At 52.3% G+C, this 56,065-nt stretch overlaps 1 protein-coding gene and 1 long non-coding RNA gene across 3 annotated transcripts; one reads left to right on the top strand and one right to left on the bottom strand.

Annotated features, from left to right (window-relative positions):
* Positions 1 to 10,733: 10,733 nt before the first annotated feature.
* Positions 10,734 to 55,068, bottom strand: CRHR2 (corticotropin releasing hormone receptor 2). 2 transcript variants are annotated; one of them, XM_055590478.1, is made up of 13 exons: positions 54,957 to 55,068; positions 45,170 to 45,260; positions 38,662 to 38,787; positions 25,441 to 25,526; positions 23,775 to 23,884; positions 23,327 to 23,444; positions 20,822 to 20,975; positions 20,236 to 20,296; positions 18,754 to 18,826; positions 13,500 to 13,585; positions 13,167 to 13,302; positions 12,717 to 12,758; positions 10,734 to 11,570 (listed from the first exon to the last, which is right to left on the bottom strand). In XM_055590478.1, the coding sequence occupies exons 1-13, from the start codon at positions 55,041 to 55,043 to the stop codon at positions 11,430 to 11,432; spliced, it is 1,311 nt and encodes a 436-aa protein (XP_055446453.1). In that variant the 5' UTR covers positions 55,044 to 55,068; the 3' UTR covers positions 10,734 to 11,429. The 2 variants fall into 2 exon arrangements, with proteins under 2 accessions (XP_055446453.1, XP_055446454.1); XM_055590479.1 differs by lacking the exons at positions 45,170 to 45,260; positions 54,957 to 55,068 and adding an exon at positions 38,942 to 39,170.
* LOC129659253 (uncharacterized) lies at positions 23,427 to 30,500 on the top strand. The gene is made up of 2 exons (XR_008717910.1): positions 23,427 to 23,689; positions 30,178 to 30,500. It is a non-coding gene; the product is annotated as an uncharacterized LOC129659253 (long non-coding RNA).
* Positions 55,069 to 56,065: the final 997 nt, after the last annotated feature.

The raw sequence follows: 56,065 nt of genomic DNA, 5'->3' as shown, positions 1-56,065 counted from the left end.
GGTTTTTGTGATAACAATTTGAAAAATTACTTTGTCAAATCCCTTGATAGATTCATTCTAGACCCTTATTTATTAGTCCCTAAACCAATATAAACTTAAGCTAATGGTAGTGACTGTCTTGCCCAATGGAGTCTATTCACAAGAGGACCAAATAAACCAGAAATAAATCCAAATTATCTCTGGATGCAGCTGCACTTAAATTAACCTATCACTAGGGATAACTATTAATCTGCATCTCTTGGGACGAGCTAGGATGAAGAGGTTAGGATAGCATCAATCATGTTAAAGAGCCTTGCACGCATCTTTGCTGATAGTCCAACTATGTGTAAGGCAGGTTTTGTTTGCTTGGCATTTGTCCACCCCAAAGAAGTTTAGTTGAAGATTCAGCATATGAATGGATGAATAATTTTATTGTGCCTCAAAATTCGCCTGTCTCTTCAATAAATCTTGGTTATTGGGCTGCGTCTAAGCAGGAATTGTATTAGGATCATGCGGACGGGATGAATGGCTCTTCTGGAAATTGGGTTATTATTTGGGAGCATCACCAGGAAATGCCTGAGAGCTGTAGCCTGTGGCCCTGCCTTCTTGCCAGGAGCTTTTCTGGTGCTGTTGACTTCTGTTCTCCCAGTTGTGATGGTATACCTTTCTTGCATGATTAAGGATACATTTTTTTAAGCCTTTTGCAGCAGTGAAAGAGTTAGGACAGTAGTTCTCAACCCTGCCTGCACATTGGAATCACTGGAACTTTGAAAAATGCTCATGTATGTGCATGCTTCAAGCCAGTTTACTGAGTTCTGATGTTCAGACAGCAAAGTTTTGAAAGCCCCCTTAGGAAAACCTCTGCTAAAACAGATACTTTGGCTCAAGCCATAAAAAGGCTGAGCCCTGCCCCTTCCTGCCCCACTCCAGAGTGGGGAAGCATCTTCTGAACAAAATTTTTACTGACAACAGGCTAAAAGGTGTCATTAAAAATACCAAAGTTTCCAGAAAAGATGAATTTAGCAGGCATTGTTTTATGTTGCTTCGATGAAGTGTCAGTAAATGTGCACTCATGAACCCTCCACGGCTCATAGCCTGCCTCCCTTGTCCAGTGTTGGGGGTTCAGGCCTCTCCTCTGCCCAGCTCCTCTTCAGGACTTCAGTGGTTGGAGCTCAGTGTTTCCGGGGAGAATGGCACGTGTGCTGGGTGCCTATCACGTGCCAGGCTCTATTCTAAGGTCCTTTGTGTTCTCTCTTTTCACCCTTAAGGTAATTTAAATATTACTGTCCTTTACAAAAGAAGAAAAAGTGAAAGTGTTAGTCAATCAGTCGTGTCCAACCCTTTGGAAACCCCACAGATGGTAGCCCCCAGGGTCCTTAGTCCATGGGATTCTCCAGGCAAGAATACTGGAGTGGGTTCCCATTTCCTTCTCCAGGGGATCTTCCCGACCCAGGGATCGAACCCAGGTCCCCTGCATTGCAGGCGGATTCTTTACCATCTGAGCACTCAGTTACTTATTAACACAGTTCCAAACAGTCTGTTGCTGTCGGGAAATGCTTGCTTGTACATAACCCTCGCCCTACAGCTCAGGACCTTTCCTTCTTGTCCCACACTTTGGAGTTGGTGAGTGCAGATTCTCAGCCAGGTTAGGAAGTCTAGCCTTCTCAACCATGACTGCATGAGAAGCAGTGCCTGTAGACCTGTCTTTGAGGAGGGTGTTGACAGCACTAGAGATGACTGAGGGAAGGAAGAGGCATGAAAACTGCTCACAAGCTCTGGTAGACTAGAGCACTGATTTTTTTTTCTGTCTCCACAAACCCATTTCTGTCCTCAACCACCAATTTTGCTTAATACTCTATCAAGCTCAAATTTTCCTCCACTCCCCCTTCCCCCGTCTCTTTCTCTTTCTCTCTCCCTTGCTCATCTTTCTACTTTAATCTCTTGTCCACTGTTCAACATTTTCCCATTTGGGGTATTTACCCACAAAACACAATTCTTACTTAGCATCATGAGATTCACAGCATTCCTGTGTACCTCAATATGTAGATTTACCAAAACCTTTTGGACATCATCTGTGTAGCCATTTAAGATTCTTTGCTCAGGTTAGGATGTGTATCAGAACTGGGCCATCGGTCCGGCAGCTAGAGCACAAAGTACGCAAAGCTGTCTGCTGTCTGGGGCTGTGAGGAGGGCTAAGAGAATTATTACGCAGGAAACATAAGAGCTCTAGCTTAGAGAGTGGAGAGCTGTCACCTGAATCACTCCGTTCTTTTTCTGCTCTCCTTGAGAGTTCATTTCCTTTTCTGAAACCTGGTTGAACAGAATGATTTCAGCTTTTAGTAGGTCGGTCCATAAACAACTAAGTAAAAGCTTTCTCCTTTACTCCTCGGAGTCACCAGCAGAGGTGGTTGAGTGGGAGGCATCTGTCCTTGGCCTGACTTCTCTGTGCTGGTTGATACTTGGGTTCAAAATCTGTGACCATTCTCATTTTCCTGCTCAATGTCATTTTCTGCTGGTGAGATATTATCATAGTAAAGCATTGACTCTGGAGGCAGACATGTCCGCAGGAAAATGGACTCAGACACACAGGACACGGGCAGTGTTGTGGTGGGCAATGTGTCTGACCCAGAGCTGACAGTCCTTTACTACTAAAGAAGCTATGTCCTCATTTGAAAAAAAATAAGAAAATCCTCCATAAGCAGAACTTTAGGCAGATGAACCTGTGTTGGGCCTGGGGGGTTGGGGGTAGGGTATGGTGTGGCTCTTGTGTTAAATGAAAAAAAGCTTTATTTTTTATTTTCAAAATCTAAATCCACTCCAACTTGGCTAGAAAGAAGACTGCAGAACTACTGTTGTGAATGCTGTATGGAGCAATCTAGTCCTGGGTCATGTGCTATTGGATTTTCAGAGAAGGGGCCTGTTTGCATGAGCAAATGTGCACTGGCTGTCTGCCCCGTGGGAGCCCAGACTCTGTGGATTGTGCGTGTTGGGGGTCAGGGACAATGTAGTCAAGGTGAGCCCTAGGGGATCCCTCAAAGGGGCTGTCGTTGCTTTTGTTCCTTGTAGCGTTTTCCCTACTTTTGCACCACTGTGCACTTTCTTGGCCATATGAAATGCTGGACTGCTTGCTTTCCTGAAAAGGGCTTCCCTTTGAGAGTATGTATTTATAAGAACCTTGTATCCAGTGAGACAATTAGACAAGCAGGTGTGGGGTGGGGACATGAGCAGTGGACGTCAGTTTTCCCAGGTGACCTTAATTCAGGAGCCGTGATCTTGCTGAATGAGGGTGGGTGCAGCTGGGAGTTTTGTACTGGAAGCCAAGTAAAGTGGACTCTGGTCCTGACTCTGAGAATCTAGCAATGCCAGCCTTGCTCTAACCCTCATACCTCCATCCCAGGCCACAGCCTGAACCCAAACCTCATGGAAGTTTCTGGAGCTTGGGGCTGGGATGAGAGAGCCCTTCCTCTTTGAGAGCCAAAGCTTTCTGCCCTCCTCTTTCAACTTTGAGGACTTGGCGCAGACATGAGCCCCAGGAGCATTTTTCCAGGCAGTGTCTACATTTGCTGGGTCTTAAAACTCAATCACCAACAATTAGTGCAGAAGCAGTTATGCGAACTGAAACAATTTAGACTAATTGAAACCTTTTTTGGCTCATCAAAACCCACTGTTCTGCATCTGAGGGTGAGTTAATTGATAGTGAGATTAAGCACGATGAGATTATGGGAAAGAAAAAAAACAGACAAGCTTTTAAAAATCTTTATGAACATTCATTTTAAAATTGAGGCCAGATCTTCTATCTTGCTAAAAAGAATTCTGAAGCAGGCTTGCAAACTGGTCCAGTCCATTAACCTGCCCTCTGGGTTAGTAACAGTGGATGCCAGTCTTGACTTCTTCTCATCCATGCCACATCGAGGCCACCAAATCCACCTTCACTAGATATTCAGAAACGGGCCACCACCCTGGTCCAAGGCACCCAACCATCTCCCACCTGGTCTATTGGACTCTTCCATGAACTCTTTGCTGTACCTGTACCCCATCACAATGTATTCACACCCAGTAGTCAAAGTGGTCCCATTCATCCTAAAAAGTCAGTGGCTTTTCTTCTCACTAAAGAATAACACCTGCGTGAAGCCCGCCTCCCCTCTCCCCATCGAGCACACATACATGCTCACCCGCTGTCCTGCCGCCCCAGCACACCTAGAAGCAGCCCCTTGGCCCTCGCTGTTCATCTGCCTGCAGGGCTTTTCATCTCAATCCTCACATCCTCTCCCTCACCTCCTTCAACACCTTGTTCAGTCGTCACCCCATGACCCCTCCCCCAGCCATTTCACCTACAGTTTCAACACTGAGCAACACCCTGCCTCCCTACGCAGAACATTCACCTCCACACGCATTTCATACTTTCTTCCTTGTTCTCTTTTTCTCTTTAGTGGTTAACACTTGATCATATATTTTGCTTCTTTGTCTGTTTAATTTTCAGTGTCCCCACTGGAATATAAACTTTTATCAACTACAAATTGGCACGTGCTTCTACAAGGATTAGATCATGTGCTGCTGCAGCTGCTGGTTTTCAACACCCGCTGAAGGAATTCAGGGGAAAGAGCAGAAACGAGGCACACTGTGCTCTGGGGAGAACTGGCAGGACAAGTCTTCAGATAGTTAGATGTTCTCAGGACCCAGTTTTATGAGCCCAATTCCTGCATCTCCTCATATCTAGAAAACCACCAAAATCCCTTATGGTGATGTCTGTTCCTTGTGATTAGCAGTAACCTTCACATGACTAGCAGAAACTTCTGCAAAAAATATGTGCCTGATTGCATGTGCTCCCCCTTCACCAAAATCACATATATATACACTGACCTTCCTCTTGGAAGCAGTTTCTCAGAGCTATCTCCTGGGCTATAGTCCATTTTGCCCTAAATAAAACTTGACTCACAACTGTCATATTGTGCTTTTTTTTAAGTCAACAATTCCATGAGGACAAGAATTTGAGTCTGCCTTATTTAAGTCTATATCCTCTGTTGTGCCCGGAGAAGTGCCTAGCACTCAGTAGGTGCTCAAGAAATATTTGAATGACATCTGAAAGCATCTTCTCCAGGGAAGCTGCCACATTCAGTATATTGGTGTAAAAACTGGCTTACTTTGAAATGACTAGCCCAGAGATACATATATAACTTAAGTCTAAGTTTAAATTGCATTACTAGCATAACATTGCTTTGCCGAAAAAAAGGTCCATCTAGTCAAAGCTGGAGAAGGCACTGGCGACTCACTCCAGTGCTCCTGCCTGGAAAATCCCATGGACGGAGGAGCCTGGTGGGCTGCAGTCCATGGGGTCGCTAAGAGTTGGACACGACTGAGTGACTTGACTTTCACTTTTCACTTTCCTGCATTGGAGAAGGAAATGGCAACCCACTCCAGTGTTCTCGCCTGGAGAATCCCAGGGACGGGGGAGCCTGGTGGGCTGCCGTCTATGGGGTTGCACAGAGTCGGACACGACTGACGTGACTTAGCAGCAGCAGCACCAGCAGTCAAAGCTATGGTTTTTCCAGTAGTCATGTATGGATGTGAGAGTTGGACCATAAAGAAGGCTGAGCACCAAAGAATTGATGCTTTTGAACTGTGGTGCTGGAGAAGACTCTCGAGAGTCCCTTGGACTGCAAGGAAATCAAACCAGTCAATCCTAAAGGAAATCAGTCCTGAATATTCATTGGAAGGACTGACACTGAAGCTGAAGCTCCAATCCTTTGGCCACCTGATGTGAAGAACTGACTCATTGGAAAAGACTCTGATGGTGGGCAAGATTGAAGGCAGGAGTCGAAGGGGACAACAGGGGATGAGATGGTTGGATGGCATCACTGACTTGATGAACCTGAGTTTGAGCAAGCTCCGGGAGTTGGTGATGGACAGGGAAGCCTGACCTGCTGCAGTCTGCAGGGTCGCAGAGTCAGACACGACTGAATGATTGAACTGACTGACTGACTGACTCAGCTTAAAATACATATCTTCCCCACACTGCAACGACCCTGAAGCCTCTGAGTAGTTCTTACCAAGGGTGGTGGTGGTTTAGTTGCTAAGTTGTGTCCTATTCTTTTGACTCCATGAGCTGTAGCCTGCCAGGCTCCTCTGTCCATGGGATTTTCCAGACAAGAATACTGGAGTGGGTTGCCATTTCTCTCTCCAGGGCATCTTCCCAACCCAGGAATCAAACCTGGGTCTCCTGCATTGTAGGCAGATTCTTTACCAACTGAGCTATGAGCGAAACCCCTTACCAAGGGACTAAAATTGTGTAAATTCAGTGGTTTTCAGATTCATGCTTTTGGAATCCCTAGTTCAAATGAAATCTCTCTTGAAACCCTGACATTTCCCTGGGTAATGACAATCCAGGCCTGGGACAGACAAGGCCCTGCCCTCACACCTCTCATGACCCAACCTGACACCAAGGAGGGACCTGTTAGTGAGGAGTTGCCCACTGCCTGAAGAGGCCGGCACAGTGGGAGATACAGCCAAGAATGGCCTTGTATGCTGGTGGGTCCCAGGGCCCTCCTATGTGAGGATGGTTGTTAAAAGTGTGAATTTCCACTCTCCATATTTTGGGAGGTCTGGAGTGGGCTCAGAAACCTGTGTGACTTTAAATGGCCTTGTGCTTCTAACCCACACCATCAACGCGGGGACTTTTTAGCTAAATTGTGCATGCTGCTGTGTGTGCGAGCTCAGTCATGTCCGACTTTGCGGCCCTATGGACTGTAGCCCACTAGGCTTCTCTGTCCATGGGATTCTCCAGGCAAGAACCCTGGAATGGGTTGCCATTTCCCCTTCCAGGGGCATCTTCCCCATCCAGGGATTGAACCTACGTCCCCTGAGTCTCTTATATTGGCAGGTGGATTATTTACCACTGAACCACCTGGGAAGCCCACTAGCTAAATTAGAACATTGTAATTTTGGGGCTTTTAAACTTGGATCCACAGTTCCTGTGAGCATTTGTATAGACATGCACTATTGAATACACTATATGTTTGTGTGTTATACATTTGTATTTTTTCAAAGAATCCATCACATTTCCAAGGAAGGACTTTCTCCTCATTCCTTCAGATGCAGACTTTAACATTCAAGTCTGCATGTTGATGGTGCGAGGACAGCCCAGAATCTGTCAGGTGGAGGAATGAGGTGGGTCTGGAGACCCAGGGCTGGGGAAGTTCATTTGCTCAGGAACTAGTGACACAGACCCCATAGTGCACCCTTTGGAAAACCCTGAAAGGACGAGGTACTTGGGCTGAGCTGAAAGAATAAGAAAGCGAGGAGGCAGCTGCAGGGTCGCCTGCAGGCCTGCCACTAATCTTCCCCAGAGAACAGGAGGCCGGAACTGGAGGAGGCAGGGAGAAGTGACAGGTCTTTGAATTTCTCTGCCTGCGTGGGCAAAGGAGCCTCCATGGGAATCCATGATCCAGACTGTTAATCGCTGTCAGGCCTCCAGGAAACAGAGGAGGCCTTACTCAGTGCCCTGCAGAGCTAATTAAGAATCACAATTAATTACTTTGTTTTATTCACTGCAGAGGCTGAACGCTATCTTCCAGAGTTAGATCAGCGCCTCCCTCCTCGCCCCGCTCATGGATCTGTCCAACAAGCAGATACCCAAACTGGACTTGGACGCAGCCTCAGAGGGTTCCTTCTCCTTGGGCTCTCTTTTCAAAGTGCAGTGGTTAACACTTGGAAGTTTCTGTACATCTGGCTCTTACTCATTTATCCAAGCAGCACTGAGGCTCCTACCATGTACTCAGACAAATGTGATGCAGAGCACCAGTCCTTTTTCCTGATTTTACCCTTTGTACTGTTCGGGAGCTGTTTCTTCTCAACTAGATGTTGAGTTTCTTGAAACGGGAACCTTGTCTAATTTATTGTGTTACTTCCATACTGGGTACACAGTGGTGCTCACTAAATGGGGAATGACTGACTGATGGACATGTGTGTGTCTAGTGTCTGGGTCCTCCCCTGCACATCCCTAGCTGTTTCTCTGCCCATCCAGGCCTCCCTTTGCGGCCTCAGTAGTGTCTGCCTCCACATCTGTGAGCTTCTGTGTGTGTTCCAGCTCTATGTAAGTGCACCTGCCGGCACTCACTTTCTGCATCTTATCTCCACCTTAAGTCCCTTTTCTGTTGTCCTGCTAGTTACTGTCCTCCACTGGAAACCAGGGGTCTGGTGGCTTCTAAACAGACCCTCCCAGGAGGGGAATGTCAGACCTGCCTTTCACTTGCTACCATCACCTGCCACATATGTGTCATTACTGGCTCATACCCCAGCAGGCACTTTATGACCTCACTGTGATGATGAGGCAGGAGGTAGCAGCCGTGCTGGAGACAGGGCTCTGTCTGTGGTCTCTGACAGGCAGGGGAGCCAGAAGCCTGGTGTGAGGACTACCATTGTGGTCTCAAGTCTTTCCTAGCTTTATAAATCAGGGGAGGTGAAAGGGTTAAACAGGAGAGCCTAAGAGCACAGGGGTCTGGGAACTTGCCTGCTCAAAATGTGAGTCTGCTAATGAGGCCTCTTTCCAGGAAGGCCAGCAGACAAGGGGCTGTCTACACTAAAGTAGATGCTAACAAGGATGGGCTTGGCTATGACGAACAGGGGCTGAATGAGGTTAATGAATGGAGGACCCAGAGACAGGGCCTAATGGCTCTGGTGGCATTTCAAGCCAGAGCTCACTGGAGCCATGACCAGGAGCCCCAGTAATGAGGGGCTGCAGGGTCAGCACAGGACCAAGGAGGGGCCTCTCCAAACTGCAGAGGGAGCTGAGTTAAATGGTCCCTCTGGCTAACCTTGCTGCACAAGTGTTAGCAACTTTGGGGGTGCTCCAGGGCAGGCCCTCCAGGGAGTAGGCTGGCAGGATAATGAGTGGCTGGGACATGGCACTGAGCCTCTGCAGCTGCCGGAGTTCTCCATGCTGCTATGATGAACACTCAGCTCCTCCAGCAGCAGGGCTCTCCAAGTGGCCTCTTGGGCCTGAGTCATTTGCTGCTCCTTGCTCTACAAGGGCCCATGATGATGCTAATGGAAGCAGCCATTGTGACACCTCTGAGGATGCAGGGAGACTTTCCAAGACCTGCAAGGGCTCTGCACCTGGGAGTCAGGGCCTCCCATCTCTCTCTGCTGCACAGGTGTGAAGCAGAGCGTCCCCCTCCTGCATCTCATTCGAGCATCTCCCGGGGCTTAACCCCTCTCCTCCCAGCCCTAGCGCCGAGGAAGTCCAGGTGCTCTGGTGCTCTGAGACCACCCAAAAAGCATATTCTCCACACAGCAAAGTCCTTGACAAGTCTGAGGTTGTTCGTTTCATTTTTCGCAGCCTCATTTACAGAGGACTTAATCATGTGGCCAGTTGACAGATCACCTTTGATGATAAATCACCGTGCAATTTTTGGCACACATGTCAAAAAGAGTTCAGAGAATTGGGTGACATCTATTATACTTATTTGTGTGAAAGGCTTCTCAGCATGTAGAGCTATAAAAATGGAAGAAAATAAAGAGGCTGGGTCCTGATGCATCCACAGATTCACAAATAATTTCTTATTTGTTTCACTAAGATGTGTTTTTAACATTTTCCTTTCTAGGTTCAGCAATTACTTATAAAAAATTTTAGACATCTATATTGTTTTAATCACTTGTACATTATATTTTATGTCAAAAATCAGTTGTAATAACTCAACCCAGACTTTTTTTAAAAAAAAACCCTTAGAATATTTTGTCATAGGAAGTTATTTCAATTCTAATTTCTAAATATTTATTTGTGGCAGAGAAGTATGATAAGGTGAGAAATAAACTTTCAACCATAAAAAATGCTGCATTACTAAGAAATTCTGTAGGGAGAATGGGATGAAAGTACAAGTTCCAAGAGAAAAGGAACACCCTAAAATTTCCAGCTGTTAAGGAAGAGCAGGTTGCATTTTTTTTAAATAGATGAGAGTATTAAATCACCACTGTTTGGATTTTATATGATGTATTGTAAAGCATTGTGGCAGTTTTATTTTAAAATGTAAATATTTACCAAATGCCAGAAATCACATCCTTCACAAGTTTTAAAATTTATGTGAAAAATATTAGATGCCAACTTAAAAATGTGCAAGATGAGATACATAATTTTAAAAATATGGGGTGGGGGGCGGTATACCAAGAGCAAAAGCTCTTTCAAACCCTGCCTGATGGCTCTCCCTGCCCTTTGACTCCCACCCTTTCCTGGGGGGAAGGGCAGACGGAGGCCAAGATGGAGCCAGCCCTGGTTATTACCCATGGAGACTGCAGGGGCCAGCTCTACCTCCCTCGAGACTCCAGAACAGGAAACAGGAACAGACGGCAGCCTGCTGGGGTGCACCTCTCCTTCATGCAGAATTAAACTGCCTTTGCATTAGCGGAAGGGCAGACACTGGCCTGGTGAACGTAAGGGACAGACCGCAGGCATTGGTGGAGAGGGGGAACCGGCCCCAGGCCAGGGCGAGAGTCTCTGCAAATAAGGGTGGACCCGGCCCACTGTCCTTGGCCCACAGCACCCCTTCCCCTGAGGGGAGGCTGCGTTTCCACAAAGGCATGGTTTATTTCTCAGATAGCACAGATGTTTCTGAATGGGAGACTGAAGCCCAGCCTCAGGTGGGGGCTGAGGGATTAGTTCCAGTCACCAAAGTCAAACTTTGGTTTCTGTTCTTTCTACCCTCCTCCTTCTCCCAAGCACCCCCCCCCCCCCAGGCTTCTCCTCTCCATTTTGTCCTGTACTACGTATCTGGTTGGTCTAAGAATATGTGCCATCCTGGCAGCATCTTCCTCCTCACCTGCCCCTCCCCCAGGCTCTGAATCTGTGGACCAGGATGAGAAGAGGCCCCTCAGGAAAGGAGGCAGCATATCCTTCTAAGAGCCCGAGGGGCAGGAGGATGGGGTCAGGGGTGGGGGGTAGGTGAGGCTTCTCTAGGTTGAGAGTCCCTGGGATGAAGCCAGTGGAATTCATCTCTTCAGCTGCTGTGCCTCCGTCCAGCTGCAGGGGGCGCCACTGAACACAGAGGCAGAAGGCTTGGAGGGGCCAGCCATCACCCTGCTGCTGGTGGGAAGACCCTTAGCTGTGAGTGGGGGCAGAGGAGTCCCTTGTCTGTCATGAAAGCCCTTCCTGGCTCTGGGCCTCAGGTCTTCATCTTATAACAGGGTGACAGTAAGGATCCAGCCAGAGGCTCGTGTGGGCAATGCCTGAAGATCTGTGACCTGCTCGTCTCTGGGGGTTCCTGTGACTTCTCAGCTCGGCTCCCTCTCGCACTGAGACTTGGGGCCCTGCTGGCCCTGGTTCCTGAGACCCCCTTGTGCTTCCCTTCTCTCTGCCCCCACCAGGGCCTGCATGGCTGGAAGAACCCAGAGAAAGGTGCTGGAGGAAAATGGGGATGCTGTCCTGGTGGTCAAGTGATGGGCGAGATGAGGCCACTCAGAGGTCATACAGCGGCCGTCTGCTTAATGCTGTGGAAGCTGATCCGCGTGGGCGATGTGGGGATGGACATGGCCCGGGCCACAGGGACTCGGAGGGAGTGGTGGTCCTGCCAGCGGTGCCACCTCTTCCTCACAGCTGAGCGTACCTGCAGGGGAGGGGAAGGACGATCCTGAGGTCCCAGCCAGTCCTTTCCCCTGCCCCCTGCCTCTTGCTGGGCCATCACGGGAGGCTGAGGTGGCCCACCTGACTGCCACCCTCACACCCAGAGATGGGCTGGTTCCAAAAGCAGGGTCCTTCTCACATCCTCTGCAGCCCTGATCTTCTCTATGCCCCTGCAAGATATGCCCTGCTTACCCCAGCATGCAGCTGAGATGCAGCACTACTCATTTCAAGCCCTGACTGTCACTGGTGCCACTCTATTCTCATCTGCATTGCAATGGAAGAATTTTCTGCAAAATGGATCATGTCCCCCACATGCTGGCCTGCCACATGGCTAAACAGAATAAATGCTCTGCAAGCATTCACTGTTTGCTTGCTTTAGAGGCTCCTTCTCTCCCTGCCCTTTAGCAGCCCACCCTGGTCTCCACTGTGGACTCTCCTCCCTGGGGTCTGCTTTAACTGACCGAGACCCCAGCATGCAGACCCCACTATCACCCTGTGCACGGGCAGCTGAAGGCGCCCCAGGATGCCACTAAAATTCCTCTGGGGTGTGTGGAAACTCTCGAGCCCTGGGAGGGTGTCTGCTTTCTGCCCCAGCACCCACGATGGGTCCTTACCCACCATGGGCCTGAGTGAGCCTCTCTCCTGCAAGTCTGCTCTGCTAGGATTCCAGGCTTTGTAAAGCTCACCAGGTTTCGCTGGAGCCTGGCTCTCTGAAACCACCTGGAGGCCTGTTGTCCCTCAAGCAGTAGGGAGACGGAAGGGTGCGCTGCTGTCTTTCTGCTCCCTGGACCATAAAAGCCTGAATGCACAGCTCACATCCTGAGCGCATCTCAGGATGCGCTCTCCTGTCATCACCCATGTTCTGGCGTCCCTCTCCCATGAGCCCCTGCGGCCTGGGCGGCTGCCCACTCAGCTTTCCGGGTGCATTGTGGAGAGCTGGTGTATTGTTTCTGCCTGCAGAGTTGACCTTCTAAACTGGTTGGAGTCCCTGAGACAGGATTCCTGTTTCCCCAGAGTTGAGTGGTTTCTCTGGCCCTCCCTTTTCCAGAGTCAGGGACTCCCCTCAAATTGCCCTGGAGTGGGGTCTGAGGACCTCAGAGCCCACGCCTCCCTGGGACGGGCGTCATACCTCTCCATTGAAGAAGCAGTAGAAGACAGACACAAAGAAACCCTGGGAAGGAAGAGGGAGAGGTCAGTGGCCTGCTGGGGGAGCCGCTCTGCCTGGTGGGGTGGGGGTTGGAGCAGGGATGGGGTGGCTGGGCAACACTCTGACTTGGGCCCTCAGAGGCTCAGAGCTGGGTGGGCACCCCCATCACGGAGCAGGTTTACTGGGGTTCACAGAGTGTCTTAAGTCCTTGGAGCAGGGGGCTGGGGCCTGCAGTAGGCGCAGGCAAGGGTGACCCTGATCCAGTCTGGGATGGTCCCACCTGAACCTGGGTGTGCACACACTTGTACTTCAGTGTGTATGAAGTGAACCCCATGGGCACCAGCCCCACTGAAGTGCTCTATGAGGGCAGGGGTGCCTGAGCACGCCAGGTCAGGGAGGCTCACTGCGGCCCCATCCCACCATGCGACCCACCTGGAACGACTGCAGGAAGGAGTTGAAATAGATGAACACGATCTGCGACAGCTCGTCCTCCCCAGGGTTGATGAAGAAGAGCATGTAGGTGATGCCCAGAAGGGGCAGGAGAACCAGGGTGGCCTTCACCGCCTTCCTGGGGGCAGAGGGGGAAAAGGTGACAAGACCCATCTGAACCCACACTGCAGGTGGGTCCTCACTGGCTGGTGTTTCTTCTGGGAGCCTGAGTGAGGCCCCCAGGTGAAACTCAGAGGGTCCCGCCCAGCGGCAGGGGATGCCCCAGATGGCCTCCTCATTCCTTCCCTGCTGAGCATCGAGGCACCCATCACTTACCTGTACTGGATCGTCTCTGATGTGGTGGATGCTCGTAACTTTGTCATTAAGATCCTGACAATGTTGAACAGAAATATAAAGTTGATCTGGAGGGAGAAGGGCAGGGAGGGGAAAAGGAAGAGCCATGAGGTGGGGACGAGATGAGAGCCTTCTCCCCTGCAGCCCCCTGAAAATCCATGTCCCATGCACACTCCCGTTCCACCTGTTACCCCAGCACCTGCGTGGGGTCCCAAGGCCTCTGCTCCTCCCTTCTAAGGGCAGGCAGGTACGTCATTTGCTCAGTCCCCTGTCACCTGAGGGTTCCAAAGCCTGCTTCTCCACCCCCAGGCCCGAGGGAGGAAACACTGACTTGGAGGGAGTGAACAAGTTCACCCCTTCCTAAGGCACAACTCCTCAGAGTCCCCAAGTCCGTGCCCTCCCCAGGGATGCCAGAGGAACCCAGGGCCCTGCTTGGCCCTCCGCCCACACTCCTCTGCTGCAGGGCCCCCACGTGTCAGCTGAGGGGCTCCTGGAGGTCCCCTGGACAGAGGATGGCCCTGCCCTGGGGGAGCAGATCCGGCCAGATGGAGCAATTATTAACTCAGTTGCTGGGAGGAGTGATTAATCTCTCACCATTCATTTTTTAGAGGAAAACACTAAAATATTCACAGACACCTCTGAGGCCATGGGGATGAACAGGCTCCTGGGCTGACTCCGAGGCTCCTAGAAGGGCCTCATTTATCTTCACTCTGAGCCTTCTCTTAGCATCAGAGCCCGCCACACCCAGCCTCTCCCCAGGACCTGCCCATGTGGCCGCAGCTTCAGGCTGTGTGTGGTCTCTGTGGGTGTGCAAGTGTCGGCGTGCCTGTGTGCTGCCCTCTCAACGTTCCATGTGGGTCTGTGCCCTGTGCTGGCATGTTTGCCTGGGAGTGTGCTCACGTGTGAGTGTGTATCTGGGGATACGGACATGCCTGTGTCTCTCTTCATCCAGCTCCAAGTACAAGTAGACAAGAAAGTCGGCACTGTAGGCCTGACACCCCAGGAATCTCCCCCAGGAAAGAGGGAGATACATATTAGCCCAGGGGTGTCTGCTGGGTCATGTGTGTACACATATCTGAGTATGTGCGCGCACACACACACACACCCTCCTCCTGTCCCGGGCCTGAGACTCTGTCATTTCTGAAGTCTCCTAAGTTCTGGACCCCAGACAGGGAGTTTGGGGACATAGACATTCCTGTGGCCTCTGGATCACCCCTAAGCTTGAGGATGCTCCAGGGGCCTGGGGTGGGGGTGGGGGGTCCCTCCTCAGTCACGGCCTGCTGCTCTTGAACTGCAGTGGCACAGCCTGGTGAACCCAGGGTGAGGGGTGGTGGAAGCTTTCAGCCAGGGCTGCCATGGCCTAATGCACCTTGCTTCCTCTTGAGGCTCATCTAAGCTGTAGCTCCTGGGTTTCTGGTATATTCTCCTGGATCATGAGGTCACTTTGACACATAGGTAGATCCTAATTTTCTCATACAAGTGATACAAAACACTTGACCTTTTCTGATTCTTCCTAACTTCTCTGAAAATAGAGGTTACTGGAATCAAAATATATTCTCATTTCTTCCATATTTCCCTACATTTTAAACCTTATTCACTAATAGTCCATAAACCCCTTAACCAATTCAATTATCCACTCATTTTTATCCATCATTCCTTTAATCCATCCATCCAAATATTACTCGACCACCTACCCACTTATTTAAAGTGTGACATTCATCTACCCATCCATCCAACCACCCATCCATCCATCTAAGTATCTATTCAACATTCCATTCATCAATTTATCTACCCTCTCACTCACTTAACAGATAACATATACAGATTCACTAACCACCTACCACCCCCCCATCTACCCAATAAGCAGTTGCTGAGCACCTTTGAGTTACAAGGCCCCTTCTGTGAGGCAAGAGCAGAACAGGGGCTGCTGCAGAGGGTCTGGGAGACAAGGCCTTATCCCCTCTCCTCACACCAGGCAGGAGCTGGTGACACTGTTCCCACCCCATCTCAGCCTAGTCTGTGCAGCCCCAAAGTCACTCTTTCCTTTTGAGCTTGGCTCCCAGCCTCCCCATTTACAACATCTTCTCCACCTCATTTAACTGCAGGCACCTTCCTCCCTTCCCCAGGGAGGAACTGACACCGCCCTCCCCACCACTTCCCAAACCTTCCCTGTCTGCACATGTGCAGAGGCAGGCGGGGAGGGAGGAGGCCTGACATCTCTTCCTTCTTGGCTTCAGACATGATTCCTCCTGTCCTTTAAACCCAGGCCTGGAGAGGAAGCCACAGCCCTTGGGAGTGTCCTCTGCATCCCTTCAGCTCTGGGTATTCGGGTGCTGCCATCACATCTCTGCTCCCTCTTCGCACCTCTCCCAGCCTCAGCTTCTTGTCATGCACATTCACTGGCTCAAGCAACATAGCCAGCCTGCTAGTCTTGCCTGGATCCATAGCATCTCAGAGGCCTAGGTCCTGAGTCCAACTACATGCAGGGCCCTGTCTGGGCCATGGAGAAAGGCCAGATGACTCACATCCCTGACCACAAGGCTGCTGGACACACCAAGTTCTTCAACTAGAGTATGCACATCAAAGGTGCTTATTCCAAATACAGATCCTGGACCTACTCCAGAGATTTCCAGTGGCAGATGAGGGCCCTGGAACCTGCATTTGGGACAGGGGAAGCTGAGGTGCTGCAGGGCAAGACACCATCCATGGAACAAAGAGCCGAGTCTTTCGCCAGACAGATCTCACGTGCCATCCACTGTTCACCTGTAGCTGCAGGGGGCAGTTTCCAGGTTTGGGCTTTCTCTGGTGCCAGGGGAGGTAGCTCAGCCAGAAAACAGAGAGGGGCCTGGAAATGAGGGGATTCCAGGTCCCCAGGGCATCCTCCACTGATGGGACATGAAGCGTGTGGGTAAGTAACCTGGCTTCCCAACTGAGGGTCAGTTCTGAGACTCTTCCACTTGTTGCCCTGGGGAAGCCTGCTCATCACTTCACCTCTGTCGGTTTCCTTCCTTGTCTTCTGCTTTCACTCTCATTCTACTTCCGGGGACCACCTCCCCCATGAACACACATGGCTCTAATTTCAGCTATTCCAACTAGAATCTGCGTGGCCTTGGGCAAATTGCTTAATTAACCTTTCTGAGCTTCTGCTTCCTTGCTGGTCTAGCAGGGATTGCCACTGAGCCTGTCTGGGAAGGTCCACTCACGTTCAAATACTCACAGAGAGCACTGAGCTTGTGCTTTTCCCACGCCGACAACAGCCTCCTGCAAACCCAACCAAGCCAACTCACTTCCCAGAACCCAGAAACAAACACGGGTCTCTCAGACAGTAGTGAGCTGCCAGGGGAGAGCAGCAGTGGGAGGGGCACCAAGCTCACATTCAATGGAAGGGACAGCAAGAAGTGGTGGGTGACCCACCCCTTAGGTCTCAGCTCAGTTAGCTATGAGTGGTAACCCTGTATACTCATTTCATCTCTCAGGTTCTTCATCTGTGAAACGGGGGCATTATCCCCACCTCCAGGCTTCAACGATGTGAGGACCGGAAATGAAGATAGAGCTTCTGGAAGGGCTGAACTTAGAACCTGGAAGCCCTGTCCATGCACATAGCAGAGTGTGGGCTGGGTCCACAGGGAAAGACAAGCACAGGGCCCTCGGTGAGGGTGGAACCAAAGGAGGGGGCGTGGACAGGAGGTGGGAATCGGGTCTTGGCATTGGGCCTTCCTAGCTTCCCTGGTGGCTCAGAAGGTAAAGAATCTGCCTGCTAATGCAGGAGACCCGGGTTCTTTCCCTGGGTCAGAAAGATTCCCCTGGAGAAGGGCGTAGCAACCCATCCCAGTATTCTTGCTTGGAGAATTCCACGGGCAGAGGAGCCTGGCAGGCCACAGTACATGGGGCGGCAAAGAGTCTGACATGACTGAGTGACTAACACACACACACACACACACACACACACACACACACACACACACTGGGCCTTCCCAGCCCGTCCCCCTTCTCTGTGCATTTCCTCACTGCTGTCCAGCATCTTTGCAGAGGGGGCTCGCGCCCTACCCAGGTCAGCCTTCCTGGGCTGGTTCTCAGGCTCATCAGAAGCCTTCTCCCTCCAGAATGGGCTCTCGGCTGCTGGTGGGGAAGGGATGGGTCTCATGGGGTTTCCATTTACACTGTGGAGGGGGTGGGGATCAGTGACTCATTGCAGCTGGGAATCCAAGGACAATGATCCCCCCAACTGACTGCTGACAATGAATGGCTTCCATTTCTGAAATGAATGGAGCCCTGATGGTAGAGTTTCAGGCAGTGGGTAAAAAACCTTCTTAGTCATATATATCAAGGACACTCCAAAGAAGGGGTCAAATGAATCCTGGAGGAAGTTACAAAAGGGTGAAGAGTAAGGAGATAAAAAGAGATAAACAGTCATTGTCTCTAAGGTAGATCAAAGAAACCCCCATTAGGCACCTGCTGTAAGCAAGAGGGGCATGGCCGTTCCCTCTCAAGCTTCCCACAGGGAGCGAGTGGCCCTTTAAGGAAGCTGGTACATACAGGAGCCTGAAATTACCAAACCTGAAATAAGTCTTATGTAAATGCCAATTTCTTATGGGGCTCTTTTGTATGTTTCTTTTTTTTTTTAATGTATGATATAAAATGGGTTCATTTTTTTTGCAGAATGCAGCCTCTACTTAAACTCTACCTTAATTAAAGCTCACTGTGGTTTAGAGACATGGCGGCAATTATACCTTAGATGTGAATACTTTTGGCAAAGGGCGGGGAGCTGGGTAAGGAACAATTGCTCATTATGCTCTGCTTCATTCGGTCCCACTGCTCCAGGCTGGGGGCGGTGGGCTGAGCCCTGGAGGAGATCTCTGCGGGTGGAGGGAGAGGTAGGTCTGGGCTGAATCGAATCCTGCAGACCCTTCTCTTGTCACCAGTTGCCCCCTCTCCCCCGGCCTGGCTGTCTCGACATTGAACCTGGCAAGGGGATGTCAGATGTCAGAGGCACTAGAAATCTGCCAGTCAGACCCACTCTCTGTCCAGAGAAAGAACCCAAGGGCCAGAGAGGGGAAGGGGGCTGCATCAGGGTGTAGAGTGTTGGAAAAGAGAGGACGGAGTGCCAAGCAATGTGGTACTGTGCACAGAGTGTGTGTGGGGGCAGGGGGAGCGGCTGCTCCCCAGCATCTCTGTGGTGGGTCCTCTGCAGTCCTCCGGGTGCCCAGCCCCATCCCAGTTCCCACTGAGGACCTACCAGGAGCACAAGGATGATGGGGCCCTGGTAGATGTAGTCCACCAGGTCTCCGGGCTCCTTGCCAAACCAGCACCTGCAAAGATGGGGTGGCTCTAAGTGGCCTGTTGAACCAGAGCCTGGGACCACTGCAGCCTTGGAGCCAGGGCCTTCTGGCTTGATCCTTTCTGAGACCCCATCTTCATGGCTGCTCCTCCCCCTAAAGCCTGGGTGGACAGCCCCAGACCCACTGACCTCCTTGGCTCACTCCTGAGCTGCCTTTTGCCCTACGTGGAGGGTCTGGTCTCCTCAGGTAGACTGAGGGAGGGTCTGGGTCTCCTTCTCCTCACTCCTCCACCCCCATCCCAGACTGCTGGGCCCAGGGCTAGACCCACAAGAGACTCATGAAGGGAGAGCTGGGTTCCCCCTCGCTGGCCCAAAGCCCAGCTGCCTGTACCACCTGTTCCCGCATTGCTTGGAACACGCCGCTCCCGTGCCAGGCACTTAGCCACACAAAGCCGCAGGTGTGGAAGCGGGAGCCTTCTCCCAGTGGATCCCCGGCCTCAGGCACTCAGGGGAGGAATCCTGCTTCTACGCTGATTGGTTCTTCTCTGGGGATGCCAGGAGTGGAGAAGCTTCAGGGTCTGGGCAGGGTTAGCCCAGGACCCAGTCTGGCTGTCAGCAACTCTCAGTGGACCGCAGACAGGGCCCTGCAGACTTCAGGAGGTTCTGTCCTCCACAACCCTCGAGGCCACCCAGCGCACACTGCCTAGGTGTGTGCGCTCACGGCTGGCCTCCTAGCACAGGGACTTGTTTCTTTGCTTAAATGCCCCCATGACGGGAAGCTCACTACCTCTCAAGGCAGCCCTCTCACTCTTGGGCAGCCTTTATTGCTAGGAGCCTGGAACCTACCCCATTCCTGCCCCCGCCCCTAAATCTCATCTGTTCTCTCCAGCCTTGGAGACTGCTAGAAGATCTGAACATAGAGACTGACGTTCCTTGTCCTCTCTTCTCTCAGCTGGTGGCTCCCCGCTTCCCCGCCATTCCTTGGCTGACCTATTGCCACTATCTGTGCTGAGGCTATTTCAAAGTCTCTGGTGCAGAGGGCCCCAGTGTGGAACACTGCACCCCAGGCAGAGACTGGGATGCAGAGTAAAACAAGTGTCCACTGGCCTGACCCGGGGCACCTGTGAGTGGCTCAATGCCACAATCTTGGATGTGCTCTGGCCTGAAACCTGGGAGTCCTTGGCCTCCTCCATATGGCTCAAGCCAGGCTCGCCACACCCAAATCCAGGAGGAGGCCTTACGAAAGGCCAAGGGGGTCATGCATTGGACACCTAAAAGAACCATGATTCCTAACTCAGTTCCACAAAGTTGACTTGACACTATCACATGAGTACCTCTGGGTGCTGGGGAAAGTTTTTCAATTTTAAAACAATGGAAAAGTGAATCTGTCCTGGCATGGCTGTAGTTCCTACCTGCTCACGGCTGGCCAGTCCTACTTACTGTTCATTCTCGTAGTAGAGCTTGCCAATGGCCCAGGCAATGACGATGGGGCAGGGGACGCCTGAAAGAAGGACAGATACAGCTGCAGAGGACAGAGAGATGGTCAGGAGACCCTTGTGTAGAGCACAGAGTCGGGGGACCACAAAGGGCTAGGACATTGTTTCCAATCATTCAACTGCAGGCCATCTAGGACCTTGGGGGGCCCTGTTCCTAGACCCCTGCCCCACCCCTCCCCCACTCTCAGCTATCCCCTCCAAGCAGGTCGGAGAGATGAGAGGACAGTGTGATTTTCTGAAATTTTTTGATAGAGAAGTGGAGCTGGCCAGCTTCTCTTTTGAGGCGAGAGACAAAGGTCTTTGGATCGGCCATTCCAAGCAAGAAGAGGAGGACCATTTGTGGACTGTCCTCTTGGAGGGACTATTTGCTTCTCCCTCGTCTACATGGAGGAGAGCTCCTGCCTCCTCAGACTGTCCTGGGGATGGTAGATGGCAATGTGATCCCGTCCTTGGACCCAAGATGAAAGGAGGTGACCCTGTCAGCAGAATCCTCTCCCCACTAGACCCTGCAGGGCCCCCGGGACCCTCACACCATCCAATGAAGAGGAAGAGCCACTTGCGCAGGCGCTCGGTGGAGTAGGTCATGACAATGGCCGTGTGCAGGTAGCAGCCCTCTACGAACATCCAGAAGAAGTTTGTCACCACGAAGTAGTTGAAGACGGTGGTGATGCAGCGGCACCAGACCTGCACGGGGCAGGTGGTAGTCAGCAGGCGCCCGGAGCCAAGCCCCCCGGTGCATGGCTTGCATGCTGACAGAGGGGAGTCATTCAGCAGGCACCTGGAGCCAAGCCCCCAGGTGCATGGCTTGCGTGCTGACAGAGGGGAGTCATTCAGCAGGCACCTGGAGCCAAGGCCCCCGGCGCACAGCTCACGTGCTGACAGAGGAGAGTCATTTGCGTTAGGTCACGGACCCGGAATTAAACACTCTCGAATCTCATTTGGGGAAACTTCATCCTTCATCATTCCTCTTTCAGTTTTTCAGATTAAGGGGCCAGGCTCCCCTGGAACCACAGTGTCTGACTTCTCCCTGGTGATTTCTTATCTCCTTTTTCATAAAAGAAAGTGGGAGTCTGGCTCTGAGCTTTCTGCAGGGAGAGGCTAGACCTCAACAGCACTGCTGTGTATCACTGTCATTTTCTCCAGCATGTGTGTTGGGTTCAGGAGCTCAGTAATGTACGACTCTCTGAGACCCCATAGACTGTAGCCTGCCAGGCTCATTTGTGCATGGGATTTTACCAGCAAGGATACTGGAGTGGGTTGTCATTTCCTCCTCCGGGGGATATTCCTGACCCAGGGATCGATTGAACCCATGTCTCTTGCCTCAGCAGGTGGATTCTTTACCACTGAGCCACCTAGCAAGCCTATTTTCTCGAGGATTACCTTCAATTCACAGCAAATCAGCCTGGTTTCCATTTAGGGATGGACAATGAAATTTCATGCAGAAAAAAATTAGTGAGTCAATTAAAAGAAAACTGTTATTGAAATAGTACAGGGTCTGTGAAGGTGAGCCACAGCTCTGGAGGTGATAGTCCCAGATTCCCGGGTTTAGGAAATTCTGGGCTTAGCATGATTGCAACTGTCTCTGGAATGGAGAAGGAAACGGCAACCCACTCCAGTGTTCTTGCCTGGAAAATCCCAGGAGGGAGAGCCTCGTAGGGGGAGCCTTGTAGGCTGCCGTCTATAGGGTCGCACAGAGTCGGACACAACTGAAGTGACTTAGCAGCAGCAACAGCAGCAGCAGCTGTCTCTGGAGGGAGACTCGCTATTGCTGGGGCCTCTGGCAAGTGGCCTAACCTCTCTGAACCTCACTGCATTGTAGAGGAAAAGATAATGCCATCTTACAGGCTGGTTCCAGGAGATGGAGGTGGCAAAGGCAGGCACCACGCAATGAATGCCGTTGCCACGTGCCTTCTCGGTTGAGGGGAATTTGTCCTTGTCCCTCTGAGCAGTTACTACCAGTCCCTCAGAGGACAAGCCTGCCCAGAGCCACCATGGGCCACGGCCCAGACCTCTTCTCAATGGACCCTACCCGGCCATCTTTCCTGGGGATTTGTCCCCAGGGCACCCTCAGAGCTGAGAACGTGGGCAGTGGGGGTCAGAGGAGCTCTGTCATGGGAAGCGGACTGTGGACGGCTCAGTCCCTCTCTGTCAGGCTCTAATAGCCTTGGCTGTCAGAGCATCAGCTGAGCTAATCTCAGCCTCTGTGGCTTCCCCCCATGATCCCAGTCCTGATCTTGGGCTCCATGTGGCCGTCTGTCTTCTCTGTTCTGAGAAAGTCCTGCTGAGGAGGGACTCCAAAGATCCTCTCCTCCAAATCCTGCTTCCCCCCCCAAGTTAACAATGCCTTGTCAATACAAGCCAACAGTGGGCTGCACGACACCCCAAACTGACTGAATTCCACTGATGCTGAGGCAAGGCTCGACGAGGGGCCAAGTCAAAAGGCAAACTGGGCTGGATGTGTGCTCAGGACTAGCCATCCAAAGACAATGTATTGAGCAGTCTCTAATAGTGGACAAAAGAGCTCTGTGCATGGCTCCATTCTAGGCTCTGGTTTCACAACCTGGACACAGTACAACAGCGGTTGACACAAATCCAGGGTGGGCAGCTAACGTGCTATTCTGCTCAATGTCCTGATGGCCCAGCTGCAGAGGCATCATAACAATGTAATCTAACCTTTCTGAGCCTCGGTTTCCATGTCTGGAAAATTCCATGTAGGAAAATTCCTACAACTCTCTAATTGGAATCAAGTGAGCTAAAGCTCAATAGAGGTTAATTTCAGCCCCCTTTCCTCTAAGGGACCTTCGGGAGGTGCTGAATGCACGAGACAGGGAGTGGAACAGGATAAACCAAAGTCTGGTATCTGGTCTGAGCTGCTCTCAAGACCCCATCTGGAGCCCCATTCCCCCACCCCAGGCTCTGGAGGGACAATGATGTGGTAGAGGTGAGCTCAGGTTCAAGTCTGCATTTGAAGATGGGGTGAGAGAGGTGGGAGCCCCCCGAGCCCCCCAAGCCCAGCCCAAACCTCCACCCACGACCTCATTGCTCTCGTGCACTTCGTGGTCGATGAGCTGCAGCAGGAACCACATGACATTCCGCAGGATAAAGGTGGTGATGAGATTCCAGTGAATCACGTTCCGCAGACAGCGAATGCTCCTGTGCGAGACCCAGGACAGCTGTCAGCCGGGACAGGCTGCACCTGGGCTCAGAGCTCAGTTGAGTCAGCTGGGCCTGTGCCCCTCCCTCTGACCCGAGGTGAGGGAGAGACAGCCTGGGATGAAGGCAAGGCAGTCCTTCAGGGTCAGCACCCCTTCTGCATTCTGCATGCCTGCTAGCGGTCACTGCTCTGGTGCCTCCCCAAGCCTCTTTTGTCCATTGGCCCCAGGGTCGCCGGAGTGGAGGTGAGAATGTCTGGGATGGGTGAAGGGGATGCCATGTGGGGTGGGGGGGGAGGGCGGAGAAAAAGCAGGGGTGAGGTGGACTCACCGCAGGGCCAGGAAAAGCAGGAAGGCACCCACGAGGGCTGCCACGGACACGCAGTGGCCCAGGTAGTTGACGATGAGTGCAATTCGGTAGTGCAGGTCATACTTCCTCTGCTGGACAGACAGACAGACACACAGGCAGCTGGAGGCCTGGGGCACGCGGCTACTCTAGCGACAGCCACCCAGTGCGTCCTGACCGCGGGGGGCAGAAGAGGCTCCAAATGTCGCCAGCACACCTGGCTCCCACAGCTCTCTCCTGTCAGCCCTGCGTGGCTCCTGGTATAAACGGCTGTGGTCAGGAGTCCCGACATGCACTTTGGGGCAGATCTGAACACAACGTATCCTGAGCTAGGCCAGAATTGTGGGGATGTAGACTCTATTTTAAAATTTTATTTTTGTAATTAATTTAATTGGAGGCTAATTACTTTACAATATTGTGGTTTTGCCATATATCGACATGAATCAGCCATGGGTGTACATGTGTCCCCCCAATCCTGAACCCCACTTCCACCCCCCTCCCCACCCCATTGCTTCTATTTTAATTCTGGAATGGAAGTAGCTACACCTGTGTTTTGTCCCAGCTCACACCCTAGTGGGATGAGCCTCAGAGTGCACAGACCTCTACCTCTGGGACTCGGTTTTGGCATCTGTGTAATGGAGCCAACCTGCCCTCCCGTCTCTGAAGCAGCGAACTGTGTATGGCAGGTGTGGGGGTCCCTTGGGACCAGTCTGCTCTGGGTACAGCTGTGAGGGGGTGTCTTGTCTGCAGAGATTTTAAGAACAGTATCAAGGCCAAACAAAAGTCAGTCTGCTTCATCACCACTCGCTGGCAATTCTAAACAGAGGCAATGATTAAGATAATCCTTCCTGTCAGGGCAGACTGTCCCAACACCCCGCCCTCACTTTGGTTTACCAGTGTTCACATCTCAAGCACTGTGAGATGGAGAGTGAAGGCGGAGGGCTGGAGGGGACCACTTTCTCTCCTTTATGACCGTCCTGCTTCCTCTCTTGTGGCCTCACTATAGACCTCCTTTGGCTCACATTTTGTAGAATCACTTTCTCAGGGTAGACAAATGTTTTTTCTCTGAACTTGGACTTCTTTTGGGGAAAAGTTACAGCCTCACTGGGGGCTGTAATGGGTGAATGAGGAGGAAGATGGAGGTGGGATGTGTCTTTTGGAGTCAGGAGTGAGAAGTAGCTTCAAAGGGGAGGAGGTTAGCACCACAGACAGTAGGGAATCCAGTTCCAGAGCAAAGGGAGGGGTGAAGTCTGAAGGGGACCCAGCTTCCTGCAGGGAATAGCCCTCTGAGCACTGCGCCTGTTTCCACATGGAGTCGCAGAATCAGAATGCCGGATGGGGAAACAGGCCCAGAGGAGGGGCATCACACAGCCTGTCAGAGGTGGGGACACTGGTCACATGGTCATTCCCTGCTGTGTCGTGTGCCACCTTGCTTGTGTCCCTCACCAGCCGAACTCTCCTGAAGGTGGGGCTCTATGTCCCCTTCTCTACCCACCACAACGTCACTGAGCACAGGACAGGGACAAGAGGTGCAAAAAGCGGCAGGTGGTTGCCACAAGGGCTGGTTCTGCCCGCCTTGGAACCCTCTGTGCTCAGTCTGAGTCCTACTACTTACACAAGGACCAAGGGTGGGGCAGGTGGGGACACTCACCTTATCATCCAAAATGGGTTCACACTGTGAGTAGTTGATCCGCGAGGCCCACGTCCCATTCTCCAAGCACTCTCGGTAGGCATTCCCTACAAAAGATGTCAAGCACCAAGCAGGGGCGGAGGTCACTTCTCTTCTCAAGAACTCTCCCTGGCTCCCTGGTACCCACAGGTTAAGGTCCCTACGTTTCAGCCTCTCTAGACCTGCAAACACAACACGCCTGACATTCACGTGAAAGTCATTAATGTGAAAAGTGCATAAAAGGCTTACCCCCTGGGGTAGCTAAAAGGCATGATTAAAACCCATTTCTGATACAATCTTCGACTAGCAATTTGGACATTTCCTTTAATTTTGTTCAAAACTGAACCCCAGGGACTTCCCTGGTGGTCCAATGACTAAGCCTCCATGCTCCCAATGCAGTGGGCCCAGGTTTGATTCTGGTCGGGGAACTAGAGCCCACACGCTGAAACCAAGAATTTGCACACCACAACTAAAAATTCTGCATGGCACTACTAGAGATCCCACATGCTTCAGTGAAGAGTGAAGATCCTGTGTGTTGCAGCTAAGACCCGGCACAGTAAATAAACATTAAAAAAAAAAAAAAGACTGAACGCCATTGTGAGCCCTGGGATGTGGCTGAAGATTCACTACTTTTAGCACGATGAATAGTTTCCAAACCTATCACAGTCATTTTATGCTCCTGAGATCCATACTTTCCCACCAGCACCAGCACTTCCATGTGCTCCGCAGTCACTATTTACACGCAGGTGTCTGCCCTGTGCCAGCTCCTCTTCTAACTGCTTCATTTACACGCGCCCATTCGATCCTCACAGCAACCCGATGGAGGAAGCTCTAAGATTAACCCATTTTACAGATGAGAAAAGTGAGGCGCAAGGCAATCGAGCAGCTTGCCAAGGATTCAGAGATAAGAAGATTCCAACCCAGAAGGTCCGGTTCAGGGCTTATGTTCCTAACCCCTAAGCCACTGGGCAGTGGTACAGGAATGACGGCAATGTGGGGCAAGAAGCCTGTGCTGCTGACCTGGAGCTGGGGCTGCCTGGGAGGCCACCACGTGATCTCTAAATGTTTGAGAACTCGCCTCTGTGCTCAAGTTGGAGTGTGATGTGCAAAAAGACATTTCAGAACATCTGTGTCTGATATAGAGAAGGGAGGGCTTTATTGAAGGGGGATGTACAAAGTTCAAAGAATGCTCCTATTTTCTTTAAATCCTAGCCTGACTGTCAAGATCTAGCTCCTAAGCCACCCTCTCCATGCGACAGAGGTAGCCCACTGTCACCTCCAGCCAGGAGGAACCTCTCACATCTGATACCTCCAAAGCCCTCTGCTGCCTCTGCTCCGCATTTTGCTGTTTTCTGTACCTTACCTCCCCCGCTTACTCAGAAACTCTAAACCACCCATTGTTTAGCGGTAATTTGTATCAGGGTTCTGCTCTCTGGCTAATGGGCAGTTGTTTGCGGATTTTTCTTTTGCGCTTACGTTTGAATCACAATACAAAGCTAATTAAAATAAATGGTTCACAGAGCTCGGAGTAACAGAGCTGGAGGGGGGAACCTTATATTGTTTTTGGAAGCAATGAATTCTGAAATAATTAACTTACCTTAAAAATCCACTTCCGCTGAGCTAACTGTGAGTTAAAAGCAATGAAATTATGAAGGCATACTTGCTGAAGAGCAGAAACAATGGCGGAGATTCTATTAGCCTAATTGTTTTTTAATTTGAGCTCATAAGTTTTTCAAATTTGGGGTTGTTAGTGGCCTACTCCTGACTCCTGGGCCTGTCACCTGTCAGCGAGGTCCCCGGCCAGGGTATGAGTCAGTTAGGCCAGTGTTGGTCTGACACCAACTCTGACCCAGTGCAAGGACACCAGCTCCTTGCCCCTTACCGTGGCACCCAACCCCAGTGGGGTCTCTCCCCCTACAGGTTTGTTATATACAGACGAGTTGTATGTGCAGAGAATGTGATGCATAGGATCAGTGATGTCACTGAACTAAGGAAGAGTAAAGGGTGAAGCCAAAAGGACCAATGTAAAGGCATTTGGGAAGGGTGAGTGCTTTATCAAATAAACAGTCCCTCCCTGATAGGGGTTTAGAGTCCCTCTCAACAGGCATGGGTGAGATGAGACAGACTCTGATTCTGGCTAGAGTCCAAAAGGCAGAAAATTTTATCTTCTACGGATGTGTTCTTAGATGTTATCCAGCCTTCCAGAAGTTCAGTGCTAAGCTCCTTACTCCAGGAAGGCCTTTTTGATTGCTTCCATCTAAACAGTCTCTTTCTCCTGAGTCTCCCAATACGTCCATGCTCCTCAGTCCTGACAGCCTGAGCCCCACACTTAAGCACTTACATATGACCTGGACCCGAGTTGTTCAGGTGCATGAGTCTGGTGTCTCAGATCAGTGTGGGGCTCCCTGAGGATGTTGTTATTGTTCAGTTGCCCAGTCATGTCTGATTCTCTGGGACCCCATGGACTGCAGCATGCCAGGCCTCCCTGTCCCTCACCATATCCCAAAGTTTGCCCAAGTTCACGTCCATTGCATCAGTGATGCCATCCAGCCGTCTTATCCTCTGATGCCTTCTTCCTCTTCCCTCAATCTTTCCCAGCATCAGGGACTTTTCCAATGAGTCGGCTGTTCACATCAGATGACCAAAATACTGGAGTTTCAGCATCAGTCTTTCCAACGAGTATTCAGGGTTGATTTCCCTTAAGATTGACTGGTTTAAGGCTGTCCAAGGGACTGTCAGGAATCTTCTCCAGGACCACAGTTCGAGGTATCAATTCCTACCCCTGAGCTGAGAACACTCATCTCCCAAGTACGGTATCTTGTGGTGGTACTGACCATGGGTGGGTTTGAGGATGGGAGGGGTCAGGCTAGAGAGGCTGCAGATCTGAGACCTTTCTGGTCCTTTACATCAATGCCCTTGGGGTACAAAGCTCTATGGAATTCTGTCTCCTCCTTTATTTCCACCGCCCCCCAGAGTCCACCCCTCTCCTATCCCCCCCCACCCACTTCCTCTCTGGTCATCTTGCCTGGACTGGTACAGCAGCCTCCTCTCTTGACTCCCTGCCTCATCGCTTGTCCCCCTTGACCTTCTGTCCTTTACCCCCATTTCATGTTAATATCTAAATAAAAGCCATCTGCTGCTGCTGCTGCGTGCATGCTCAGTCATGTCAACTCTTTGAGACCCCATGGACTGTAGCCCACCAGGCTCCTCAGACCATGGGGATTCTCCAGGCAAGAATACTGGAGTGAGTTGCCATTTCCTTCTCCAGGGGATCTTCCCAACCCAGGGATCGAACCCATATCTCCTACATCTCCTGCATTGGCAAGCAGATTCTTTACCACTGAGCTACCTGGGAAGCCCAATAAAGGCCATGAACAGCTTTTTACCGCTCTGGAGAATAAAGTCCAACTTTCCAGGTGTGCTAATCAAGGCTCTTGACACTCGGGTCCCAGCAGAACTTGCCTGACCCCTCACTACCTCTCCACGCGGCTGGTGATATTTGCACCAGCAGGCCTGGCACACACCACCCCTCGAGACTCTCACCCAATACCCACTGACAAACTCCCACCTCTCTTTTAACCCCAAGCTCCAATGCCGCCTCCTCCTGGAGGCTTCCCCAGTACCCAGGGTACTAATCTCTTCCTTTTCCCTCTAACACCTCCTTTATGTCTTCCCATTTTTTGAAACATAGGTCTTCATACTCGATTGCCCTTGAACTACAGCAGCACATCCATTTCATATCATAGTCCAGCACACACACACCCCTCACATGACACACACATACCCCTCACATGATACACACATACCCCTCACATGACACACACACCCCTCACATGACTGAATCCAGTTTCACAAAGCAAATTTTATCTTACCACAGCTATAATAGTTTCTTTCTATTCTTTTCTAATAAATTATATGTATTTTATACCCAAATGCTAGTCACGACCCCCTAAATTTACTTCACAATCTGCTATGGTACAACACAGTTTAAAAAAGAAAAATCTTCTAGAGCATTTGACATCATCACTATGGGCTTCATCTCTTTAGAATTGATCCTTCTTTTCTTTGCTACTGAACTTAAGTTCCCTGGGGACAGACAAGTAGACAGAAACCATATTGGAGTCAACAGATCCTGCCTCGGGAGTGAGCCATTGAGTACATGTGGGCTGAATCAAATTAACTCAAACCTGGGAAAGTAGGGTTTGAGATGTGGGATGTAGTGGTGGGAGGGGGCTTCCCCTCTGGGGACCCAGTCATGCCTGGGAATAAGGCTCTGGTTATATACAATGAGTACCAGGAGGCTGGAAGACAGATGTTCCTGGCACTTCGGGAGAGTTGGCTAATGAGGACACTGAGCCCTCAGGCACAGCCTCAGACAGAAGAAAGGAAGACTGGAAGAGTCCCCCCTGGGAACCAGAGGAAGATTGGCACGGAGAGTATGAGGGCAGGTGGTCAGGCCAGAATTGTGGGGATGGAGGTGGAAAGGTGGGTGCCTGTTACCACAGCAATATAGGTGCCCCCACCAAAGACAGATGCCAGTGGTGTGCAGTGTGGTCTTCCAGGGGCATCAGGGTCTGTATGATGCAGGCAAGGTCTTCTCTTCCAGGGCTCTGTGGTCTGGGGAGCCCGGACTCTAACCCTGGCAGCATGACAGGACTTTGCCCTGAGTGGCCCTGGCCCATTGAAAGCCCTCATTACAATATGCTGTCTCCCTTTCAGATGCTGACACTTTGATGAGAGTTTCTGGCTTGAGCAGTCACCTGAGTGGTCCAGGAGCCTGGCTGGGAGAAGATGGAAGCCTACATTCTAGCTGTAGTTTTGTCTCTGGCTGATTAAGTGATGTTGGTTAAGTCCTACCCCTTTCAGCCTCAGCTTCCCCACTCATGAAAAGTAATGTAAACTGCTTCTCAGTGATGCTATATTGGCATTTCAGGGGGGTCAAGCATTTGCTGCCTGGGACTTTTCAATCTGCTAAATGCCAGTAGTACCCTCAAGCCAGTGTAACAACCTCAGACATCCATATGTCACTTTTAAGCACTCCTGAGGTTGGCACTTCTATCTCTGATAGTCGAACCAGCAGTGTATGGGAGATGGGGACCATGAGGGACCATTTTTTTAGTGGTGGTTATGAAGCAGAGTGCAAGAGTCAGGCGGGGCGGGGGGGCGGGGCGTGGGATGAGTGAGACTGTGGTGGAGGAGCAGCAATGTGGTCATTGGCTGTCTGGAAAGAAAATGACAAGAAGTGAGGGTGGAAAGGTGCTGACAGGGAGACGGGAAGGGCCAGAAGCAATATTTACTGAAGGAATGAGGTCACTGTGCGGGACTGAAACTTTCAGTACCACGGATAGCAGAATGCTACCACTCCCTACTTCTCACCGTGGATGCAGCTTCAGTGAACTGGAGAGCTCCTAAGATCTAATCCTAAACCTACCCCCATCCCACGTTCACCATCAGCCCTGTGCCAACAGCAGTTTCCCTGAGCTACCCGAACAATGTGCGTCTCCCTGAGTTAAGCCTGCATATTTCCTGTCTTGATCTGATTACTGCACGTTGGTGGGGGTAGAGGTGGGAGAAGCTGGTGATGTTGACCCAAACTCGGAACCTACCTGCCGCACTGAGAGACTGAGAATCTGCCATCATCAACCCAGTCATCAGGTTAGGAAGGGCCTCCTCAGGGCCATCTGCTTGTGACAGAGGGAAGGGAACTTCTTTCCCATTTTTTCAGTGTTGTGTGGACACTGCTCTCCAGACCCCACCATCACTCTGGATCTCCCCAAACCCCCAGCTCTCTATTTCTGCCTTCTGTCCTTGAGTAGGTGTGGGAGGGGTAAATGTCCACACCTACAGCAGAGAGTGGGGAAACTGAGTCAGGAAGGCACAAAGCAGACCCTACTGGGTCCATGACAAAGGGAAGAGGTATGAGTAGAATCCAGCTCACTGTGTGAGATCACTGGCCTCTCCAGGGAAGGGCAAGTGGGAGGAGGCGACTACCCTTGTTTGGGCCGCTATTGTGCAGGCTCCCTCCTTCCAGTCATGCCTAGCAACGCTCCATCAGCTTGTCGCCATGACGCCGGCCAGCAGAGGGAGGCTGGGAGAAGGACCCTCGAGGCAGAGGCTGCTGTAGAGAGGAGGATGTCAGGGGAAGAGGGCCCCGAGAACTCATCCAGCTCCCCACCCACCTCATACAGAGAAACTGAGACTCAAAGAGGAGAAAAACCTGCCCAAAGGTGAGACAAGTAGAATTAGAACTGGCTCCCAACCATCGTTTCTGTGAACTGATGGGGGGTGGGGGCAGGGCATCTCTGGCTGGCAGTCTTTTGTTCTCCTGTTAACACAGGGGTCTCTGGGGGCCAGGGGGTCACTTCTCTCAGGAGACCTTTGGGGATCAGATCCTCTTAGTGTAGACAGACTGCCCCCTCTTGGTGCCCCAAGACACCATCCAGAGGCCACACAGCTTGGTGCCTCTCAAGGTCAATAGAAGGCCACACCACCCCAGTAGGAAGACAACCATCCTTAGTGTGAGTGGGACCCTCAAGGACGCGATTGCTCCTCCTTCCAGACCCTAAGCCACACTCTACTCCCCTTGCTGAAACAGCCTAGCCGTGCACAGGGAGTCCCAGGCAGTGCTGTCTCTTGCTCGTGACAGGGGCCCATGAGGTCAGTATGTTTCCTGTGTCCTTCACATAGATAAGGACATTGAGACTCAGATGGGGTGGATCCCCCACCCCATTCACTCAGTGAATCCCAGCACAGCCAGGACTTAGTGGGCTCCCCTGAAGCTGTGTCTGGGTTCCTCCTGCTGTTCCTCATCCCCAGCCCCACCCCTGCTGTAAAGGAAAATTCCGGCCAGACTCTGGAGCACCTGGTTTGAGGTGGGTGGACTGCCTTTAGGGTCCTTTGGGGTGGTCCCTGAGAGTCACCGGGGGTGGAATTTGCTGTGGCAGTTCCTGATCCTGCTGGGGTTGCCAGGGTGGAGGGAGAGTGGACAGCGAGGGACGCTGCAGCTTCTGACTTAACAGCAGGAGGGAAGGGAGGAGAGGGAGAGGGACAATTTCAAAGTTCTCAGCCAATCTGGATTCATATTTAGAAGGTACATCCTGAACATCAAGCGGCACCCTTTGGGAGTATTCCAGTCCTGCCTCATGACGCTGTGGATGAGCATCTGGGGTCTGAGTAGTGTGAGCAGAACTGAAGCCCATGCCCTGGCATTCAAGGCCTCCATGACCTGGCCCTGTTCCCTCTCTCCCTCTGTTCCCACTCTCCCTTCCACCTGACACATCACTGGCCCAGTTATCCAGGGTGTGCTCCACAGCACTTGCTCCATGAAGTCTTCCCAACTTGGTTTCCTTTCTTTTTCAGAATCAACTTTCTTCCATGTATTCCTACAGCCTTGGCTGTGCTATTTCACTGAAGAGCAAATACCAAATAGTTCTCTTTAAACATCTCTCTCTCTAACACAGGAGACCCTGGAAGGCTGACTCAGGTCTTATGCCTCTTTGTAGAGCTTGTTTCTAGTGGAGAAAGGGAAACATATAAACCCAGTGAAGGATATTAAGTGGAGGATTCCTGGTGAGGGGGTGAAGGAACGTCACGGGAGGCCGCACCTTTGGTCTTGCCTGAGATGAAGGGTGCTTAGGCAGAGGGACAGCTGGGAGTCCACTGTTAATGTTTCTCAGTGGTCCAGGCCCCATGCATGCAGACGTGGAGTGTGGGCCAAGAGCTCTTAGAGCCAGCAGAGACTGTTCAGAGCCCTGGCTTTCTGTGGAACCCTGGGTAAGTATCTTTTACTCTCTGGACCAAGCATCTCCCAGTCTTAAGCAGCAAGGGAGGGGAGTGCCAGACTCAGCACAGAAGTTCTCAGGTGTTTGGATGGCCAAAGAGGCGTCCTTTTCTGCTATCTTTCTTTCCTCCTCCTTCCCTCAGCCAAACCCTCAGTGATAGGCATCCAACTTTCCCTATCCCCCAGCAGGGGACAGTTCTCAAAAGGGTGACTGCTGACCCTTGGGCTTCAGGGCTCAGGGTGTGGTTGGGTCTCACTGGGGACTAGGAATGCAGACATGAGTTCCTGGAGTCACAGCTTCTATTTCTCAACGCAGAGGGCCATCTTCCTGGGACTCTGGAGCTGAGGCTCCACCCTGGCACCAGGCCTGTTCTCAAGCAAATGTGGTGTCCCCACTGCTTCAAGATCTCAAGAGCCAGTCCTGCCCCCCACCACCTCCAGGAAGCCTTCCAGGAATGCTCCAGTGCTCATCAGGCTTATCTTTCCAATCCCTGATGGCTGATTTGGGTGAGCTTGGTCTTTAAGCACCCTGGGGCTCTCTGAGGACAGGGCTTAGCCTTTTTCATCACCCCTTGTTCCCAAGTACAAGCAGGCAGACCCAGGGGGAAGACCCCTGTGGCTGGAGACCGTCTAGTCTATGTGTTTCCATTTTAATACAACCAGGTCTTCAGCATGTCTCTAGAGTGGGGTTCTGGAAGGTGGGGACCCCAGTCCTCCCCATGGGGTTGAATTAGGTGGGGTGTCTCTTCCCCACCGTGGCAGATCCTTCAGTATTGATGGGCCTGCCATTCTCAACAGGACCTGGTGGAAGCCTGAGGTCAAGGAGCTGAGGCTGAGCCAGGCTGGGTTTAGAGATTCCACAGGAGGAAAATGACCCTGCCCATGTGGTTGCAGGACCCTCCTTTGCAGCCACGAGGACCACAGTGACAGGCAAGAGGAGGTGTCAGAGCAGGGCAGGTAGAGTGAGCAATGGGAGGAGGGAGAGACAGAGGATGTGGGGAGATGGAGGGGAGTACAGAGAGGGAAGATGGAGCTAAGGTGGGAGAGAACCACACAGATAGAAAACAAAAGAGAGACTGAGAAATACACAGAGACATACACACAAAAAGAGACGTTGAGAACATACACCCAGAGACAGAACCAAACATAGAAACAGAAACAGATAGAGTCATGGAGACAAAGAGAGAAACACAGAGAGACACATGTACAGAGATGGGCACCAGAGTGAACACAGGTGAGAGGTGGGAGGAAAATGGAACACAGTGCCCACCTCCGGCCAAACCACCGCTGAGTAAACCACGTGCCTTCTCCCTGGGACGGGGCGCTGGGGTCTGAGAAGGCGGTGGGGCTTGCTCCAGGTTCTACTGTGTATGGACATTATGTTAGTTTCAGGTGGCCCAGAATTTGAACCTGCTTCCCATATGGGCACAGGGAAACCTGGGAGGTGGGGTGCAGAGAACACCTCCTGCCATAGAGCTGAAATGAAAGGCCCTCCCCTTCTAGGCTCCCCTGTAGCCAGAGCTGGACTGGAGAACCCCAGTCCCCCCTCCCCCCACTTCCTCAGATGCTCTGGCACCAAGGAAATCAGTGAGCTGGGAGCCCACAAAATGGAGATGGGGAGAAGGCTTCCTGAGGACCACTGCAGGAAGCTGGAGATCCTAGGGCAGTGATGACGGCAGGGCTGAGTCCCCTCTGGTGACCAGGGCTCACGGCATTGTCAAGGCCCACTCAGAGAGAGTGGGGGTTCCCTCACTAGGCCAGCTCTGCTCTCAGTTCTTGGCTGGGGACCCCATATCTGATTTTCCATCCTATCCAATAATTACATAAACTTCCTGATATCCTGTCAACAAATCCCTTCTCTGCTTAGTCCGTCAGAGTTGCTTCCTTAGAGGCAGCAGAGCCTTAGCTAGAATCTTTGTCCTGTTATAAGCTGTGTGACTTTGGCAAAGTCACTCCTCGGTGCCTCAGTTTCCTCATGTGTAATATGAGGATAAGACTATGTCTCTACCATTGGCTGACTGTAAAGATCAATGTGTTAACAGGTCAAACGACAGTGCAGACACACAGAACCTGGGCCGCTGAAGCAGTGACGTGGAGGTGGGGAGAACACGGGAGGGGACTCAGACACACGGACACTTAACTCGGTTCTGCCACAGACTACCATAAGTGGCCTTGAACAAGTCTCTTCTCTTCCCTTGGCCATTGCTGCATCCAGAAATAGTCTCTGGGTAAGAATAACAAGGTTCTGATCAAGCCTCCCACACTCACTCCTGTGGCTGTTTGCTAACCACATAAGAACTCTCGAATACCTTGTCTCCAGCCCAAGGCGCTTGCCTGGGCTTCCTCATCCAGCCAATTGCCTTCTCCGCTGCATCTTCATTCAGATGTCCCTCCAGCTCCCCAGAGTCCACATATACTCATCTGTGCTCACTGATTTCCTGATGTGGTCCCTGACTCCTCCCCCTTCCTGTCCCACGCTAGTCTTGTCAGTTACAGATGTGTCCTCCTTTGCTTCCGCAGCCTCCACTCGACCTAGGTCAGTTACAGTGGCTCCTAACCCCTCCTCTTGTGGCCAGAGACTCTGAGCCCTGAAGCTGAACTCCTCCCTTTACAAGCGGCCCCAGGCTCCCTGCCACACCAAAGGTGAAGTCCTATGCGATGCCCTACATCACTTGACCAACACCCACCCGTCTGCTCTCATTTGCTTCTTTCTCCTACTACCTTTACTCCAAATAACACCAGCCAGTCCTGAGGCACAAAGCATGCTCCCATCTCTTCCCCTAGACTTACGACTCTTTCACCTGCTAAAATCCCATTCACATCTCTGAGCCTCAGCTTTCTCATCTGCAATATGGGCACAAGAGCAGGACATACCTCCGGGGGCCTTAGGGAGGTGGGAACGTGGGAGGTCATGTATGCCAAGCTCTCTCAGTGGTAGGTGGCACCTGGACTATGTTCCACATTTGGGAGTTTGGTGGCCGATTCTCTGTGCTCAGCTGAGTAGGTGAAAGTTCACAAGGACTAATGCCTAAGCTGCTGTCCCACCTGGACAATGCCTGCCCTCTAAACTATAAGGCTTCAGCGGGGATCTGGCTGCAGCATAACAAAATTGGGCAGGAAGACAGCCAGGACCCTTGTACCTCTTCCCCCAGGCTTCTCATAGGACCTCTTTTCCTCCCTGTGTCCTTCTTTGTCCAGGAAAGATCCCACTTTAGCAGAGCAGAAGGAAGCAGTGGCCAGGAGGCAGGGGAGGAGAGAAATCAATCATCACCATTGACATTAGCTGCCTCGGCTCCTCACACCTCAGCTATCACACTGATTAATAGCAATGCTCCTTCTGCCCCCATGCTTCTCCCATTCACCAGGAGTCAGACTGTGGGCAGTACTTGGTCCAAATGAAGACAGTGGTTCATTAGTACCAGGGGCTAATCAGCACTACATGTGCCAACCTTGGTGGCGCCCTGACCTTTTCTTGGCTTCTCATCTGACATGGTGTGAGTGGTGTGGGAGGTGCTGCAACACCCCCTTTGGGAAGCCTTCCCCGTCTCCCCTCCCACCTTCCTCCTCATCCACAGTCCCTTTGCACTCCCCCATCATGGCATTTCTTACTCTGTATCCTTTTGTCTGTTGCAACTGTGAGTGAGGGCCTCAATGCCAGTGCAGTGGCTGGCACATAGTAGCTGTTTAATAAACTGTTTGAAGAGAAGAGACCCAGGCCCTGTCCTTGGGGGCTCCAGGTGGGTTGGGGAGAAAGGGGACAGCCCAGGCCGGGGTGGGAACCAGAGCAGGGCTGCCTCAGATCCACAGGCTGAGGGGCAAAGAGCCGCATCACCTCACTTAGCATTTATCTCTGGCTCAGACTGAATCAGGGACCCTGATTTCCACTGCCCCACCCCACAGAGCTCACAGGATCCTAAAAACATAGTTTTATAATCTCAGGACTGGCAAGGAGCATGGAAGCCATTCCTTCTGCTTGTGCATCTCCTGGATCGGGGACCTCACCTCCCCCCTGGAAGGTCTATCTTAATCACGGGTAGGAAGCGTGGTCAGATGACGCAGAAATCTTCCTCAGCAGCCCCACTAGGTCTCCCACCCCCTTCCATTAGGAGCACCACTGCCGTTGGACTCCTCCAAGCAAGCTGCTCTCTGGGCCCACGAGAGCCCTCGGCTGGTGCAGACAGGGCAATGCTGCTTAGCACTAGATGCAGAGACTGCGGTCTAGCCCACTAACCATCTCTCTGGGTGAAGGTATGAGTTTGGACAGACATACGTGTGTGTGTGTGTGTGTGTGAGAGAGAGAGAGAGAGAGAGAGAGAGAGAGAGAGAGAGAGAGAGAGAAGAGAGAAGAGAGCGAGCGAGCGCGTGCATGAGTGAACTGATGGGGGAGCTATGTTACTATTCAGACACACAGAGGTTGCTACGATGTTTCCAGGATGAGGGGCTTCAGACAAACAGGTGCCCTCCATTGCTGCCTAGCATCTCAGAAGGCTCTTTGCTGGTGCGGGTGGGGTTGGAGATGTGAGTGGCCCTTCAGGGTGGGCTAGTGATGCTGCATCCCACAGCCTCACAAGACACTGCCACTTGGCTCCCATTGGACCTTCCACAGGGCATAGACTCAGGCACCCGCTTCCCCTCCCAGAGCCCATACAGAAGCACCCCACCTGGATGCTGTGTGACTCCTGGAGCATCTGCTGCTGTCCTCCACAGAGTGGCAAGCTAGCCAGTGATTTGCCAGGAGGAAGAGGGGCACAGGCTGTTCTCCCCAGGAGGTGGGGGGTGGGCCTGATTCAGACACCATGCTGGGTGGCAGGAGTAATGCTGACCACTGCCCCTGACTCACAGCCCAGTGAGCCAGTCCCAGGGCATCCAGGTAGGGAAGAGACTACACCCCACAATCTGGTCCAGAAACAGCTACACTTTGCATGCCCAGCCCCAACACAAGCCTCACCCCATCTTCCCTGCCTCCTGCTCTCCCCTTCTCCCACAGTAGAGTCTGACCACCGCACTCACCCTGGGGTTTGGGAACATATCCTGGGCGCCCCATCCCTCCCCACCGCCCCGGGGAGATGCGGGGCGGAAATCGGCTAAACAAAGAGAAACCCTAACGGAGAAACTTCAGGCACCAGAGTATATAATGTGGGAAAGATATTTGTTTTCAAAGGGAAGGATTTCCTTCTCCTCTTTCTGGGTTCTCAGCGCGTGGAGCACGGGAATCGTGGGCAAATCACTGTCTTAACGAGGTCTGAAGCTACGGTGAGGTTTGGGCAGAGGGAGCACCCCTAATATGTCTTTAACGCCGGCGCTATGACCGTGCCGAGGCTCTCAGGTCTTCGACGCTGGCTTCGGAGCCCTCGCTACCCTCTAAACCGCCCTCGTGGGAGCCAGGTGTTGAGCCCACGGCGGAGGGTCCCAGGAACACTCACGGGTCGTGTTGTACTTGACACCGTTGAAGTACTCAGGGCACGGCCTCTCCACCAGGACTCCGGCCGCGCTCCGGGGCCAGCACGTCCCGATCTGGTCCAAGGTCGTGTTGCAGTAGGAGTAGGGACCTGGTGATGGGAGAGAGCGGAGCGGGGATCAGAGGGGCTGCTGGGGCCCGCGGGGCGCCGCAGGGTGCGAGGCGTTCGAGCGCGGGGACCCGGGCGCACCCAACGCGCCAGGCAAGGAGCCCGCGCCGCCCGGGTCTGCTCGGCTCTCGCCTACCCTCGGGGTGCAGGGGCAGCCCCCAGCCGTCCAAAACCAGCTCTTCGGCCAGCTCCAGGCTGCAGTTGGTCTCCAGTAGGCTGTGGAGCAGTGCCGCGTCCATTGCGCCCCGGAGCCGCGCGCGGAGAGGGAGTGTGACTGCGCGCCCAGCGTGGCTGCCAGGGGCTGGGTTCGAGAGTGAGTGGCTGAGAGAGCGCGGAGTCTTGGCTTCTCTCGCCCAGCCCTGACCTGCCAACAGCCTCCCGGCGCTGCGCTCGAAAGTCGGGAACTGCCAAGTCTGGACCTTAGCGGAGAGGAGCCGCAGAATGCACTCGGCTGCGGGTTCACCCGCTCAGTCGCGGCCAATGGCTGCACCAGGGGGCGGGGCCGGACGGCTCCTCTCTGCCTGGCCCAGGCTCCCGCCCCCGGCCCACCAGTCCAACCCGGAATCCGCCTTCTCCGGCTCATACCAGGTCCGGAGGGGGGCGGCGGGAATGGACAGTGTGGGCCTTGGGTGGCGGAATGATCTGCCCGAGGGTCGAGTTCCGGGGGCTGCAGTGGGCAGGAAAGCGCGCCCGCCCGCCCCAGGAGCTCGCCTCGTGTTTCTTCTCCTCCAGTGTCTCGCCATTTGTTTCTTCTCCTTGAGCGAGGACACTGGAGGGTATGACAGGGAGTGGAGAGCCCACGAGCAGATCTGCACTCTAGAAAAGCCTCCGTGGCCTCTGGGAAAGGAGTGGATTGGAGGGGCGTCGAGGGAATCAAGGGAGCCACGAAAGAGGCTGGCGAGATCAAGAGGCTTGAATAGGTGCAGACCTGTACCAGCCCTGTAACCCCCCTGTAACCAGGGGGTTAGGGTGGGGAGGGATTTCCGGGAAAACCAGCCCTGGTGAGGCAGGACTGGAGAGAGGGGTGGGTGGGTGGATTCCAACAGGAGCCAGGAGGCAGGGGTAATGCTAGGTCTCCCGCTTGGGTGACTGGGGGCAGGAGTAGTGTTGCCATTCACTGAGATGGCGAAGTCCAGGGGAGAAACTGGCTGAAATTATCTGAAGAACCTCAAACACCCAGGTCTTACTGCCCTGGGTTTCAGAGGGAATAAAACGAGAAGTGAGAACCTCTTTTCCTCTTGGCTTGGGCAGGGCAACCTGAAACTGGTTTCCACAGCAGGGTGTGTGTGTGTTTAAGTTAAGTGTGGAGGGGAGATCAGACCTCACAGCAAGTGTGGAGGAGCTGAAAACCTTTATCTGGAATTTGCCCGGGCCCCTCAGGACTGCCTGCTCCTTAACTCCCTGTGGCTCCATTCTGAGTGCCAGGGCAGGTCCACTGCTCAGGTCTACTGAGGAGGGTGGGGGTGGATCTGGGCTCAAGATACAGGGCCTGAGATGTGGTTCACCTCAACTCAGGCTGGATTCAGGCCTGCCTTTGTCTCTGCTCTCCCTGCATGTTACCCCAATTCTCACCCTCTTTTCTGGGGCAGTTTCTCCATCAGTGAAATGTTCTCAAAGGCCCCTCCCAGCCCTGAGACTCTGGTCCTGAGTTACGAGATGCAAAGACTGAGGGAGATGTACATGTGTGTGAATGTGTATGTGTGTGCTTTTATCTTTAGAGGGCAGGGAGAGCTGGGACCCAGTCCCAGCTGGGCTGGAAGCCCCAGGGTGGCTAGTCCTAGTCCTTCTTGCCATCTTTCACTGGGAACAAAGCTGCAAGAGAAGGCTGAGAGCATCCTGAGCCAGCATTATTCCCTGAGCACGGAGAGGGGAGAGGCAGACTGGGCTGTGTTTGTGTGCTCCAGTCTCACCAGCCTCCATATTAATTCTGCTCTCATTGCCCAGGCAGAGCCAGGGAGCAAGCTCGGGAATCTCTCTGGGGCCAGCTGATTGGCAGGTACGAGGTTCAGATCAGCCAGCCAGGTCTATCCTCTGCCTTTTAAATGGACAGAGCCCTTGGCTCAGCTCTGGGCAGCTGCAGAGGCAGAGGTCCCTTACTGTCCCTAATAACCAGTGCCAGGAACAGGCGAGGATCAGTTGGGTCCCAACCCCAACCCTAGGCAGAGTCCTGTAGCCAGTGCCAGGCTGAGACTCGGCCTGGGTCCCAGACCAAGCCCTGCTGCACAGGACTTGTCCCCCATAGGCTGGACTGTGGCTGGCAGGATCAGCCCATTTCTTCATTGTGAAGTAGTCTCATTCATGCACAAAGGAGGGTGCTCCACACAGTGATCACAGCACAGAGGGAAAGGAGAGCCCAAGCTAAAGTTATTAACCTGTTCATCACCAGGGCCACCGCACAGGAAAAGCAGCTGTCTCAGGGGGAGGTGAGTGCCCAGTGACCAGAGGCCAAGGACTTAATGTCTCACATGCAGGATGGAAGGTTGGCCTGGGTGACCTGGACTGCTCTTAACTGGAGAGCACATGTGATAAAGCTTCCTCTGGGAAGTGACCATTTCAGGGGCAGGGCTAAAGACCATTCTGCATCTTGATGGGACAGTCGGGACCTGAGCACAGGCCCAGAGACCCAAGGTCCCCTGGCCTCCAGAATGCAGTGCCATTTCATCGTGGAGTTTATTATCACCAGCACGATTGTCTGCTATTCTAGATGTGACAGAGGAAAATGAAAAAAGGATCAGCTTTGGAACAAATGGATTTTACAGCTCATTTTAGTGTTCACAAATAAGTAAATGAGGAAGAAATTGTAAAGAGCAAAAACTTTCCTCACCTAGATGAACTCCAACTACCCTTAAAGTTTGGGCCTTTTTGCTAGCTAAGGAAGCAGAGGTGGGTGGGAGGTCCCTGGGATGGAGGTGAGCCCCCAAGCCAGGCACTGGGGCAGAGGTATTCGGGACAGTCTGTATGCCCCTAGGCTGGTGGGAGAGGTAGCAAATAAGTTATAGGGAAGTGTGACAGGTGCTGAAGGAGACACCCGTGTGTCATGGGCAGCGTGGGGGCAGGTACCTCTGGCCCACCTCTGATGGCAGCTGCAGTGGCAATCCAGGTGCTCCAGGGTTCAGCTGAACACCGGATAGGCGTGCAGAGCATAATGGAAACACACATGGCATCTCACAGTCATGAGTCTGCACAGTACACACTTTCTCTCACTCATCCCACCACCCATCAGGTATCCGCTAGAAAACAGGATTTAAGGGGACAGTCTTTGCATGTCTGAGGGCTGTGCTCAGTCAGGCTGAAGAGTATACAGAACTGGGACAGGCTGTGGGGTTCACTGTGGTTACAGTGGGGCTTCTGAGGGCATGGAAGGCTTGGGAGAGGCCAGAAGGTGCCCCACTCTTGCCCTGTGGCACTGGGGATGGTGCCCCAGGTCAGGCCAGACACTCCTTCTCCATCCCACCTCACTTCACCTTGGCACAGGGGAGATGCCTGGTGTCTTCAAGTGGAGCCACGGGACTAGGCTGTGGAGCAGGAAGAGCCCCCGGCAACTGTCCAACCCCACACTCTCATTTACAGATGGCCAAATGGAGGCCCAGAGGAGGAAAAGGAATTTCCCCCTCCAACCCCTCCCAGGCCATCCTCCTTTCCACAGCAGCCGGACTGGGCTCCCTGCCTCCTCCACTGGGCAGAGGAAGTGATTTTTCTAAGATTGTGTGACTTCTTGCAAAAGCAGCTCTCCATTGCCCTTGGGACGAAGCCCAGCTCTTTAGCACCGCAAACAGCGCTCTTCATGATTGTCTATTCCCCATCCTCTCCTCATGCTTAACTTGAGATGCCCTTTGGGTCCACTCGCCATTCCCTTGGAACATTCTCTACCTCCACACCTTCACATGTGCTGTTCCCTCTGCCAGGAATGCCCTTACTGCTCTATTCCAGTTAACCCAGCTGACTCCCATCCGCCCTTCTAATGTTCAGCTTAGCCCTCACCTCCTTTGTCTTATCTGGGGTGGGTGGCTCTTCTCCATGCCTTGGTCTGCTGGGGGCTAGTCTATATCACATCAAGGTTATTAGTTTTTCTATTGTGGAAGGCAGGGCTGGTCATGTTCACTAACCAGTCCCAGCACCCATCAGAGTGCTTCATGCTTGTGCTCAGCAAATCAACACTGAAAGAATGGATGCTTTGGCAGAAGCCCTGTCTCCTGAGATCCAAGGGTCTCTTCACATATGACCAGTCCTGGTGTGTGTGTGTGTGTGTTGGATTAGGGAGTTATTTCCAAGGATCCTTGATTCCATTTGCACTCTTACATTGCCTATGGACTGAAAAAATAATATGCCTTACAACTTACAGTATATGCTCTATTAGATTCCTCTGTGATGAATAAAACAGAAATAATCCATTTAAAGCCTGCATGAAGTCTCTTGTGATTATGTGTTTTTTTTCCTTTATTTGGACCTTAGGGTCATGCAATTTAATTGATCATAGTCTTTGATTCATGACCCTTTGTCATCATTAGCCTATACATGGCCCAACTTTATTTCATTTTAGTCTTTTCTGTTATGGAAGTTTGTATGTAGTAGCACATATAATGATTTATTGCCCAATCCAAAACTAGATCATTACCAATCACTTACAAATTTATCTATACACTCCTTCCTCAGAGGGAACATTCTTTTGAATGTTGCATTTATCATTCCTTTGCTCTTAGTTTTTTTTCAGTTTTATCACATGTACATATATCTAAACAATAGGTTGTTTGGTTTTACTTGTTTCTGAGCTTTAGGGTAGTCAATATGCATTTTCTCAATTGGTGGACACCTAAAAGGAGATACCTATCATGTGGGGACCAGAGAAACTATTCCTGAAGTTCAAGGGCATCCTAACAGCCAGTACTGACCACTGCAGGGGCATGGTTAATGAGGGATGATGCGTCCCCACCTTGGCTGCTAGGCAGCACCACCAGCAATGTGGTGGATGAATAATTAATGAAACAGGGAAATGTTCACTCTGAGTTACAAGAAGAAAAAGCAGGTTACAGAACTGTAGACACAGGATCATCCTGGTTTTGTGGAAAAAGAAAAAAGAAAAAACATGAGACTCTATGGTGTGATAAACTTCTGGCAGATAGACACATTAAAAAATCCCTGGGTTGTGGGATAATGGGCATTAATAGTCCTCTTCAATTTTTAAAAATATCTTTTTCCAAATTAAATATATACATATATTACATATTCCATTTATAAATTGGATGAATGATATTACAAGTCAACCAGGGGAGGCCTTGTGATTGCGTTGTTTAAACTAACCAGTCTGTGGTATTTTACAGCAGCCCAAACAAATTAATGGGCTTCCCTGGTGGTTCAGACGCTAAAGAATCTGCCTGCAGTGCAGGAGACTGGGATTTGATCCCTGGATGGGGAAGATCCCCTGCAGGAGGAAATGGCAACCCACTCCAGTATTCTTGTCTGGAGAATTCCATGGACAGAGGAGCCTGGTGGGCTATAGTCTGTGGGGTCACAAAATGTTGAACACGACTGAGTGACTAACAAGCAAATTAATACGATGGGTCAGGTGACTTGTTCAGGGTCACGCAGCTGTTAGGTGGAGGAGCTGGGATCCAGATATGGGATTGGGTCTGTCTGACCCAAGCACCTGGGTTCTTGACCACCCCATTGTAAGGAGGGCAGGCGACAGGGTTTTCCCCCTGATGCGCGACTCGAGCTGCATTTGGTGCCTGGTCCCAGTTCTGGCCAGCACTCTTGTCTCCTTTTGCTCTGGCAGTAGCTCCAGATCCCAGGGACACTGCAGCCCTCCTCCTTCCTTGTTGCCTCTGTGGATGCAGCCCCGAGAAGGCTGGGACATTGGGTGGAGCCTTGGGGATGTCTTTCCAGAGCCTGTGAAGACCCAGGGCTCTTCTGAGCTCTGCAGTGGCTGCCCCTGATTCTGAATCAGCGGCCAGGAAACTCTAAGGGGTCAGAACTCAGGGACCCAGCTGCTACTTCACAGGTTCTTACCAGGAGGTAACACCTGTAGCCACGGCAACGGGGAATGTATTTTACACCTTCTGCTGGAGTTTGAAGCAGAGAGGTGCCCCCTCCTTGGGCACCTGAATGCCAGCCCAGCCACTTCCTTAGGCACAGACATAGGGAGCCGGCAGCTGGAGGAGGACTCCCGGCCAAGCCCTTCCTCATCAGTGACCTGTGCCCCCAGTGGGGAAGGGGGCTGCCCAAGGACAGACCCAAGGCCCAGGCCTGGAAGCCTGTCTCTATCTACCACCCGCTGAGCCTGGCTTGGCCCACTTCTCCCCCAGGCCCAGAGGCTCGCCCTCATTTCCCAGGGTCTGCTGCAGGTGGTGGCAAGGAGCTGGCATACCTGAGAGGTTGGTGAGGGTCTTGATGGAGTGGCAGTACTGTTCCAGCAGTGCCCACACGGGCTGGTCTCTGGGTGCCTGGCTGGACCCCACCTAGAGGACAAGAGGGATGAAGGTCAGGCTCTGGCTAGACAGTGACAGCATACGTCTACCCCTCCCTGCTCCCTGCCCCGCCCTGTCCTGTCCCTTACTCCTCTATATTGTACAGAGAAAAAAAGAGGAGGGAAAGTTCAAGGCCCCACACAGCAGACCAGCAGCCTGGCCAGGTCTGGAACCCTGAAAAGGCCTTAGAGGTGGTCTAGTGAGGCTTGGTGCCCCAGCGAAGAACATGCTCTGTCCATCCCTCAGCCCTTAAAGGCTTCCTCCCCAGGATGGGATGTGCCCTGTGCTCTTCGGTTGGCAAAGCTGGAGTGGGGGTGTCCACCAGCCCTTCAATCCCCCAGCAAACACTGTACAACCCTGAGGTGTGTCAGGCCCTGGCTGGGGGACACAGTGGGAGTCTTCAAAGTAGTCCCAGGTCAGGTAGGGACCCCCTAGACTTGGAGGCTCAGAAGAGATGGGAGAAGAGTGGATAGTTTGTTTCCCTGTCACACAGGTAAACAGAAACTTACAAAGGTTAATATGTGGAAGAGACTCCTAACTTGAACTTGAGAAGACAGGGGAGGCTTCCTGGAAGAGGTGGCATGTTGGGGGCAGCCAGAAGGACGAGTAGGGGGAAAGGGACCACAGTGCCAATGTAGAGACTTGCCTGGGAACAAATATGGTTGTTGTAACAATGGCAATCCCATCCAAAAGAGAAACCACCCAGAATCACATCTCCTGAAAAAGTCATGAGGGACTAACTATGGAGGGATAAAGTAGATGTGGTTATCTCTGTCCTCGAGGGGACCATCTTCTGGTGGGAAAGATGGATAGATAACCAACTTGTTACAGTGTCTATAATTTGCTTAGAAGGAATGGGGTAGCATTACAAAGGAAGTCACACTGATGTGGGATTTGAAGGTTGAGTAGGAGTTTGCCCAGTTGATAAGAGTGGTGCTGGGATAGAGGTGGTGTCGTAAGGGTAAGGGTGGTGTCATAGATAGACAACAACACATGTGCAAAAAACAGGTTGGGAAATGCATGGTGTGAGACTGAACAAAAGCAATGCCCTCTACAGTTCTAACCATCGTCTCCCATTCTTTCCAAGACCACCACTGTTCTTATCCTATGACCAGTGTGTCTGAGTGTGTGCACTTGCGTGTGTGTATATGAGATTACTTTTGCACCACCCCAACACTGATATTCCTGATTCTAGAAAGGACTGCCCCTGTAGTGGGCAGCCCCTCCCCTTTCTCCTGCCTGTCAGATGCTCCCTCCCTGGCAGCTGGGTCAATGTTTGCCCTACAATATTCCCAGGACCAGAGCTGGACAGCCCTCAAACATCACGTTCCTCACATCAGGCTTAGTCCATTTCCTGTGTTGGGGCTGGAGGCCACACATTCACCTTCACCACACCGGCCTGGAGCTCCTAATTAATGACCCTGCTTGGTCAGATGGGAGAGCGAGGGTGGCACGGCCAGCACCCACAAGCACTCATTGCTCCTGGATTCTGTCAACTGGCTCCACAGGGCTAAGGGCAGAAGGAACTGCTGGGGAGCACAAGTCCTGTGTGTGAGGTTAGTGTGCATAAGGGGTATGTGTGCGGGGCATGTATATGTCTGTGCAGGGTGTGTGCTTGTGTATGTGAATAATATGCATGTAGTGTGGTGCGCTATAAGGAGCTTCCTGAGCCGTCGGCCAGGAGCTCTGGCCATTTGGCTTGCAGGACAGACACTGGGGGCCATGGTCTTGTTGTTCACATATCCCAGGGATGCCAGGAGCTACCCAATGGCAGCTTCTTGGGCATCAGGAAGGCCCAGCTGCCCAGAGAGCCATCTGCCAGGAGTGAGGTGGGCTGGGGAGGGACACTCTGGGTCCCAACATCCTCCAAGAAGAATTCTGGTGTCCCACCCAAAGCTGGTCTGGGGAAGTGCGGGCGCTAGGCCTGATCCATTACCCCTTTCCAGCCCCCTTCTCTTTGTTTGAGAAGCAGCTGGTAACAGTTTATTTGGGGATGGGGTGAGTTCCTAGGAAGCCACCAGCCTCTGGAGGTCACTGGAGGAGCAATGCTCAATGCAGAGGCGCTCGGCATTGATGGTGGACTCTGACTGACCAGATATTGCATCTTAGATACAAGCTCCTTCTCTCAAAGCCCCCAAAGGCCACACTATGGCCCAGTCACTCAGGCATCTCATGTTCAGCTTTAGGTGGGAGTCTGAACACGTGGTGCTAAGCTCACGGACAGGGATGCAGGACATCCTCCAGTGGGACTCGGGCATTGTGGGGCTGTCCTTGCATCAGCCGCTGTGATCTGAGGCCACAGTTGAGTCTTCTTGCTGAGTAAAGAGGGGGGCACAGCCGCTATGCTCAGTATCGATGTGTGCTGTTCAAGCATGGGCAAAATGGTGAGCAGATCAGAAAGGGTTTGGAATAACTCCCAGATCTGGGCTCCCTCTTCTTGGCTGGTCCAATAAGCTGGCAAAGACATTCATTCTCTTCAAGGAGCCGGTTGGGTGGATCTGACTCAGCTCAAACCTGCGGCATACTCTGGAGGTGCCTATTTTGGACATAGCCGCTGCTGTGGGTGGTGGTGAGCAGTAGGTGGGCAGGCAGGAGGAAGAAGAGACTGGTGCCCTCAGAAAGCACACAGTGGGCCAGGGAGAGCAGAGACACAGCCACGAATAAATACCCCCAAGGGCTGGGTGATGAGCTGTCAGAGGCGGCAGACTGCAAACACGCCCACATTCAGGGCTCTGGGGTTGCTGCTCCTCAGCGCTGTGGCCTTGGCCAAGTTATCTAACTTCCTTGAGTCCTGGCCTCCTCCTTTGAAATGAGGATAATACAGGGCCCTGGGATTTGGTGTGCATTAAACAAATTACTGAATGTCAAGAGCTGGCACATAGAAGGCACATGTTCCATGGTAGCCCTTGCCATGGACTCTAGGAGGGGTCTAGTTAGAGAGTTCAGAGATAGAGTGTTCAAACCTCATTAGAGGGAGTCCCATGGCCTGGATCAAGCCCTTCTCCTCTAGAAAAACCTCCTGGAAACCCTGTGTTCCACCTTCCACACTCTCCAGCCAGTGCAGCTCCCCCTCAGCTCTCAGCAGCCCCCCTTCTATAGACAGTGGCCCCTGGAAGTACATCCGCACCTCCCTCACCAGGCTCACTGCTCAGCAGTGCTCAATGGATGCTGGGTGAGGAAACTGGGCATGGAAGTTGAGTCTAAGGGAGGAGGAAGGGTAAGAAGAGCAGAAAGAAATTCTAGGGGCAGGAGTTGGTCAAGAGAAGGCTGAAAGGCAGGGAAGCACAGGGCCTGCTCAGGAAGCAGTGAGCTTCTGGTCTAGGGATGCTATTAAGAGGACAGGACTTCCCTGGTGGTCTGGCGGTTAAGAATCCACCTGCCGATGCAAGGGACATAGGTTCGATCCCTGGCCCAGAAAGATTCCACATGCTACGGGGCATTTAAGCCCACAAGCCACAACTACTGAAGCCTGCCTGTCCTAGACACCCATGCTCTGCAACAAGAGAAGCCACCACGATGAGAAGCCGGCACAGATCATCAAGAAACTAGCCTGTGCTCACTGCAGCTGGAGAAAACCCACCCCAGTAATGAAGACCAATGCAGCCAAAAATAAATAAAAATTTAAAAAGAAAGCAGAGGGTTGGAAAGAGGCTTCTTTGATGTGTAGTCAGCATTTCCTATGTCCTAGATGAAGCTCTGAATGCTTCAGCAAAGCCTATTTAATCCTCACAACTGCCACAGAGGTCTCTGTAATGATCCCATTTTACAGGTCAGGCAACTGAGGCCCAGAGTGGTGAAGTCACTGCTCAAGGCCACACAATGAGTAAGTAAGGGGCAGAGGCAGGATTGGACAGACAGTCTAGTAGGTTAAGATACACACGGAAGAGCTGGGTAAGAACATAAAGGCCTGTGCTCCATGGATGCTGGGAGGACCCTGGCTCCAAACAGGGTGAGTAAGAAGCTGCTCTCACCACTGGAGTGGGGGGCTTCAGGCAGAGAGCTAGGTCATGGTAGGAGAGGAGGCAGACCCAGTCAGTTGGGCAGGGCTGTGCTCAAGAGAGACAAGAAGTCTGGCTTCTGGAACTGACTCTGAGTCCCCTGGAGACCCCTTTATCTCTTGTGTGGTGGACACCTAGGGCTTCTGTACTGATTAGCTCTTGGCTGTTACAGCAGCAGAGAGCTGTCCTTACACCTCAGTCCTGCCCCACGAAGCTACAGGCTGCCGGACATCAGGGCCATGTCTGTTTGACTCACATCCAGGTCACAGTTCCCAGTCCAGAGCCTGGCACACAGCAAGTGCTCAATAAATGTCTGTGTGGATGAGACCACGGCCCCCTCCACCAGGTAGAGTGGCACCCTGACCCCCAGCTCTGGGAGCTCAGGCTCTGGGGTTTTCCTGCTTGCCAGGCAGCCTTCTTTCTGAATTCTCCCTTTGAGAATGGCTGGGGTCCTAGTCCCAGTCTCGGTGTGTCTGGAGTCGGAAGCTCTCACCTTAGACGAGGGCAAGGGAGTCGCCCTGGCAGGGGGAGGAGGCAGTGGGTTGAAGCCAAGATGCCAGCTGCTCTTTCTCCACCCTTGGGCCCTGTCCAGGCAGAACCTGTGCCCCAGGGGTCAGGCGGGCTTGAAAGGTGCCATCTCCCTGGAGCCAGGGGGTCTGGCCCGGCCTAGTGCTCCCTCCTGGCTTGGTGACAAGGCTTCCTCTAAAATTAGCCACTGGTCTAAGCCTGGGAGATTTGGGACCACAGGTCCTGCAGCCAGGCTGCCAGTAACTGGAGGGGAACGGGGTGAGATCCCACCCTGCCTCCTCCCGCTCTGCCCAAGGTCAGAGAGGACTCCTCTGGGAGGGGGAGGAGTCCTCCCCAGGGTTCTCTTTCATTCACTGGTTTCATTGAGCCTGAGCTAAGAATAGAGGCAGGAGAAGCTCAGGCCCTGTCCCGGGGAAGGAGGAGGAGATGAGGGCACTGGGGGACAGGGGAGGAAGGAAGGAGGAGAGAGGGAAGAAAGGGGAGAGGAGGAGAGGAAGACTAGAGGGAGACAGAGGGGGCAGAAGGGAGGGAAGAAAGGTTGGGGAGAGCAGACACAGTGGAGGCCATACTGGAGCTGAGGCTGGCCGAGGCAGAGGCTGAGGGACTGGCAGTCAGATGAAGGAAGTGATTCTTTTCTGGTGATTATTTTCTGGAGTATCTGGGCAGGCTTTCTGGAAGGTGCTCTGTTCTAAAAAATCAGCTGCCCAGACCTCTGAGTGAAGAGCCCAGGAGTTCACAGCAGCCTTCCAGCCAGATCTCCCTTCCCCGAATGTTCCAGCAGGTCCCTCTGCCCAAGATGTCCCATTCTCCCATCCAGTCCACCAGCTTGCCTGGAGAAACTTCCAGGCCTCTCCTTGCCAAGTGTTCTCCCTGGTCTCTGAAAGCCCATTGTGCCCTCTCACCTCTGTCCCTCTTCCCTGTCCTGTGTCATGCCAGGCTCTGCACACAGATGTCTGAGGGACCAGCAGGGAGGGATAAAGAGGGTGAGGGAGGGGAGGGAAGGCAGGAGCTGCAGGAAGAGGTCTCATAACAGGTCACAAGGCCTAAAATGATCTCTTAATGATCAACTCATCTAATGTCAGTTTGCCTAAGAGTCACCTTTTTCTGATTGTGTTGGTATCTGAATATCTTACATTTTCATCAACAGAACTGAATCTGCAGTCAGTCTATCTCCTTTGAGTCCTGGCCCTACTACCAGTAGATGACTGACCACGTGAACTTGCCTCAGCTTTCTCATCTGTCAAATGGGGGTAAATGGTGATCTTATGTCCCAGGGTGGTTGTGAAGCTTAAAAGCAGTAATGTGTGTCAGGGCTTAGAACAGTATCTAGCATGTGGTAAGCGTGGTGCAGGTGCTAAAGAGAATAAACAAAATAAGCTTATGGAATAATATACCCCTCCCTCTGGAAGATTTGAAATGACATCTTATAAAAATAAAATTTTGGATACAATGACCTGAGACAAACTGACTGAGGAGTCCTAAAATGCTGAAAATTAGATAAAGTAGAAAATGACAGTTAAGAGAATACAGAATAGTCCTGTAATTCATAAAGTGCTGCAAATCTGAGACTGACTAGAAATATGAAATTAAATGGGCATTGCCCTCAGACAAATTGGTTTTTTAAAAACATCCTAAAACATCAACAAAATGGCCAAAATGGAGAGACTAAATTAGCTGATTAGGTTAGAAAACACTCAGAGAGTATTTGAATTTGGGAGAAGAGTTATTAGACAAATTAGCTTCTGGTAAATGGCCCCTGAGTTTCCCCACCCCCACCCTGTAGACCCTGGGTATGGGGGGCAGGCGGGGGTGTGCAGGGCCCTGGTCTTGGTCTTGGGGAGGGCTGTGCAGGTTAGGGAGGGTCCAGGCTTCTGGACTCTGTGTTTTCCCCCTTTGCTGAGCCTTCTTGGGACAGATGACCCCACAGGAAGCAAGAAAAGTTGTTTTGAGGTCCTGAGGGAGTGTCTTGTTGCCCAGATGTCTGTGGATCTGGACCCAGATAAGACTCTTGGGGTCTTCACAGAGGGCAACGTTGTTGTTGTCTAGTCGCTAAGTCGTGTCCGGCTTTTTGTGACCCCACGGATTGTAGCCTGCCAGGCTCTTCTATTCATGGGATTCTCTAAGCAGGGATACTGGAGTAGGTTGTCATTTCCTTCTTCAGGGATTCTTCCTGACCCAGGGATTGAACCTGTGTCTCCCTCATTGGCAGGCAGATTCTTTACCAGTGTGTCACAGAGGGCGAGGCGGTTTTAATCAAGGATTTTGGAATCCAGTGGCATATCCCTTAGCCTTACTTGCCCTCCATTTCCGTCTGTAAATAAATGTCTCCACCTTCCCAGTGTTTTAGTAAAGGGCTTGGCATGGCGTCTGGTGCCCAAGAAGGCTGTATGATTTCAGCACTGCTTTCAAAGTAGCTTCTCAAGGGCTCAGAGGGCAGCCAGCAGCACCAGAGTGAAGGCTTGGCTCTTCCAGGCCCTTGCAGTGGGGGCTGGCCCAGGGTATCCTCACTACTCAACTGCCTGCTGGAACTTTCACCATTGTAATTGTGAGATCAGGCTCCTCCCCAGGTCAGCGAGCCCTGAGTTCCCCAGGGATAGAAATCCGGTCCCACCAGGACCACCATACTCCCTGGAGCCTCATACCATCTCTTCTCAGGGCTGGGACCCTGGAGCCTTCCCTCTAGCTTGCTCTTTTCTCAGTCCCTGTCTAGGACCACCCCATCTCCACCCCGCCATCCTGCCCACCTCCCACTAGATCTCCTCCCAATTCTGGCAGAGGCTCTTATATCTGCACACACTTGTTCTTAGCTCCCATGTGTGTGCTTAGTCGCTCAGTCACATCAGACTCTTTAAGACCCTTTGGACTGTCGCCCAGCAGCCTCCTCTGTCCATGGGATTCTCCAGGCAAGACTACTGGAGCGGGTTGCCATTTCCTCCTCCAGGGGATCTTCCCGAGCCAGGGAACGAACACATGTCTCTGGTGTCTCCAGCACTGCAGGCGATTCTTTACTTGCTGAGCCATCAGTTCCCATGACCAGGTAGTAAATACACAATTCTTCACCATTATTTTCTTCCTGCTCATGTCTGCTCTAGGCTATCAACTTCATAGGGTAAAGGCTGATGTTTTCACCCTTGTGTCTTTACCACGCATGATCCTCCTTAAATACTGGTTGAATAAAGTATTACTGAATAAATGAGAGGGCTGGAGGCCAGTTCCCTCCTGGGTTCCCTTACTTCCCCACCACCTGCTCAAGGTCACTTACTCTATTTTCATAGACAACAGAAATCTCAGAATAGTTGGAAAAGGATCCAGAAATAAATAGCATTACCACGAAGACCCAGAGCAAGGAAGACTGCTCTTTGGGGCTAGAGAGACCACAGTGCTCTTTAGCAGTTATGCAATGATAACTTTGGGTGGATAACTAGTTTCTAATCTCGGGCCATCCAGGGGGCTAGGGGCAGGGCCTGGGTGGACTCTAAGGGGACAGCAGACTCTTGCCTCTGAGGTTCCCTGTCCTTACGTCCCTGGGACCCAGGGTAACCTCCCACAGACTCTTCCACCTGCTCTGGAGTCTGGGGCAGCAACCAGCAACCCTCTCCATCTAACCAGCTTGGGCAGTTGGAATCATGGCTCCCAGAGGGGCAGGGTCAAAGGGCAACCCTGGTCCTAACACCAGCTCTCTTGGAAGGCACCCACCCAGGGAACAAATGCTAGGGGGCAAAAGAGCTCAGAGAAGACATCAGGAGTAGGAATGAGAGGTTGTGGGTAGTAGTGAATCTACTCCACAGCCTCCACCCCTCCCTGCAATGTCGTTAAAAGGACCTGGCAGGTCCAGGGACTATCTGACCATTGGGGCACTGACCATACCTTGGCACAGTGCCCCGTCCTGTCTTCCACCTAACCAGACCCCCTGGAAGGGCAGGGCCCCTCGTGTCTTCAACTCAAGTGCCTGGTACAAAACCCCAGCTGTATTTACTGAGTGCTAACTCTGTGCCAGGCACAGTCACAACCATTCCTCATGACAACCTTATTCATTAAGCATCAAAACCATCCTCATTTTACCCAGGAGGAAACTGAGGGGAAACGTGAGTAGCCTGCCCAAGGTGACACACTAATCAGCAAAGCAGGGATTTGATCAGGTCTGTTGGCAAAACCACTTTGCCACAGACAGTGGATGCTCAAGGAGTCCTCTGTGACATATGGGGATGGGACCAGGCCTCCTGACCTCCATCCTGGCTCTGACCCTTGCCCTGCATGGCCTCAAACACTTTTAATGTCGTGGCTCTTCATGAAAAGTGTGGCCCTCCCTCTCTGAACCTCAGTTTCCCCATCTGGAAAATGGGGAAAGAGAGATCAATTCCTCCCACATCCATTTCTGGGTATCACTCCCTCCCAACCTCACCCCCACTTCTTCAGCTCTTTCTGTGCAGCTCTTTTCCATCTCAACACCCCCAGCTCCCACCTGCAGACCCTGACTCTGGCCAGTGTTCACACCCACAGCTTTGGGCATGGGGAGATATTTACAGCTTTGAGAAATGCTTGGCAAGGTTGGTTCCCCCAGGTGTCCCCTTTGCTCCATTGCTCATTTGATACTGAGGCTGCCTGGTTTCAGGCACTGAGAGGAGGGTGGGGACTGGCCTGCCTGCAGGAGACAGGGGACAGCTCTCTGGGGATCCCTTGTGGGGAAGGACCAGAACTGGGACGGGGTGAGGAAGGGACTTGAGGCTCCTACAAGGAAGGGGGAGTGCAATCCATGGAGGAGGGGACAAAGTGGACAGAGACTAGGAATTCCTGGACCGAAGGAAAGGGCACGTCCTAGACACTAGGGCGTCTCCCCGCACGCTCTGCTCATCCACAAGGGCTGCTAAGTCCCATCCTAGCTGGTGTTAAGAGTTTCATCTCGCTCCCCTTCCCTCTCAGTTAGGCAGGACATCTCCATCCCATCACCGTATGCAGGGATCCCCAACTCCATGCCAGCCACCAAGTCCTAAGACCTTTTCCGTCCATCTCCTAACAGGGCTGAGTGAAGCTAAACCCAGTAACTAAGCAGTGAGACCTCCACCCCCCACCTCCGCTGCCTCGCAGTCAGGAGAGCACAGAGCTCCAGCTCCCAGCACCCCCACCCCGAGAACAGTCCCCCATCGCCACACCCGACACTTACTTTAAGCAGTGGCGGGAGAAGGCAGAGCAGACAGAGGACACGGTGCGGGACGTGGAGGAGGCTTGGGGGCGCCGCGGGACCCCCCATGCCCTGTGCGGCCGCGGACAGGAGCCCACCTCCCAGCGCGGCCGTCCCGCCCCGCCCGCTGACTCCGGTGCCTCCCACCCTCCTCCGCTACCGGCCAGAGCGGAGTGGGCCCCTCCCTCCCCAACGCGCCGGCGGCCGAGGTATGGCCCTGGGCACTGGGGGTATCTCCCGCCTCCCCCGCCCGCAGGGACACCGCCCCAAGGCCCGCCCCCCTCCAGGTTATTTATAGCGGCGCCGGGCAGCGGCTTCTGCCTAGGCAGCCAGAGCCCAGTCTCTGCCCCCAGAGAAGGGGTTAATGCCTGGCACCTTTGCCAGGGCTGGAGCTCCCTGCTCCAGGGAGAGAGGAACTGAGAAAGGGAGGAGGGGGTCTTGGCGGTGGTTGTGGCCAGAGCACTGAATAGGCTGGGTAGATCGCATCCCCACCAGGCTTTCCAGCCCTGCCCGCATCTTCTAATTGTCCCGGGGAACTTTTAACAGGCACCATGCCTACTGGAGACTTCCCTGTTGGCTCAGACAGTAGAGGGTCTGCCGGCAATACAGGAGACCCACGCTCAATCCTTGGGTTGGGAAGATTCCCCTGGAGAAGGGAAAGGCAACCCACTCCAGTATTCTTGCCTGGAGAATTCCATGGACAGTGGAGACGCCTGGGCTACAGTCCATGGGGTCACGAAGAGTCTAACATGACTGAGAGACTAACACTATGCCTATTGGGACAATTGAAATTCCTATGTGGAGGCCAAATTAAATAATAGCTCTGTATCGATGATCAACTTGCTGATTTTGATGACTGCACTGTGGAGTCTTGTTCTTATGGAGTAATATTTAGGGCTACAGGGGCACCATATCTCAAACTTATTTTCAGGTGCTTCAGAAATACACATACACATGCACACATAAATACATGCATAGTGATAAAGAGAACAATATACCAAATGAGGCAAAATGTAAATAATTGGGAACCGTGAGCAACTACATGTGTATTCTTTGAATCATTCTTCCGAGTATTCTGTAAATTCAAAATA

Source organism: Bubalus kerabau, chromosome 8 (genome assembly GCF_029407905.1).
Source record: "Bubalus kerabau isolate K-KA32 ecotype Philippines breed swamp buffalo chromosome 8, PCC_UOA_SB_1v2, whole genome shotgun sequence".
NCBI lineage: Eukaryota > Metazoa > Chordata > Mammalia > Artiodactyla > Bovidae > Bubalus > Bubalus kerabau.
The sequence above is the reverse complement of the archived record's forward strand: the minus strand, read 5'-3'. Positions and strand labels throughout refer to the sequence as shown.

Bases quoted from the DNA above. Each gene is read 5' to 3' on its own strand.
- CRHR2 (XM_055590478.1), bottom strand. From the start codon at position 55,043: ATGGGGGGTCCCGCGGCGCCCCCAAGCCTCCTCCACGTCCCGCACCGT. The intron at 20,976-23,326 runs GTCGTGGGTGGA...TGCCCCGTGCAG, and splicing joins AAGTGCACGAGAGCAATGAG to GTCTGGTGCCGCTGCATCAC. The intron at 13,586-18,753 runs GTAGGTCCTCAG...TTCTCCCTCCAG, and splicing joins CCATCATCCTTGTGCTCCTG to ATCAACTTTATATTTCTGTT.